This window comes from Camelus bactrianus, chromosome 5 (assembly GCF_048773025.1).
Source record: "Camelus bactrianus isolate YW-2024 breed Bactrian camel chromosome 5, ASM4877302v1, whole genome shotgun sequence".
Classification (NCBI taxonomy): Eukaryota; Metazoa; Chordata; class Mammalia; order Artiodactyla; family Camelidae; genus Camelus; species Camelus bactrianus.
In genome coordinates this window covers 9274480-9346568 of record NC_133543.1, presented here as the reverse complement: position 1 = coordinate 9346568, position 72089 = coordinate 9274480, and the positions used below count along the sequence as shown (strand labels likewise).

Genomic DNA, 72089 nt, shown 5'->3' with positions numbered 1-72089 from the left:
TATGTATTTCAATCACTTTCTAAACTTTTGAACACTTCAAGTTTAGCAGCATTCATTATTTTGGAAATTTTACTCCCATATCTTGACAAGACTTTAAAAATACTTCACACATCATTAAAATTGAAGATAACCCCTTAACATTATTGATTAATCTTACATGATTAATATTTATAACATGTGCTATTACTTTTATGGTAGAGTTATCCATGAGACCGTCATCTTATATAGATCATGTGAGAGATATGTGCAGATGTAAATGCAGATGAGAGAGAATGCATACATCATATGTTAATATGGCCCAAACATATTATAAACATGAAGAAAATAAATTAGGAACAGATTTGTTTAAATTTAAAAGCTTTCAAATAAGAAATTGTGTCCAGATTAAGAAAAGAAATAGGAATTTGATTTTTAAGTACTAGCCCTCAAAGTTCTTTATAAGACATTAAAAAACAGTCAATACACTGGTTTTATTTGTAAAGGCTTATGGCATCAAGAAATAGACTTTATTGAAGATATGATTAGTTAGTTGACGTACGTATTGTAATAGTCTTAGATACATGTTCAATCCATAATTGTTTTTTGTCTTTTACCAAATAAGTAGTTAACATTAAAAAAAAAATTACCACAAAACATATAATCACTAATATTCTTACATAGTACTAATTGATACATGGTACTTAGATATTAACTTTTGTGACTGTTTTCATTGGTGCTATCTGAGCAGACTCTGTAGTCAAATTGATACGGTGTAATAAAAAGTGAGTTGAACATGAACTTGAATGCCCAGTGGTATAGTCTCAGTCCTGGAGATCACTACCTTTGTAACTTAGTGAGAAACCACTTATCCTTTCTAGGCATGTGCATTTACTGTATAAAATATCAGCAGCCAACTAGCTGGTGTTTAAGAATTTTTCCAGCCCAAAAAATACCCTGGATTTGTGACAAGAGAGTTAACAGATTCATGTAAGTACATTAATCAATCAATATGAAAATAAATCAATATTGGGTCACAATGGATGATATTAGCCCAGGAGTAGGGGTAACATTTTTAAGCTATGGGTCTGCCCATGATTCATAGAGCCAGCAGCTGAAGCAACTGTGTAAAGGTGATAAGCCGAGATTTCAGAGTGTTTCTCCAATGTATAACAGCCTGGGAACTTGGCCAAAGTGAGCTGATAGCTCGTGAGAAGATGCTACATTTTTTATTTACTGCTGTGGACAAGTTAGGGCTGGTGGTGTTAGGGATGAAGTGTGTAGGAATTCATACTGGCTTTGTGCATGGAAGTGTATTTTAATAATACTGATGATAGCTACTAGTTTCAATCACTATATATGTTAGATGTATAATCTTCCTACTGAAATTCTAATTTCCCTTTTAATAGCTAATGAAACTGAAGCTTAGGAAAATGGAATAGCTAGGACAAAGATGGTTGCTGGCAGAACCATTATTTGACTTCAGGTCTTGTGGCTCCAGAGCCCTCGCCCTTTCTGCTTTACTGTAGTGGTTCTCATATTTTAAAGCACATCAGAATTACCTGGATGACTTGTTAAAAACACCAGTGTTGGTGCCCAAAGACCAGGGCATCTGTTTCAACAGGCCTGTGGTGGGGACCTGAGGATTCATATTCTTACCAAGTTTCCAGAGGATGCTGATGCTACTTGTTTATGTTCACTTTGAAATCACTGCAATGCAAACATTTATGAGTCAATAGAATAATATTTTGATATCTAATGCCACATGATTACCACTGATATCTTATTATCCAGTTACAAGGTATATGATGCATATGCTAATTTTGTAAATGTTGACTCTCTGGAAATTTCAAATTGAGTTGTGGGCAATGGGCCATGATTATATAGATGGTATTAATCCTTAGGAATCCTCAGCCAGAATCAAGCAGTAGCTTAGCAAAGGCAGGATGACATGAAATGCATTTGATGCCTGCAAGACTGGAAGCTTGAGAGAAAGAAAGATGACCATCAGCACAAGAATCTGAGACAAGAATACTGGAAAATATTCAACAGATTGATTTTTCTCAGTGACGTTCATGTAAAAGTGCTATTCTTGATGAGAAGGAGAGCCTCACAAAGGGTCTAATTCTGAGAAAATCTTGTAGATGTGGAGATTGATCTTCCTGGAAAGTACCATGAGTCACCCTACCTGTTCCCTCTGAGAGAGAAAAGATGAATTGGTAATGACAATGTCTGTTCTATCATCCTTACCAGATCTCATGCAAAATCCAAATCAGAACTGCCAGTTTATCCCTAAACTACACACTTCTTTGGATTATGAGTATGGGGAATAGACAAAAGAGACAGAAAGAGAAGCTATGTATTAATGTTACAATAAAATGGCCTTTAAGTTTTATTGGTATCTTGGGAATTTTTCCCTAATCTTTTCATTTGCAGTCATTTTATTTCTAATCTCTCAAACATGGGAATTCAGAGTAAAGGGTTACAAATTTTCTCAGTCTTGTTGCCTAAACTAACAGGTTCCTCACCAGACATGTTGCTTGGTGCTTCAAAGTTATTTTGCAATCTGGACAAAATATTGAAAGTATTTAACATCCCAAAGCTCTTTCTGGAGACCCTGATGTTTAGAAGAAAGTCACATCATGGGACACAAGGAGTATTTTTGTGGCTGTAAGGAAGTGAACTTTAGTAGCTTTCACTTACTTGTATTTGAGATTAGACAAGCATTTTAGCTTTAGAGTTTTTTTTTTTTCACATGAGTACAAACACATTATTAATTGCTCTAACTCCCTTATTCTTTTTTATTAGATCTCACTCATGATAAATTTTTCTGTATTTAGAATCCTGTATAGATGCCATTTTCTACTGTTTTAGTATTTCACTCTCTGTAGACACCAAGTTGTGTGTTCAGGGAAAAGACGTGTATCCAACATCCATTTAACTACCCTGCAAATTGTAATGCGAATTAAAATCATGAACATTTATAACAACTACTGCAACTAAACCTAGGCTCCTAGAATACTTAATCATTGAGTAATTCTACCCCTTTTCTCCTTGAAGGATCTCAAATGTTTTGGCATCATGTTTTCAAGAACCTGAAACCTGCTCCTTAATTCTGCTCACACACTCTTCCTACAGGGGCTTGATGCAGCCCGTAGGTCGCCCCCCTTCCCCAACCCCCTCAACAATCAGAAGATTGGGGAAAATACAGTGCTGCAAAATGAAACTTCCCAGTGATTTCAAGAAGAAAACTATCCAGGGGAACTTCAGCTCAGAATTCTGGGAGCTCTTCAAGCCTTTACAGGGCAGTAAATTGGGTTGGCTTAGCAACTCAGTGGTGCAAAGCCTCCCCAAAGGCTCCGTGTTCAAGAAGGGAATCTGCCTGCTGTCTGAGTCTATCATTTTTTCTTTGGTCGTCCTGCTTCATTATTATTCTGCATTGCACTGCAATCCTCGCACGTGTCCCGCTTTCAGCCCCCAGCTGGCCTCTCTAGCGAGGCTGGGAGAGGACCACACGGCAACCGGGAGGACCTGGTACTGTTTCATTTCTTCTGCCCTTTCCCCTAGGGTCCAACAAAGCCCTTGTGGCGATTCAACCCTGGGACTGCCCCTCCCACCCCCAGCTTGCTTTCTTCCCAGCGACACAGCTGGGCTGGGGGTGAGGGGGATGGTAGCAGAGCAGCAATCCCCATTACTTGCTCCGCAGTGAGTTTTCGAACGCCCCGGGAGCCTGTTAGAGAAGTTGTTTCAGTGAGGGCAGTGCTGAGGTCAGCTTAGGGAAAGCGCGACATCAGTGGCCACAGCACCACCGACCATCTAGAGTCCCGGGAACAGAAACGTACTGTTTGTAACCGCCACCCGTTTCCGCCTCGGACACACACCCACATCCTCTCTCAAGGGCTCCAAAGGCTCCTTGGTTTCAATCCATGTGGACCTCCTTCTCCCAGCAACACACACACACACACTCACACACACACACACACACACACTCACACACACACACACACACACACACACACACACACACACACACACACACGCACTCCCTCACTCTCGAGTCAAAGGCCACGACCAGCGCTCAGTTTCAACCCCAGGTGGTCCATGAAAATTTCAGGGAGTCTGACTTCCTAGAAGCATAAAGCAGTCCCAGAGGAAACAGAGGGGAGGGATACCTGTCCATACTGTAGCAGGACAGGGACCCCCGACTCAAACATGAAGGTTCTCTCTCAGCATCTGTCTCAGTCTTGCTAACCTCAGGGGAAGGGTTTTGATGGTGGCAGTGGCAGTGGGTGGCTTTGTGTTTGCTGTTGTTACTGTTTTGTAAAGACATTAACCCAACCTACCAACCTTTGAAAAACTCCCTAAAGATAGGACAGAAAATTTCCTAACGTTGCTGTCAGATCAGACTGTCGGCTTCAGGTTGGGGAGTGAGGGTTATCAGTTGAGTGGACAAGCACGGGGCTGAAACCTCCAGCGCGGCCACCTTGGGGTGAGTGAATGGAGCCAATGAACGTTGCTGGCAGCATTCCCGCCTCATGGACACCGAGAGCCTTTCCAGTAGTAATTAACTGCGGGAGAGGGTGCGAGCTCCGCTCTTCCAGAAGAGCTCTGTGGCAAGAGTAATACCCAGAGCACAAGGAAACATAGATCCTTCTTTGAAGTCCGGGGTCCTACGAGAAGCCCCGAAAGCAGCTCTGGCACAGGGTGGGAGAGGCTGCCCACAGGCTCCCTCCAGCTGTGCCCCAAGGTCGGTGCCTTCTGTACCTTCCCTGCACCATTTGTGCACTCCCCCGGGAGCTCCGGAGAAGCAGCGTGGGAAAGCACCCCACGGGTGTCTGTTTACGTGGGCGGGACATTTAAGCATGACTTGGAGATTCACAGTTTCTATCTGATTGAAACCTAAAATAGACGCTGCAGCTGCAGGCTGCGTTTCAGAAACCTCAGCTTGCTTGTGTGTGTGTGTGTGTGTGTGTGTGTGTGTGTGTGTGTGTGTGTGTGTGTGTGTGTGTGTGTGTTTCAGCCTGAAATAGGTATGCATCAAGTCTAAGCATCCCCTGCCCTGCCTCTCCCCACCCCCCAATTTGGTGCCCTCTATGGCCTTTTACTTCAGATGGTGACAGTGGAGATAAAATGCCCAGATAGGGCTGCGTCTCTTTTCAACCCCACTGGAGTTGTTCAGGCCTACTACTGAAAGCCACTTTGTCTTCTGCTCTGAGGCGTTTCCTCCCATTGAGCCTTTTTGTCATTGCTGTCGCAGGCAGAGGTGAAATGGTGGAGGGATGAAAAATGTGGACAGAAGGTGGAATTCTCGGGCCGGAGCTGTTCACCTGGAAAAGCGCGTACCTCCAACTTCCTGAACCCCAGCACTGGATTAGGACCTGCAGAGCCCTTAGAAGGACTCCCCATCCTGAGCTTCCCCGTGGGCATGAAAGACCGGAAGAAAAGCAGTGTGGAAGACAAAAGAGGTCATAGACATCGGGGGAAACAATATTGGAGCCATTGCAGCAATTTCAGTTTTAGGAAAAGTCTTGAGACTCAGGTGAAATTAAAACAAAATAAGGAGAAAGGGAAAGAGAAGAAGAAACAACTATCAACATTGGCACTACTGGTTGACCAGGAGCAGGTCTATAGCAAAGAGCCTCTGTAAGTTTGTGTCTCAGAATTTGAGGACAGCGCTCCAAGTTGTAAAATATAGGAGATGACTCTCAAGTGGCAGATAAGTGGCAATGAAGAACCTTATTTACCATTAAAAAAAATTTAGTGGTCTGTAGAAAATTGATTTTGGACGGGATCAAAGCAGAGTGTGAAATACTCCTTCTTCCCAATGTCCTCGAAACTGGAATATACTCAGTGGACTGATTATCTCTGTCCAAAGTACAGGAGAGGATTCCCATTTCCAGTGCCATTCAAAGCAAACCAACATGCCTTTCTTTTCTATCGACGCGTCTTATCAAGAAAATACGGTAGGTGCGGGCAGCCGGGCTGTAATTGCAGGCGGCGCGGCTCGTGTTTGTCAGGCTGGCGTGCTCTCCCTGCTTCGGAGACTCCTTCTCTCCATCTGCCCCCCGAATGTGTTTTGACTCAACAGGTGTCACATGAAAACTCCCACTTAACCCTCGGTCATCTTCTAGCAGGGCCACCTCAACGTTTTTCTTGCCACGAGCTGTTGCTGGCTCCCTGCGCCTCCCCCACGCGGAACGCGCGTCTAGCAGGCAGCCCCAGGGCCATCCATTAACCACCGACTCCCGGAGGTAGGCGAACTAAGCAGAAATGTGAGGCCCCTCACACGTCGAGCCGGCGACGAAAACCCCTTGTAAGCAACTACTCGGCAGTGTAGTTACACCGTTTAGGACAAGCATTTTGGCTTAGAGCTGCGCTAAGACTCTAAGGGGAGAAATCAAGCTTTAAGGAGCAGGTTGGGATTACAAGGCAGTTGCTGCCACAGAGATCAGGGACGACTTCTTGGCATTTAGGGATATAAATTAAAATTCGAGACATGCCACCCATCACTGGTCCTTTCAGAGGAAGAGGTAACCCCTCCAGCTCCCTCCACCCAAAACATGAATTATCATTTCCGCTGAATGCAAATGGGCTCCCTTCTGTGGGAGGACAGCCAGCTGCAAGCTGGACAGTAAACTGTTTCATAGCGATGAGGCCCGATTGCGGTTCAGAGGCACTCCTTTACAAAGGAAGAAGCGTCCGGTTTGTGTTGACCCCGGTGGCGCGCCTGGGCCAAACTCGCTCCCCCTCCACCCGCCAATGCACACACACCGCCCACCCCCGACACACAGACACCCGGGGATTGAAACTAGCTCCACTGAAAACGACATCCGTCGCGTCGATGTGAGCTGCCATGAGTATGGGGAGGTGATTGTTCAAAAATGATGGCATGAGTCATAAACACCGCCTGAGTATTCTTTGCAGCAATTAATGGGCAGCAGGGTGCAGGAGAAGTTGTAGAACTGAGCTGAGGATCTATTTTCTCCCCGAGGACAGCTCTCCTTCCAATGATCCTGACTGTCCCTTGCCTTCCTGCTTGGGAATAAATTTTACATCCCACGCATTCCCCTCCCCTCCTTGTCTGTGCATGTGACACTCACTCTCTACCTGTCTGAATGCCGAGACTTGCTGGGGATTTTCTTTTTGGTCGTCAGCTAATGACTTTCCTTCTACCTTCATTCATCCCCAAAGGTGGCTGTTTACACTTCGTGGCATCTCAGACCTTTTAAAAGCCCCCATTTAAACCCAAACCTCTACCACAGGACCTAGGGAAGCTCCCCTATCACTTATCAACACACAAGAGGCCACGTAGAAATAATTCATATATGCATGCACACATTCATTTGGGGGGAGGGAGATGCTTGGAAGACCTCTGTGCTCTAAAGCATTTAAAATAAGCACATTCTTAACATGCCGGTAACTTTCCTACCTGAAAGGGTTAAAAAGCATTTAAACAAGCGTCTTTAATACAAATATTCCAGCCAAAGCATCTAACCTCACTGGTTTGACTAGAAATCAAGGTAATCCTCACCACCAAGAAAGTCTTGCAGAGGAATTCTGCCTGGATATCCACTAGTTAGAGGCTGTAGGAACCAACTCACGTATTCGGTTGAGCATACTGCAAGAATATTTATTGAGCACAAGCTCAATCACTGCACTGAACGCCAAATCTGGCAAGCAAAATGCATTTCCTATCTGAGGGGGGAAAAGGAGCTGTGAATCAACTCCTTCAGTATTATCAAGATTATTTTATTGGTGCAAATTTGCAAAGTAAGTGACCTCTCTCCAGCGACAAGTCAGCTCACCTCCATCCAAAGCAGAGGGGACCCCCGAAAGCAAACCTACCTTTCATACAAGACGAGGTTCAATAAAACGACGAGGTTCCAAAATGTAAATCCACTTTTAATCCCCATTTTCTTCATCAGGAAGAAGTCTAGGCGGCCACATCTAGCGCATTTTCTCGTGCCAGGCTTTGGGGGTTTGGATTCCTTTGCTCGGCTTTCCCCTTTGCGGATCCCTTTCATATTATTCGCGGGCTCCTAATTCCTGCTCCTCGGCTTGGCGCAGGGAGTTGTTGCTGTTGTTGGTGCGCGGTCACAGCTCGGAGTGAATGGTGTTTCTGGGATACCACAGCAACCTTGACGAGGACTCAGCCATCTCTCTCCAACGGGGGCACAAAGTCTCCGCTACTCTGGATTCTGTCTTTTCTTGTACGTTTTTCCCCTCCACCAAAATCTACCCCAATTCTAGCTCGTTATAGCAACCACCAGACACCACTAGTGAGCGTCTTAGAGCCCGGCTCCTCGTTTAGACAAACTCCCCACAATATTTGAAATTAAGGGGCTTGATTTTTTTGCCCCGAATAGATCAATTCTGCCTGTAAAAGAAGCCCAAGAAATATTATATTAGTGAGCTCTCCTTTGCAGCCTGTGAATATAGAAAGCATGTTAAAGGAGTATTTTAATCGGAGAATCTGTGTTGCTTTTGGGGAAACCGTGATGATAATGAATCGGACTCCATCGATGCCCACGTCGTTATAAGACGACATGTGTTACTACTGTAGTCGCAGCGTATTTCAGGGAGGCGTCTCACATTTACCATCCTGTGATTTAATCGAAAAATGGGAGATCACAGGGAAAAATTTATTTGCACACGTGTATTTACATATTCAAGTGCCTACATGTAAACGCATAACCGGTTTTTTTTGATTCATTAGGCAAACCGATTTCATCCGTGACCAGGGCGGACGTGAGATGGGGAGGGAGTCAGTCATCTCCCCAAAGAGTTCGCCCTTTCATCCTCCCTACCCCATTTTCAGTTGATGTGTGCCGCAGTTAAACTACTTTATCTGTGGTACTTATCTGGAACAGACCCATTTGTCTTCATTCTGAATCGTTCCCAAATATTTAAATGGGAGGTTTCTTTCAAAACGGGTAACATATGTATCTACACATCTGGACCTGGCAACGCCACACACCACTCAAGGGTTAACATCGTACAAGAGAAGAGTTCTCGCGCCATCTACTGGCCATGGCTAAGCCTCCCGCTTTTCTTTCTATTAAGGTACCCTACTTCCTCATCCCAAGGTGTAGGGGAGCTTCGTCCGGAGACCAGCGTGTTTTGATTTCCTAATCTTTTTTTGGCTGGACTTGGCTCAGATCTTACAACTCACAAGTTCCTTAGACTAGGTGCCAGATTGGAGATCTAACTTTTTCGGGAATCTGATACCATCTCAGGAAGGGGAGGGCTGCAGCACTGGTCCTGGAATAGATCTTTGCAAAGGCTTCTGTCTCCATTTGCATGCTGAATGCTATCAGGGGGATTAGTATTTATCTACAGGGCTTGGTTCAGAGGACTGGACTGCCCAGTTTGAGTCTGCAGCTCTCCACATTGCCCACAAACGATGGCTCCCTTCCCATACACCACACGATTACCTTGATCACCTTTTGTCTCAGGGCTCAACTTGGAGCTGCCCGCTCAGGAGAGCAAGGCTATTGCATCTGGAGGGAATTGTGCTCTGGGAAGTGAGCACAGTGCGAGCGTCTATAGGCGTGTGTGGTGTGTGGGTTCAATCTGCAGGCATAGGAAGGATTCTGAGATCTCCGGGTATGTGGCATTTTGTGTGGGCCTGTGATTCTCCCAGGGAGTGTGTGTGTGTGTGTGTGTGTGTGTGTGTGTGTGTGTGTGTATACACACACACGCAGTATAGTGAAAGGTAAGTGTGTGTTTATGGAAATGATGGAGAGTATGATTTTCTATGTATGGGTGTTTTCCCAAGTGTGTTTGTGTAGTATATATGCGTGTGAATGAGAGAGAGAGAGATTTCTCTCCCGGGTAGGGAGCATTAGCAAGAGGCAAAAGCTGCAGATGCCCAGCTGACCTCATTAAATTCGGAGAGGTACTTTCACATGAGATGTGGCAGAATACTGTTTGTTCTTGCCAGTGCTTTCTTTTATTGTCTGTATATGCAGATTCCAAGGGAGTGGGCGACAAGGTTGGGACTAGACCGAGATTGGGAGGATCAACACTGAAAACGTCATTAGCCTGCTCAGCCACCTTGGTGGCAGCTCTGGCAGTGATTTCAGTCAAGATGTCAGGGTGTGTTGCTGCTGCTGCTGCCTTTTCTTGATCAGACAAGGAGTTAGATGCAAACAGGTCCTTGGACTTAATGAGGACACTCAACAAAGTCCTCCTTACCAAGTGTACAGAGGTTAGTCACCTCAACTGATTTTACTTTTCATTAAAAAAAAAAACCAAAAATATTGGGTGTATGTAATCTATTTGAACATGTGGGTGTTTATCCCAGCAGGAGGACTTTACATCCCAAAACTTTATTTCTCATAAGTGAGAAATATTTTGGTAATTATTGTGCAGAAATAAACTTTGACTATGGGACCATCATGACTACTACTAAGATACCAATTTCTAATATTTATTGTCAGACATACTAATCCTATAATCTGATTATCTCTCCCTAAAGGAATCCTGCCTATCATTTCAATGTGAAGTTGTTAAAAGATTTATCTGGTAGCTCATAATACATTGAACAATACTGTAGTTTCTACTTTCTACAGCTCATAGTAAATCACAAGATATTTTTTTTACTTGCATCTTCCAGCTTCTGAGACAGGATGGACAAATCATATTTCACTGATGGGAAAAGCTAAGGCATTGGGGAAATGAAGTGCTTTATCCAAGGTCATCATCAGAAGCCCTGACATTTAGTCCAATACATTTAGTGCTGGGTCACACTCTCGTCTTTCATGCTAAACAGCCTCCTCTTCAAGGGAGCATTTCCAAAGGTATTCCAGAAACATAACATTATCAGCCAAAATCCTGAATGAGAAATTCCTCAATTTCTCTTGAAAGAAAAATAGTATCTAAATTTGGGTGGGAGAAATCATTTATCTCAGCTGATCTGTAGGAAAGCAGCACAGGTGTACATAGATTTATTTAAGACTGTTAGAAAAAAAAAGACTGTTAGAAAAAGAAGATTAAAAAATAATGAACATAATAGCAAACATTGAGTGCTTACTGTATGTCTGACATTGTATTATATTTACATGATATATCATATTCAATCTGTTTACAACTTGCTGAGACAAGTACTACAATTAGCCTCATTTTATAGGTGAACAAATTGATACACAAGGAAGTTAACTATCTGACTTGCCTGAGGTAATATACTTAAGAGGAAATATGAATCTATGGTGTCTAATTTTTGGGTCAATATGCTTGCCCACTGTACTGTCCTATGCTAGCTCTCAAAGATGCTTGTTTTAAAATAGTCTAGTAACAGAGAAATGATTTTTATAGTAAACACACCTGGATAATTTTAGATAAGCAAAGATATAAAAAAATTTACAGGTGATCAAATTTTATATATACACACACACACACACACACACACACACACATGTGTGTTACATATATGTGCTACACACACAAAGAAAAACATTTTTTTCTTTTTAAACTTGTCAGTTACTAAAATTCTCCTTCCTTCCTTCCTTCCTTCCTTCCTTCCTTCCTTCCTTCCTTTCTTTCTTTCTTTCTTTCTTTCTTTCTTTCTTTCTTTCTTTCTTTCTTTCTTTCTTTCTTTCTTTCTTTCTTTCTTTCTTTCTTCTTTCTCCTTGCAATCTACTGATCTGCTCACATACAGGTCAAGGGGAAAAGTGGCTTGGTAAGGATCATCAAGCCAATCACAGTGATGAAGTACCTCAGAGAGTTCTTAACAAGAGTTTAGATCAGAAACATACAGCTTCTTTAAACTGGAAGTACCAGATTCCCATTCCGTTTCAGTGGCTCCCCAAATACCTATGGAATACAATAAAATGTGATCTTAAAATAGGCTTAGTTGTCATTTAAAAGGGAGAAAATAAGCACCATTTCCAAAATTGCTCCACGTTAAACCAGGTCATTGATATGTATTTATTCTGTTTTAGCATCACAAGGGCAATATCCCACAGAAAAATGAACGAAACAGAATGAGTACACTGAGAAAAAAGCCAACATAAATACTTGGGAAGAGGTTACATTTAATTTTGAAAAGACTTGTATGTGCTTTTGATATTTGTCAACTTATAAAGTGTTTTTCTTAATTCGTGTCATGGATAGACAGATTTACACAAGGATTATTGTTCAAATACACAGTAAAATAAAACGTTGATTTACAAGTAATGAAGCAGGCATTTTCCTATTTGTTCCCAGTTTTTATTTAGAATTTGTTGCCAGGAGAGTAGGAGAAAAAGAGGAATTCATTTTCTCATTTTTCTGTAAATGCCCATTCTTGGGTCCATCTCTCTAACCTCTCCAACTCTTGGGAAATAAAGCATTCAGATTTAAATGTTGAATCTAGAATAATGTAGGAATTCTAAAGCAAATCTATACATTGCCTTGATTTGCAATAGCCCCTATTTGCTTGAGGAGAAAAGAAAGAGATCTAATATTCATGATAAAGTAACTTTTCTTTAAACAATCTTGTTTAAGAAGATAAATTATCAGGTGGCTAAAAGTGTCTGTCCTGCTGTTAATCAGGAAGCACTGTTGAGACTGGAGATGAGCCTCTTGGAAGTGTTACTAAATGTGCTCTCCTAGGCGCTCGTTCCTCTTAGGCCCTGACCCCTCTTTCAGTTTAATAGTGGGGCTTAACAGGCATTTCAGTCTTTTTAAGTTTTAACCACATTAAGAAAGTCAGAAATTGAAGTTTCTATGCCACAGAAGGGTAATAATAGTGTATTTTAAACAGTGAGAGAACATAAAAGCCTTAAAACTGAAGGCGGATTTGCAGCACATGGACAGACTTGGAGGGCAATATGCTAAGTGAAATATGTCAGACAGAGAAAGATAAATAATGTATGATATCACTTATATGTGGATGATATGATGTACATATATATGGAACCTAAAAATACAACAATCTAGTGAATATAACAAAAAAGAAGTAGACTCACAGATATACAGAACAAGCTAGTAGCTACCAGGGAGGAGCAGGGAGGGACAATAAAGGGGTGAGGGAAGTCCACACTATTGGGTGTAAGACAGGCTCAGGGATGTATTGTACAACATGGGAAATATAGTCACTATTTTGTAATAACTGTAAATGGAAAGGAACCATTGAAAGTTGTATAAAAATAAAAACTTTTTAAAAAACTGAAAGCAGTATCTATGGCTGTATCCACACAAACAAACTTATTTCACTTACTTATTTTACCTACTCGGATGCCAAAAAACTTATTTTTGACATGAGCCACATATATAATAAATTTAGAACATTAACATCCCAAGACTTTTAGCTGGTGCCTTCTTAAAAATAGACAGTATAATATAAAATACATGATAATTTAGTATAAGCTGTGTGAGCACATTTCCCTGAAAGAAGAGAACCATGGTAAATAGTTGGGGAGCATGTGGTAATGATGCTAAAAGGAAGGAGACAAAAATGGAAAGAATCTTTAAAGGCTATTCTGTTTGTCCTGAAGTATATTTCACTCTCCTGCTAACCCTGGGCCTTCTATCACTTAACTTGTCTCTGCATAGAAAAATAGAAATAAAAAGTTAAACAAAAGATAGCTTTGCTAAACAATCAGGATAATCCAGGTCTCTTCTTTTCATAAGTAATAAAGTTGTTTTGCTGACACGATCTGAATAAATCTCAATTCCCAGTGTGGCAGACCTTCTTATCATTTCTTTAATATAGTTATGTGGTATCAGCCTCAGATGCACTTGAGGATACATAAATATTTAGAGAACACAAATCAAATGCGTGGATTTCAAAAGATACCAAATCTATCAACATTACTATCAAAATGCAATGCATATTTGATTTCATGCCCTGAAGTTATCTGCCAATAAACTCATTTCTTCTACTTTTTTTTTATCATCTACTAATCTGCTAATCTTTTTTATCAACTGCTAATCTTTTTTATCAACTGCTAATCTTCAAAATTGGTTATAATATCTTGAGATAAATGCATATGTTCAAATATTCAGAGTTCAGGAAAATCACTATGCATTTTATTTTGCAATTTGCTAGTCTATCATAGATTAGGTAACATGTGTGAGACCTTCTTTACATTTTCTTTCATTTATCTGCTTAAAATATCAGTTTTATGAAGTTTTGCTGAGAAATCCAAATTTAAAAATAAACAATTCTACAACTGAAAGTGAATTCTGGAAAGGTGCAAGCTTTAAATTGTATTTGATCACAATCCCACATGCCCCAACCAAGCAGAACACGGCCTACAGGTAGAAGGCGAGTACATGTCTCCTGTGCTTGGGCTTTCCTTCTACAAGATGGTGAAGTGATTTTGTTGGTGATAAAGCAGAATTTATTAACTTTTAATAAATATAATTGTGAGATTATTCTTTCCTAAATATTTGTAAACTTAAAGTAGAGGAATTATTAATAGTAGAACTGTTGGAGGTTTCAGAAATATGAACTCTATAATCCATGTATATGGATTCATATGCCAGTGTCTGAACCATATTAAAAGTATAAATATTCATTACTGCATAATTTGACCCAGTGTTTAACCTTCTCAAATGATCACTAACAACTCTGTTACTTCCTTGGTTTTTCAAATTTATCTAAATTTAATAAATGTTGAAATATTTCTCAGAATAAAAGTACAGTAAGCCAAAAAATATAAACGTCCTTTCTTCAGAGGAAGCTAACAGTGACCTTGACTTAGAAGGATCATTTTGGCCACCAAAGGAAATGAAATCAATGCAGCTGATTTTGGTCTGGTTACACATAATCCAATTTGGATTATAAGTACAAATAGCTGCCCCACCTGGACAGGGATCAATTTCACTTTTACTCTGTGTGTAGCAAGTATCATTTTCACCTCTGTATTCATTTATTTAAGAAATCATTTTGAGCTCCTATTACAAGGAAATGAAATCAAGATCTACACAGTATTCTGAAGGAGATGTCAATGTAATAGAAGGGATAGAATATACTCTTAAGTAACAATAGTGAATGTCAATAGCATAACCATTTTAAGAGACATGCCTGTAAAACACCAAGATGGTGGGAGATTATTTATAGTTGGGGGTAATGGAGAAAATTTCAAGGTAGAGGTATACATTTGAGCCATTCTAGAATCATCTGGGGATGTTTGGCAGAAAAATATCTTGGTGGAGAGGTTATTTTCCAGAAATATTTTAAGTAAAGCTAGAAACTCTATAAGCATATTTAGGATTTGATCAGTTTGTTTCAGACATGGCAGATGAGGCCAGAGAAGTAAAATTAGCCAGGGAGAAGTGGGGATTGGGAGACAATAAGTGTTCCTGGCAAATATTTTCTACACTTTCTCTCTCTTTAGTAGACCCTAATGATTGGTCAACTCAAGTAAATTTCCAGGGGCACATTTTTAAAACAACTCAATCAATGGATTGTTTCACTGAATACACAAATCAATTTGTTTTGGTATTTCGTATGCAGTGGTTTATAAACAGAATCAATTTAACCTTTTAAGTTGATTGAAGTCATCAGGCATTTATTATTAACATAGTAAATAAGGTTTAATAATCATTAAATAATATATTACTTAATATTAATATAGCATATAGTAAATAAAATATATACTATATAATATTAGTGTTAATAAATACATAGTATAAATCAGTAGATAGATCTGGAATTTTTTGTCTTTGTTTATTTATAGTAACACTGAACAAATACTGTATTTGCAAATATGTAGAAAATTTAGCTCATTACCCAGAATATGAATACCAATCTGAATTTTGGGAGATTTCACATGTCTAAAATGGACAATGAATCTGGAGCATGACATAAGATTTCTATATAGATACAATAACAATAGCATCTCTTAGAAGGTTAAGCCATCCAACAATTACAATGTGGTTATCATTCAGTTTGTCCATTTCAATATTTTTGCTTCTCTGAGAAGAAAAAGAATATTGATCCTTGTTTTTCCCAGTTAGCTTTGCCCTTTTCTAAATCAAAACAAGTAAGCAAAACACAGTCAAAACAAACAACAGTGACAAAACAATTAACAAACAAACACTTCTACCTTGTTAAAAATCTTGCACACTCTTTTATGGAGCAGCATACAGTAATGCATTTTCAGATAAAAAACTGGGATTGAAAATACCTTTAGGGTAAGAAAGCTACACTTTGTGATAACAGAATGAGCCTTAATTTTTCATCTGTAAAATGGGAATAACTGCTTACTTCACAGAGTTTTTATTAACATTCTCAAGTGGTGTGATTACAGAAGTTATGTTCCTATATATATCCTTAACTCTACATACCTTTTTATAGTACCTCTAATGGGTTGAATAATGCACCCCACAAAATGATATTTCCAAATCCTGACTCCTGGAATCTGTGAATGTAATTTTATTTTTAAAAAGAGTCTTTGCAGATGTAACTAAGATAAAGATCTTGAGATGACATCATCCTAGATTGAAGGTGGACCCTAATTCCAACAGCAAATGTCCTTAAAAAAAGAGAGAGATCTAAGATGCAGAGACACAGAAATCTATTTGAAAAAGAAGCAGAAATTGGAATGATGGGTTTACATGCCAAAGGGTGCTGGCAGTCACCAGAAACTAGGAGAGAGGCATGGAATAGCTTCTCCCTCAGAGCATCCAGAAGGAATCAATCCTGCTGACATCTTGATTTCAAACTGTAAGAGTTGTTTTAAGGCAACAAATTTCTAGTAATTTGTTGTCTCAGCCCTAGGAAATGAATACAGTATCCAAGACTGCCAATGACATTGGTTTTAGGAACGTGGTTACTAGATTCCAGTTTGATCTCTGATATCTGTTCTCCCACCCCTGCCCCCTCCCCCCACTAACCCACGGGCTCTTCTTCCTACCCCCACCCTAAGTGGGAGTATTCTTGACTGGAACATTTTGAGATCTTCATAAGTTTTCATTAATATTCTCTCATTTCAAAATGCTGATGTATTCTTATGACTGTCTAGAATGCTCAGGCCCCAGCTTGAGCCCTAACCATGTCCATTTTGTTCTCTTCCTAACATCTCAGAGACAATGTGGCTAATATTGTACTCATCCTCTTCCATGTACTCCTCCCTCCCTAGATTTGCTTCTTCTGATTGAACTTCTCTGTAATCACTCTCTTTTTCATCTCAACTACTCAGAGTCAAAACCTTGTTTTTCTGCCTCTCCCTTCCCTAGCTAGAGTCAAACACTAATGTCTGAAAGTGCCTCCTTTATATTAGACTCCGCTACCTTCCTTTCCACTCTGCTGCCATCATGGGAACTCAGATACTAATTATCTCATGCATTTATTACTGCAACTACCTTCTAATTACTCACGGGCCTTCAGGCTTACAGCTTCTGCTCCGTTCTGTCGTGCACTGAGTATGACCACTTCATCATGGCTCTTACCTTCTCAAACAGCTTTCACAGCACTCTGTTAACATTATCTTCAGGATAAACTGATGGTCTTAAATCTCACAGTCAAGCCCACTCATGGACATTTCCTCCTTCTAGTGAGTTGATTCTGATCAATGCAAACTCTGAATGTGTTTGCGTTCTGCATCTGAGCCTTAGTGGATGTTGCTCCCTTGGCCTTTAATACTTGCTTATTTTTTATTAGCCTATCCAAATTCCAAATTTCAATGCCAAGTTCAGGTCTTATTTTCTTCAAACATGTTATATTTATCTATTTCAATGACTTTAAGCGTATATGTATCAAGTCCATATAGATTAACTTATGACATTTATACTACTTTATTTTTGTTTTCTTATTTTCAGTTTATGTCTTTATAAATATATTGAAGCATGTTAGGATTTACTTAGAACATATCTTTAAAATGTCCACAGTGAACACTTTTTATACTATACGTTTTAATACATATTTGCTGAATGCCTAGATTATGACATTTTGACTACTTAACTCTTTGAGTTTATTCTTTATTTAATTGATGGAAACATAGGTGTGTGTATGTGTATACGGGTGTAGGTGTATATATGCTTATGAGAAATACAGGGAGGAAAATAGACAAAGGGAGGGAGGGAGGAGAGGGAATACACATAGTACAAAAAAGCATGGAAAGGAAAGGTTTGTGTCCACTAACATTAATTATAATAAAAGGTTTGATAACTAATGCCAGAGAGACTACTCTCTGGTTTCCTCCTTGGTGCCGAGACACTCTAATTTCCCATGCAAAAGCAGTTCTGTCTAACTGTTTGGCAGATTGTTTGAGCTGGAATTAAATGTGCACAGCTGGTACCATCTGTTGCAAATTCTTTAATTCTTGTTATCTCTTAAACAGCTTTTGGTTTTGTTTTATTCATAATTCATTTTTGGAGAATGAGGAAGACCTATTGGGGTCTTAATATTGTTTATTAGATGTATTTCTGATTCTTGATTAGTAAGCCATAGAGGACACTGGTTGATCAATATCACTAAGTATCTACCTAGCTTTACCCATGACCAGACTGTTTTTTTATTTACAACCAAGGTTGGTTTTAGGTAGTCAAATAGATTACTTTCTTAAGGTTATGTATTGTGATGATAGTAATATTTCAACTATTTTCCCTATTTTGTACCATTTTTATTTCATTTCTTTTTTTTTTTTACTTAACTTCACAATTGAAGTCTATAACTTTTAAATCAAAATTTCCTAGCCAGTAGACAAAATCAGAAACTTAGAAGTTGTACCTGTTTCCTCTCTTTCCTTCAACTCTTTCTTATTCTGTTTTCTTAGTATCTCTCAAATCAATGTCATCCTTGGAATCTCATCATCACTGACTTTGTGTAGGCCCTCAGCATGTCACTTCCCAGCCCAATTCAACGCATTCTCCCCTGCAGACTCAGAGTGATCTTTCTGATACATAACTCTGATCATTATAGTCTTGTACATAAAACTCCCCAATGTCTAAATATTTCCTTCAAATTATTTGAAAAATACATGCATTTCTACCAGTCACTGCTGGTCCCTTTTCCTGACTTCTTCCCTCACTTCTATTCCCATTTTGCCTGGAAAACTCCAGAATAGGCTTCAAACCAAAATCAAGTGATTTCTTTTTTTCCTTTTTGCACAATTAAGTTCTTTTTCTCCTTGGTTTGAGTAAAATGACCTTCTATATTCTGGTAGGAACTAGTGCATAATCCTGTTGGAAACTTTATCATAATATATTGTCATTTTAATCTGTTTAGCCTTTGTATGAAAGTTTGTGGTCCCAATGCACAATGTCTTTTTTTTTCAATACTTCAAATACTAGTCCAGTGCCCTTCAATATTAGACATTTGATAAATTATTGAACGGATAAATAAATGATTGAAAAATGAGACCCATAGTGAAATTGGCAGGAAAGAATTAAATTCATAGTGCATAAGTAGAGATCAGTTATAAATGAAGGCAAGAAAGTTAAATTTCATATCATAATATAAACATGAATACATATTAAAAACAGCATTTTTTCTCATTGTGTTTTGAAGTTATTCTCAAGTAATATGACCCTAATCTAAGGTCTTTAACACCTTTAATCAATGGAAATAAAGACAGTTAAGGCAGCTACATGGCTGCCTGGGTGTAAATTTAGTTTGGTATTGACCAAATTCATGCTGATTGGTTGTCTTCACTTTGCACAGAAGCAAGCAACTAGCTTTTCCTTTAGTCTGACATTTGTCTGATCTGGCATGGATAAGATCTATTTAGCTCAGGGCATCCTGCTTAAATGCAGAAAAAAATATGGGGAAGCCTGATCAGGGCACTAAATTGTATAATTGTTCTGAGTATTTAAGAAGTTGAAACATGTAAGAAGAAAATATTCAGGAAAATACAGCAAGTTTTCTGGTATTGTGGAATTCATGTCAAAAACCTTCCTGTTTATGGCTTTTGAGATGCTTGCTGATCATTCTCCAAAATACTAGAGAGAGATATTATGATAGTATCACTATTTTCTGGCAGATAATGATTTTGCATTAGTCAAATTCTGATAATGTTGAACAGCTTTCTCTCTGTAAGCAGCAATTGGAATTTTTCTTTGCCAGAAACAGGTGAATTTCTAAGATTTTAGTCTCCATCAAAATGACCTGATGTTCTACTGAATCAAAGGGATGGAGCAAGGCCCCTGCATTTTTAACATGCTTCTTTATAGTAGAGGTTAAAAGAGGATACTGAATTTCCCAAGGGTCAGTTTTCCCAGGAAAGAGAATAGGCATCCTTGTAGGTCCACCCAAGCAAACTTTTGGGTGCTATGGGCTACTCAGTGAATGGAAAAACAGGCATAAAAAAGATTAAACAGAAGAAAAACATACCTACCATTATAATTAATTTAACTGTGCCAGTTATATACAAAAGCTAATTTTTCCTCAATACAAATTATAAAATTGGATCCCTGACGTGCTGTCATAATATCTGGAGATCACACTAATCAGTTAACACACAGGGAGACCCTGGGAGAGCTGAAGCAGGAAGGTGCAGAGAGGAAAAGCACGCTGTTAACTTGTTGCTAAGCAAGTAAAGCTGCTGCTCAAATAAACAGTTTTGTGTCAGTTATTTGGTGATACATATATAATCTGCATGCAGATGAATCCTGAAACTGACACTTTTCATATACATAGCAAAGCTGAATATTTAATATACCTGTAAGCTTTTATTTCCTTTTTCCCTTGCCAAGCAAGCCAGTTTTTAATTCAAGTAGTATGCAATCAAAAGCTATTAGTATTTATAGCATTGGAAATATCTCAATGTATTATATTAATTTACTAGAAAGTTAATGAATGTGAAATGCTAAAGGTACACTGGCTTTTTTTTGAATTTAAATGTGTAGTTGAGTAGTTCTATCAACCTCTAATATTTTTATAGATCATGCATGTGATTTTGACATGGCAATTTTTCAATATTGTACACATATGTCACTAATGCAATTTTTTTCAGGTGTTCATAACTCTGGGGGAAAACTTGAATCTCAGAATTTTCCAAATATCTGAGCATATTATCATTTAAGTATCATTCAGAATAATTATTTTGAATAGATGTTGCTTCAAAATGCAGCACGTACTTCCTATGTATATGTTTCGATGACTCAAAAATTAGATATTAACATCAGATTTTTTTCTTTTTTTATTATGTGAGTTTCAGGTGTAACATCCACTTCTGTAGGGTGGAATATAGATCTCTGATGTGACTCTTATGCTTTGGTTGACAGGAAGATTGAATTCAAATTGCATCTCAGCTCTCATAACAGTTCAGGGGCTTCTGACTTGCTTGTCTTTCACTCTCACTCTGCCCCTGTTTCTGACACAATGTTATTGGATGTTATTCAGAAATTCCTCTACTCTGGACTGCATATGACCCCTGTCCAGCCAACATGAACTTGATAGCTTTTTAGGGACATATTTTAAATAATATTTTCCTTGTTTTGCTTGTTTTTGTTTACTTTTGTTTTTCTGTTTGTACAACATAATCTTAACTTTTCTTTTTTCTAGTTATCACACTCTGGTTTCCTTTCTGGTTATTACCTCACCCTCCTTGTCTGCAGTTTTTATAGAGCTGCCTGTCAAGGTTTCTGAAGATCCCTAACCATACATGAGCACATGACATAGCATTGTTCACTGTGATTCACTTTAGATCCTTTGAATCTTTAACAGCGTCCAAAGACTGAAAAATTATTTGAGCTGATTTAGTATAGTGGTGAAAACCAAACCCTGCTGTAAATTACTTCCTACTACATGGAATTTCCAGTTTGCCCTGTTTCCTCACTTTTTTAGGTTTATTTTTCATCTTTTTCTTTTTCAATTTTGTGAGAAGCCCCAGGATCTCTAGATCTCTATGATGAATTCTCGCTTTGCATCTGCTAGCCAGAATTAATTTCTATTACTTAGCTCCACTAATAGGAACAGTCTCATAGTGCGTATCAGGATAAGATAGCCAAAAACAAAATTGCCAAATGTTTGAGTTCTCTGTTTAATTAAGAAGCTTTTCCCTGTCACTGAAACCCTTCCTTAAGTTAGGTATTACCCAGAGGTCTTGAATAGATGAAGAAAAATAACACGTGAGACTCAGTGAAGCCCTTTCCTTTTTCTATAAGTGTGTAGTATTTTGCTCATTATCATCTCCATTATTCAATAGCTGTCTCAGAGTCACTGATTATCACTGGAACACACTGCCTCTAACACAACCGGCAGTTTCTGTTGCTTTGACCACCATAAATTCACCCTCCGTTGGTGTGGATATAGTATACACTCTCTGGCTCTTATTCCCAGGAGTTTATTGACACCCAGCTAGATCTGGTGATGAGGAAGGTGGCCAGGTGGTCTGAGAGCATGGCGGCATGAGAGCTGAAGATGTGGGTGAGAAGAATCCTGCAGGTTTACTCTACTGTGCAAAACCCATCCCCTGATCATTGCTACTCCCTAGCCCTCTGGCTGGACAATTCTGCTCTTCTTCCTTTCTTTAGAATTTTCTATGTCATTTAAAATAATTTCTTGTAAGTTTCATAAAATATTTTTCATAAAATACATGATGAGTACACATATACACATATGTTTTTGTGTGTATATCCATATTAAAAGAATACACATTGATTTGATAGTTGGGGGTCATTTATATCATTTTTATCATTTTTGTAACTCACACTTTTTTGACAGAGAAGTGACAGGTCACTTCTCATTTCTGTCCCTTCAAGCTGTCTGTTTGTCTGCACATCTATCTGGAGCAGTCTCTCACCTTCTTCTTTGTTTACTGTAATTATGTAGGAGCTTGGAAACCCACACAATGAAATTCTGTAACATTATTTCAGTATAATAAGAAATAGGGTCCCAGAGAGAAAATGAGAACCACTACTGTGAATAGTGTATGAGTTTCAGTGTGTGTTGTTTGTAATACTATTTCATTACTCAGAACTCTTTTAGACTCACTTGATTATACTTACGTCTGTGTTCTCTATTTATTAATGGACATAGTGAACTGAATTTGAGAATGGTAGGTTAATTTACTACCTTTCATTTGTTATTTATACCAAATCTGTGAGGTGATCGATATGAATATTATCTTCAGAGAGTTTAAATTGATTGCTGACAGTCACAAAATAAACTTAGCGGAACCTAAAACAAATGAAACCGTGGCCCTGGTCAGGTCTTTTTCTTCACAGTGTCTGTGTGTTTTGCTGGCAAGGCTTGTCTGCACCTGCAACCTTCTTGAAAGGATTGTCCTTGGGCATCTCAGTGGGAAACTTGAATTGCCTGGGAGTCCGTTTCACCCTCTGCTGGAAGTGGCTTATTGCCAGTGCTTTCCCTATATGGGAGGCTGAAGTCCCAGACCCTCTGTCTCAAGATGGACAAAATTTAATGTGTACCACCATCTCTCTTTCTCCACAAGGTGTTGGTTCCAAGACTCCCCAGCAGAGACCAAGTTGTGAGGATGCTCAAGATCCTTATACAAAATGGCTGGTGCAGTGGGGCTCTCTGTATCCATGGGGTTGAATTTGAATGTGGTTTGTTGAATCCATACATGCAGAACAGGTGGATACAAAAGGCCGACTGTCAGTTCTATTCCAGTTTTTCTCAGGTGATGAATTAGGCTGGGTCTTTTAACCTGAAGTCGCACCTTGCTTAGCTTCTTTTCTTTCCTTGTTATTTCTTGCTGCCCCACGTTAGAGCTCGAGGCAAAAGGAAGAACATGTGCCCGTGTGTATACTTACCAAAATAGTCTCCCACATTTCAAACCAAGTGGAATTAGTCGCTGTAAGCTTTATGATTCAAAAAATGACAATACATAAAGTCCTGTGAAGGAAACTTAGCATAGAAGCTGTGGATGTGCCTGCACGCGGGACATTTCACAGAAGTGGCCGGACTTGTCTGCAAACAGAAATTCCTGCCAAGTGACTCTGCCCATTCCCAGGGGAAGCATTGCTTGCAAACAAGAATGTTTATTAGTTCCTCAAAAGGAACAGGCCTGAGAACAGGAGAGTCTGAGTGTAATTAAGAGAAGGAAGCCTTAGATGTAGTGCGCATGCGTCAACCTAAAAAATGTTTACTCTCTGTGCTTGGCAAGAGTTACTCCTTTGTGTAGATGGTATAAAAAATAAAGGAACCCGAATCTCGGGAGACATTTTGCACCACAGCAGCTCTGTGATTCATTTCGTCGGCAACATCTGGCACCCAACGTGGGGCCCGACAAACCCGAAAGGGTAAGCACCCCGGGGAAAGAAAGGGGGACTTTCGGGATTAATATAGATAAAACCGAAAGGGTACAATAAACACCCCGGAAAAAGAAAGGGGGACTTTCGGGATTGAAATGGGGAATTCTAATTCCTTGAAAACTCAATATTTGGACCTAATACAAGGTCTGTTACAATCTGTGGGAGTTAAAGCTTCCTCAAAGCAATTAAATGAATTGTTTGAGACAGATAGTGAAGCTAATTATCCTCCTGCTGAATTCAGTTCCCTTATCTTCAGAAGGGAAAAGCCAGGAGAAAGATTCTCCCCCCCCCCCCGAAGCCTCCTCCTAAACCTCCAGATGATAGTTCTGATTCTAGTGAGGAGGAAGAAGAAGAAGAGGAAGAGGAAGAAAGGGAAGAAAGGGCAGCAAAGGGGGGTTAAAAATTTGATAGATTAGTTTTTACTATGGCTGAAATGTTTCATAAAATGATGAATAAAGTACAGGCAAAAACGGATTCCAGGAAAGTCTCTGCTGTGCCTGTGAATCCTATCGCCCCTTTATATGCCTCCCTATTTCCCATAGAAAAACCCAAAATGTCAGATTAGATGTGGGCCGAGAATATCGGCGTTTTACTTTTCCTGCTACTATGTTTTATGATGATGATGAAGATGATGATCTTTCAGCGCCACCTAGTGGCTTTATTGATCCTCCACAGCTTTTTCCAATTACTCGGGAGCCTGGACCTCCCGGAATGATAAATGTAAATTATATGCCTATGGAATATAAATTTTTTAAGGATTTAAAATCTACAGTGGCCTATTGAATAGGAAAAACAAAAATGCTCCTTATCCTTATCTGAGCTTGGAACTGTTTCTAATGTATGGAAGAGTAGTTCTTCATTATCAGTTCAAACAGCAGCTGAAACTACACTTACAACTTTTTTTTATATTGTAAATATACCCATTAATATTTGGGGCAGGGACATTTTAACAAAATTAGGTGTGACCTTGTCTTTTCCGTCGGAAAACTAATAGCCACTGCTCAGCGTCCTCGAGCACTTCCTTTAAAATGGATTATTACAAAACCTAAATGGATTGAGCAGTGGCCACTTCCTGCAATTAAACTCGAGGCTTTAGAACAATTAGTGGCTGAACAGCTATCTGCTGGCCATATTGAACCTTCTACATCTCCTTGGAATTCTCCAGTGTTTGTTATTAGAAAAAAATCTGGAAAGTGGAGATTTTTAATAGATCTACGTGAAGTAAATAAATGTATAGAACCTATGGGAGGATTACAATTAGGCCTCCCTTCTCCTGCTATGATTCCACAAGGGTGGAACATTATGGTGATAGACCTAAAAGATTGCTTTTTTTTTTTACCATTCTTTTGCAGTCAGAGGATAAAGCAAAATTTCCCTTTACTGTTCCTACGTATAATCACAGTCAACCTGTCAAACGATATCAATGGACTGTATTGCCACAAGGTATGGTTAATAGTCCTACTTTATGTCAGGAGTTTGTAGCTTGAGCTTCAGAACCTGTACGACAATCATTTCCTCAATATCTTTTATATCACTATATGGATGATTTATTAATAGCTGCCCCCACTAAAGAATTAAAATCACAAATTTATCAAAAGGTTTTAATAGCATTGTATGATTTTGGATTGTGTGTGGCTCCTGAAAAGGTTCAAGAAGATTTTCCTTATTCATATTTAGGATCTATATTGGAGAGAACTCGTATAAGACCTCAAAAAATTCAAATTCGCAAAGATCAATTAAAAACCCTTAATGATTTTCAAAAATTGTTGGGGGATATTAATTGGCTTAGACCATCGATTGGTATTCCAACATATCGGTTACATCATTTATTTGGAACTCTAGAAGGAGATAAAGCTCTTGATAGTCCACGAACACTTACACCCCAGGCTATGGAAGAGCTTATATATGTTGAGCAACAAATTAATACTGGATATTTATCATATATTAATTTACAAAAACCAATACAATTAATTATTTTTCATACTCCTCATACTCCTACTGGAGTAATCTCCCAGGATATTGCCATTATTGAATGGCTCTTTCTTCCTAATCGGATTAATAAAAAATTAAGTATATATTTGGAGAAGATTGCTTTATTGATTGCCAAAGGAAGAACATGAGTTCTTCAATTGACCGGGAAAGAACCTAATGAAATTATTACTCAATTAACACAAGCACAGATTTCAAAAAGCCTTCAATTTAATGAAGAATGGCAATTAGCCTTATCAAAATTTCCTGGACAATTGTCTAATCATTATCCTCATTCTAAACTTTTTGATTTTTTTCGACAGACATCTGTTATAATTTCCAAGGTAATCTCTCCGGCTCCTGTTTCAGGTATGACCATTTTTACAGATGCTAATAAAACTTCTGCAGGATATTGGACAGAAGACCGACAAAAAATTTTTAACACATTCGTTCTCATCTGTACAACTTGCTGAATTATGGGCAATATTGTTAGCTTTACAGGATTTTTCTTCAGAACCTCTAAACATTGTTTCTGATTCTAGATATGCCACATTGTCATGCTCCTTGCTTCCAGAAGTGGATCTTCCCTTGTTTTTAAAAAACTTCTATTGATAAACTTTTTTTTCAAGTGCAACAGGTATTGCTTCAGCGTCAACATGCTGTATATATCTGTCATATAAGAGCTCACTCTATGTTACCTGTTCCTCTAGCTAAAGGTAATCAGCTAATAGATTCCTTATTGTTTCCTCTTCAAGCTACAGAAAAAGAACATCAGCTTCATCACACAAATGCTCGAGGACTTATCAATTGACATTTTGCACCACAGCAGCTCTGTGACTCGTTTCATCGGCAACAGTCCTGTGTTGTTCAGTCTCTTTGCACACTATTGTCACAAGCTTACTTGGCAGGAGATCTGAGCCCCCTGGGCTGATTCAAAATGCTGTTCCTGTTGTGCAATAGCACGGGGTTATAAAACCAACAGAGAGCAGCACAGTAGCCTGCTGAAAAACTTGACGTTTTGTTCATCATGGCTTTTTTGTATTCATTTTGGTTTATGTATAATCTTGCATTAAAATAAAATTTATTTTGAGTACTGAGCTTTCTGGCACCTGAGACTAGTGCCTCACTTGCCTCCACACTAATCCTGACTTGGCTTTCCTGTCCTGCTTCCCCTAGTCCCTTTTCTTGTTTCCACTGGGAACACTTCCGCTGTAACTCATTTGTTTCCTAAATCTGTGTTTTCTCTTAATGGGCATTGTTAGAATACTCAGACAAATTCTTGTCTTAGGGTCTGTTCTGGGAGAACCTGATCTAAAATAGTGAATACCCCAACTTGGATTAAATCAGATTGTGGACTTTTGGCCAGTATTTTATGACACTAGACTTTGCCTTGTTAAATAATACTTCTTCTGTTGTTTAAAGTTGCCTTGATTGCATACATATAGTTAAGTCTTACAAGAAATAAATTTATCTTTTTTACAATGTACATGAATTGTATTTGCTTAATATGGAACTCAGTACTTATATTTTTGTCCCCATGAACACCATTAGTTATATATAGTTGAATACATCATTATCTTATATCTTACTGTTTATATTTCCAGATCAATCATCTCACTGTAAATAAACATTTGCTATTCTATAATCTTAACCACTTTAGGCAGTATTAGACACAAAAACAAGCAAACATTTGCTGTTAGTTAAATTATGGCTTTTTATTTCCTTGTATAAATCAAGGTACATTAAAAAGACAAATTCATTTACATTTATATTAACTAGACAAAAATGAAACCTACCATATCAAATCAAAAGATAAAGTAGTTTAGATTTTGTGTCACTAAATAAAAACAAGGAAAAATGCTAACTCTAGAAGAATTTGAGATACCTTTCAAGAACGATGTCTACTCATATAGTGAGTTTGATAGAATAAAGTAAAATATGTGTAAGAGATTTTAGTTTTATGGTCTTATGACACCAAATAATCAATGTAAGCGAATTTGAAATATTTCATGTGGATGGAATACCAGATTAAGTTACACACTTTAAACTCAAAAGACCCCATGAGCTTTTCCTATCATCCACTCCATTCCCAAGTGGGAGGACTGCAGTTTTCAGGTGTCCAGAAGGAAGCCAAAGGAGTTTGCGGGAGACGGCCAAGTGCAGGGTGCTTCACCAAGCCCACTAGGGGGAGTTTCAGCATTTGAATGTGGTGCCATGGGGCTTGCCATACGCTGAACTCAACCAGCCAGGAAAACTCTATTGGAAATTGTCTAGATCTTCTAAGCCTTGCTCTTTTATTTCTTTAAACTATTAACTAAGATTTTCAGTAATTTCTTACCCTTGGAATCTTAACTTACTGACTCTTTTAAATGAGTTCAGTTGTCTTTTATTTGACTTTAATCTAATCCTAAGCCAGTACTAATTAATCAATCCACTTATTTATTCATTTATTTATTAGCTTAATAATGATTTATTGCATGACTTCTGTGTTAGACACTGTACTGTTACCCGAGAGACTAATAAACAAAGTTAAGCAAAGTTTTTGTCTTCAGAGAATTTACAATTCAGTGGGAGAAAAACAAAACAAAACAAAACCCAGAAGATTGCAAGATAGCATTATCGCTATGATAGGAGACCCTATCATTTTTAAGGAGAATATGAGGATTCAACAGAGCATATTCAAGAACATTTTGTTCATTTTTCAAGGTTGGAAAAATTTCATTAATCTGACACTTAAAGTATGAATACAACTTAGCCATGCCAAGTTGAATGGGGACAGGACAGGGGAAATATTGATGAAAATAAAAATTCTACACAGAGCACAAGAATGAAAGGAAGGGAGAATGGAGATCTCAGTGCATTTTATTTTATTTTAATTTTGACATAATGGTGTCGTTCATAGCATTTATTCAAATGACCATTGACTTTTTTAGATTTTATCTTCAAATTATCATTAGATGGATGAAATAACTTCCTAATTCATCTCCTTAAAATTTAAACACACAATGGAGTGGGTATTGCCAGATACAGATTTGAGATGAAGGCCCACAAAATTGGATGGGAAAGGAAAGACAAGGGTAGGAAGGACAATGAAGTAAGGCTCATTAGCTCTCTTTATTGTCCTTTCTTATGTATTAAAAAACAATGGTGTAACATACTGGGGTTAACTAATTGGAGAACTAAGAGGGTTGAACTAGATGAAGCAGTTCGGTGGGTGACGATAATGTCTAACATGTGACCATGGATACAGTTAGTGGAAGTGGAAGGAAACTAAAGGCTTTTCCTAGAGATTAAAAAGTTACAAACAGAGAAACCGGGGTATTGGAAGGATTGTCCACATAGACATTGAGTCATCCAGACATATGGAGAACCTAGAGTAGAGAAGATGTCTTTTACTTAAAAAAAGAAAAAGGAAGATTGTGGTCGAGAGTGAGTTAACAAAAGTGAACACAGAGGTGGGATAAGCCAATGATGCACAGCATCCACAGAATAGAAGGGCTTTTCACAGGAGCTTCGAGAAGTTATGAAAGTTGTGGAAGATTTGTGAAGTAGAAAGATATGATCGTGGCTGTATTCAGAAGGACTGGCTGAAACTGAAGTACCATCTATGAGGAATCTGTAGTGGAGGAAATGCTTTCAATTTGGGAAGGTTTAATAGACTAATCATGAGGTGCTTTCATATTTTAATTTTATGACTCTATCAAGTTTTTGAAATGTAATTTTATTTTAGTACATCCAAATCCAAATTTATTTTTTTTTAATTATTGACTTATTTAGCAAATAGTATTTGTATACCCCTTGATAAGACTGTCAGGAGTGACTTAGTTGTTCCTGTGGAGCAGAAATATGAAAATCCTTAAGTTGTAAGTTCTTCGTGAGGATTATGTTGAATAATGAAATTAAAGAACATAGCATAAAGGATGATACTGGACAGTGTTGATCAGAAAAGTGATTCACTTTATTGAGGGAAGAAAATGTATCAGGATTGATAATAGAAATAAAATGTACTGTCACTACATTGAGGACAAAAATATAATGTGACTAAGACATGGGAGCTATAGACTGAATACTTGTGCCCCTCGCCCCCAGTTCTATGTTAAATCCTACTGTTCAATGTGATGGTATTTGGAGATTGGGTCTTTGGGAAGTTATTAGGTCATGGGGACAGAATCTTGATTCAGCCATTAATTGGTGATAATCCCAATGCTGAGAAACATTATTTTCCAACATTCAGTCAGTTATTTTATGTCGGGTCTAGAACTCAGACCTTTTGATTTCCCTTTTATTTCCACTAAGTCACATCTAGTTCTGAACAAGTTTAAAGAATAATATTAGTCTACTACATGAAAGAGTATGAAGATATAATTAATTAACCCTAGAAAAATAATGATAATTCATACATTTTTTTACCTTGACTTGTGAATAGACCTGTGTGTAGTATGTCTCACATACCACAAGCAAACCTTAGGATATTGAGCTGTTAATGCCTCAGCAATTTACTTGAACTCAGTATTGGTGACACTAACACCCAAATAAATGGAAGGAAGTTAAAAAAATTATTCTTGTTTCAGAGAACAAAATAGAAAACTAAGTCTTCAATATTTTTTTCATATCACAGTATTTAAATAAGCAAAACTCCTATTTATTTCATTAAACATAAAATTAATTTGTGCTAATTAATCCAGTTTCCTTTTATATGTGCACATTTTCCCAGTCTCCTAGGTAGTTGCAGCTTTAGTTATCACTTCTGTGGCTTGCTTTGCTCATACTTATACCTTTCTTATTAACAGCTCTCCCCCAGCTAAATTCTTTTTTACCTCTAGCACTACTTTAATGTTGCCAGAATTCATAAATGTAGCATGCCTGAAATGATTTACCAACTTCTGCTAAATACATTTTTCTGCATTCTCCATTTTGCTCATGGCATCACCATCCTTCCAATAATTCAGACTTTTAGTGTTTGTTATTAGTACCTTCCTTCTTGCCTATTCAATCCAATTAACACACAGGGAACGACTTTCACGTTCCCAGCACTGCCAGATACCATGCCTTATAAACCACATTCTGCCATTTTGTAATTTTCAGGCTACTAGGACAGATAGTTAACCATAAAGTTACAGTCCTGTAAAATAATACTATAAAAATATCCAAGGCAGCTTTGATATTGTATACCAGAAACTCCTAACTGATGTTGGAGGAAATGAGGAGAGGTAAGAAGAGACTGAGCAGAAGTCAAAGAAATCTTCCTGGATAAGGTAATGCCAAGTACTGGCAAGTGCATCCATGAAAGATTCCTTGTTATGCATTGCTTCATCTAAATGAGGTTATTCTAACTGGGGCTCTCACTGCGTCTAGAATACACTGTCGCAAAGGTGTTCACCAAAGATTCCTTCCCTCTTGTTTCTGTTTTATTCCTGTTTGCTCGTTCACAAGAGTATCAGTTATTGGTCATCTTGGTTTTTTTCCTATCTCTGTTCTTCATATTCTCCTACCAGCCAACTTGAAATGTTTCCTATTGCTCACTAGTCTATTACTCAGCCCACAAACTGGGTTCATCCTTGTTTGTCACAATTCACACACGCTAATTTGCTCTGTCAGTATGGTACTCACCAGACACACATGGCTATCGAAATGACAGGTTAAAGTAATTAAGATTGAATATATTTATAAACTGAGTTCCTTAGTCACAGTGCTACATTTCAAGTGGTCAGTAACCCCGTGGCTAGTGCTGTCGCACCGGATAGCACGTATCCTGGATATTTTCACTCTCAGAAAGTTCTGTTACACAGTGCTGCTCTCATTTCTCACAAAATTGAGGTAAAATATTTTGCTTCTTCCCCTTCCTCACCTACTGATTTTTCTCCCCAGCTTCTCTTCCTAGAATGCCCTTTCTTCTATTCTCTTTGCTTAAATCCATTTTGCTGGTTTTCTTCTCCAGGAAATTTTCCCTGATCCCTATGCCCAGGAGTACTGCTTTAATTACTTAATTTTCATAATTTATCAGTCAAGCTTTAACATTTATCACTTTATATCTTGCATTTTAGGTATTTTTGCATGTGTCTTATTTATCCACTAGAGTATAAGCTCTCCAGCCACCATTTTTTGTTTATCTTTGTGTTTTCTACATCTACCACATACTTTACATATTATCATGTATTTTTTAAATGATTAGATTTAAGTCGCATTTAGTTCTTAGATTTATACGTGTGGTATTCATATATATGCATATTTTAATAAAAAAAGATTTGGAAAGAGAATACTTGGAGGCTTATATTTAAATATCTGGAAGATTGTAATGTTATTACTTCTATGTATTTGAACTAAGACAGAATGCTTAAAAATATAATTAATACATTATCTCTCAATTAAAGAACATGCAATTACTGCAATCTATGAGAGGTTTAGAAAAATCCTTATTGGCAGAATTTAGCAGCATTAAAAAAAATCAGTCAAGAAAAAGATTCAGTCATTTTTTTAATTTCACCTTGATATTTATTTTCAAACTATTGATAATACAGGTGCCTTCAATTCTGATCCCCAATTAAACCACGTCTCTCCTCATAGATGCTACTTATCAGGCAGTAGTGTGTTCTCAGTACTTTCAACTTATTTTTAAACATATCAGTGTTCCCTATAGCTAACAACAAACAAATTTCCAAAAATAAAGATTTCAATGATCTAAATTTGTTATTAGAACATATGGATATCCATCTAGAAACTCAGGTGTGTAAGAAATGTAATTTAATTTTTCTGTTACTGAATCATATCAAGTATGAGTCCTTGTTCTACCACATATCATGTGCGTAATCTCTATAAATTCAGAATTCTCTCACTTTTCCAAAGCTTTGTGTAAGCTCTGGAGGACTTAGGAAGTGTAAAACCATGGCTGGAGAGAGGAGTGGTGGCTTTTTTTCCTGAGCATCATGAGTCTAATCGCACCTGCGGTCCTATCATCCTGCTTGACATCAGGATATTTATCCACTTTAGTTGCCTCTGCGCCATTCTTGACCCTTAACCAAAGTTTCTCCTTATTTTGTTCACTCTCTGCTTCATATATGTCCCTCTCAGGGGCAGGGAAAATGTTCTACTCTGTCATTTCCCCTGTGTGGCCATGGGAAACCTTATGTTCAAAGCCGTTCACTATTATATGCCATTTTTGGTGACATAGTAACATAGTAAACATTTTAATTATCCTGATCCAAGCTGAGTGTGGGAATTCTGAGCCCATATCAGGATTCTGCCCAGGGGAAAAAAAATTCTTAGCTGCTTTTATTCTGTTGCTTCTGCCCTATGCTAGTTATAAACAGTCCTGGTTCTTGCCTCACATGGGATTTTCCTGCAAATAGGAGCACGGTGCATCTGTGCTCCTGGAGGTTGAAAATCTGGGTGGAGCCCGCCAGCCTTCTCTCACACAGGGCTGGGACTCCAAATGGATTTCATGTGGAACACATGATAAAGGACCACCTGAATTTCATCTGACTTTTATTTCCTCCTATTTGGAGACTAGCCTGGCTCTTTAACTATTCCACTTTTTCTTCCAAATGATTCTCCTAAGGAAAATGTTTTTAAAATTAAAAAAGAACTGATGTCTGTGTTTGGCTGTATGTGGGTCGCAAACTGGCCTCCACATATGGAGGCAAGGCGAGACCTAAGAAAGAGGCAGATTACTCCAAAGAGTTAGACGGTGGTTTTAATAAGCAAGAGAACTTACCTAGAAGTCTTGTCTTGGGTGGCTGAAAGACAGATCTGTGCCCCCACCAGGCTCTTAAAAGTTTATATAGAGGACTTAAAAGACAGTCAAGTGCACTGTCCAGATGGTTTCTAAAACATGTTGCTCACTCCAGGCTGCGTCCTTGAAAGTTACTCTCACTGTGGGAGTGGTGGGAAGAGCCTGCATTCCAGGGACAGGGGAGGGGGTGAGGAGCCTCCAGTTGCCCGGATCCAGCTCGAGAGTCAACTGGTCGTCACATCCACCCAGTGACCTCCTCCAGCACTGATACCATTTCTCTTCTAAGGTGATGAATGTTGAAGATCAAGCCGCTTATAAAATGGGGAGGAGGGAAGTAAGACAGTGAGGAAGAGGAAAGGGCAAGAATAATTATGACTATCTGGCAAAAATGCAGCATGGGCTGATCCATTTTAAACATCATCCTATTAAATACAGAGTAAGCTAGCATTTTATTCAGGACCAATTTTGAGCCAGGCTCTCTGCCGAGAAGTTTCCAATATATATCTTAAATTTCAAAATAATCTATTTACAGCAGACTTCTGATACTTCATCTAATACTGTGAGGCTAAACCATTTGCTCAGGATCCCACAACTTGTGAATGAAGGATGTAAGATTTGAACCCAGGCCTTTTCTCTTCAAGTCAGGTGATATAATTCATATTGACCTATACTGACTACATTGACTACATTATCCACTCACTAGACAACAGTTAAATACCTTCATTTCTCTTTATGTATAAATGTCATTGATTTAAAAATTTCTCTTTAGTATTCCCCAAATAGAATGAGTATAGAATAAAGCAAAGCTTTCTGTATTTCTTTTTTTTTTACAAAATCATGTTGCTCTATTCCTATCTAATTTGCTGTTGTAAAAGAATCCATCCATTTGTTAATTATATGATTTATTACTATAATAAGCTAGAAAGGAAAATATATTTTCTCTGCTTCAATTTTTCTCATTATACTATGAAAGTTACTTAAGGCAGTGCATCCTCTTGTGGGATCCAAATTTTTCTGGAATCACCAAGGCCATTTTGTATTTCTTCAAAATGATGAAGTGAAGTCCAACAAGATATTTTATTTTATGACATAAAAAACTTTTCAATTAACCCTTAAACATTAAGTCCCACCATAGATAAGCATAGATAAGCACTCCCTTAAGGAAACTGTGGTGTATAATGGGGAAAATACAGAGAGGGTAAAAATATATATTATATCTAACATCCTGGGAAAATAAATCATATAAGAAATATTTTACCTCTGGTATGTATAGTGAAATCAGCTCATGGGAAACAACAGTAAAAGCAGCATTAGAAGTAATGTAAAACCATTTTAAGTGGAATGTAATTCTCTAAAAAATGACAAGTTGACAGCTTAAAGAGCCTCAAGCTTCATCCTGCCAATGTTCATTTCTCTTCTGCTTTTTCATTTGAAGTTGCTTCTAAAAGATGGGCACTGTCAAAAGTATTCCTGACAATTCTAAGTACATCAAAAAATGGCTTTCTTCATTTCCAAATTTGATTGGACATAGGATGTTAATTTTTAAATTTATCTGTAAATATTAAATATTGAAATATCATCTAAATACCTATGTTGTTAGAAGGCATATTCTGATTTTGCGACTATGTCATCATTTCTCAGAATTTCTCATTTAACAGTGACATTATTGAACAAATTTATTTTTTTGAGAGAGAAAAGTCTTCCAACATAATGAGAATAACCACAAAACCCAAAAGTGCGTATCTCTAAGGTAAATTAAAAAATATATATATAAAATGTGAAATAAGAATATATGAAAATATATGTTCAGTTTATATATAGATTTATAAGACAAAACAATCATTTTTATTAAAATTACTTGTTCCCCTGAACTAATTATTAAGTTGAGTTAATATACTTAGTAAATTGTACTAGCATATTATAGTTGCAGTATGTATTTCCATACTTTTGGATAACCTGGAGAAAACTTATTTCCATTATAATATTAATGGGCAGATGCATCATCCTTGACTATAAAGAGAAATTATGACAATGAGTGAAATTTAGGAAAAAAAATCAATAGACATCTATTTCTCTTCTCCCCTTGGTGCCCTGAAATGGATATTCCACAAAAGTGAATTTGTATCTGCTTCTTCAAGTGAAATTCATGTCTAAATCACACAGTGTTGAATGCTGAGTATTAAAACAAAAAATGGTTACAGAGGACTGTCTTTTAAAATCTCCTGGTTTAGTGGAGGAAACTGAAATTGTGGTATATTATTTTGATCAAGTGCAATGTTTGGAAGTGCAGTATGAACACAGTGCTAAGAAAATACAGGTTACATTAGTGACTATGTTGCCTGGAAGAGGAAAAGAGTCAGGTGAGGTGACATGGAACTGCTCAGAGAATAATGAGAATTAGATTTTTTTGTTGGTGTAGGAATAAAGGAAGGGCATCACAAGCAGGAGACAGTATGTGGAAATGAAAAATAGTGAAATGTCACTTTGAGTTTTGTCTTTAGAAAAGAAATTTGTATCAGAGAGGGGTTGACTATTCTATTACTATCATTTGTTTCTTTCCTTTGATTTAAATAATTTCAAAGAAGAAATGAGTTTAACAATTTTATTGAGCTATATCTCACATACAATAAAACTTATACATTTAAAATGTACAATACAATATTTTTTAGTATATTCAAAAATATGTGTGACAGTCAATTTCAGAACATTTTCCTTACCTGAAGAACTCCTGTATCCTTTAGCTATTGCTACCCTAATCCCCTGCCTTATCCTCTCAACCCTAAATAACATTACTCTACTTTCTATTTATATAGATATTCCTATCTTAGGCTTTTGTATGCATGGAAGCATATGGCATGTGATCTTTTGTGACTGGCTTCTTTCTCTTAGCATGATGTTTTCAAGGTTCACCCAGGCTGTAGCATGTGCAAGTGTTTCATTCCTTTTGTGACCAAATAATATTCCATTGTATGTATATGCCAAATTTTATCAATTCATCCACTGCTGGACACTTGGCTGTTTCCACATTTTTTTGGGCTATTATGAATAATGATGCTATAAACATTCACGGACAAACTTTCGTATAGATGTGCTTTCATTTCTCTTGCATCTATAGCTAGGAGTAGAATTGCTGGGTCATATTGTAACTCTATTTAATCTTTTGAAGAACTGCCAGACTGTTTTCCAAAGTGGCTGAATCATTTTACAGCCTCACTAACAGTGAATGAAGTTTCCAACTTCACATCCTTAACAACTAATTTTATATGCTTTTAAACTTCAGCTATTCTAGTAAGTGTGAAATGATATCTCATTATGGTTTTGAACCCTATTGGTTTTGATAAATTGACATCTATATGTCTATCTATCTGCTATTATATATAGTGTTACAAACAAATTCATAAAAATATTTAGACAAGTATTTGTACTAATGCTTTTTATTAATACTTTATATTTAATGTCTTTTAAAAACAAACATTTTATTGTAGTTGCAACTTCCCTTATTTTGAGTTTTAAATTTTTATTATGTATTCATGTCTTGCATATCAAAAAATACTACATGCAAATATTGAATTTATATTTTAAATGATGTTAAATATTTTAAAATAATATCAATGGAAAATAAGAGATCATATCAGGTATAAGAAAATTAAGAAAAACTAAATGACTTCATATGTTTCAATGGGAAAAGAATAAAGAGATATTATTTCTAGTGATAATTAGAGAAATGTAGATTAAAAAATGTTTAAGCCTAATGATAGTTAACTTGTAAAGTTAGGAAAAGGAACTAAATAGGAAAAATATGTAGTAAGTTAGCGAAAAAAGTAAATTTATAAGGAAAAAGCATGAAAATACGACAAAATTTAGATTAAAATGCTATACAAATAAATATAAATGGCTTAAATTTACTTTTAACATACATACTTATATTGGGTAACATACATACTCACATTGGGTACACATGCACATATGTACACACACACTACAATTCTTTTTCTGTACCATTAAGCAGACAATCTTAAAAATTATTTAGAAATATTCTTATTTTTTTTTTTGCCTCATCATGGCTTTAGTTTTAATTTCTTCAATCATTTTCAAAACTGGACATTTCTGATGTTTACTTCCATATGAAATACACACATTTCTTTTATATTCCTTCTTTCTGTCCTTTGCCTGTTTATCTTTTTTTTCTCAATTTTTTTTTAAATTGCAGTTGTCAGTTACAGTGTGTCAGTTTCTGGTGTACAGCACAATACCCCAGTCATGTATATATATACATATATTCATTTTCATATTCTTTTTTGTTAAAAATTATTACAAGATATTGAACATACTTCCCTGTACTATACAGAAGAAACATTTTTAAAAATCTGTTTTTATATATAGTTTGCAAATCTCAAACTCCTAAATTTATCCCTTCCCACCCCCTTTCCCTGGTAACCATAGATTGTTTACTGTATCTGCAAGTCTGTTTCTGTTCTGTAGATGAGTTCATGGTGTCTTTTTTTTTAAATTAGATTCCAGATATGAGTGATGTCATACGGTATTTTTCTTTCTTTTTCTGGCTTACTTCACTTAGAATGACGGTCTCTAGGTCCATCCATGTTGCTGCAAATGGCATTATTTTATTCTTTTTTATGGCTGAGTAGTATTCCATATATATATATGTATATATGTATGTGTGTATATATATGTATATATATATACCACAACTTCTTTATCTGGTCATCTGTCAGTGGACATTTAGGTTGCTTCCATGTCTTGACTATTGTATATAGTGCTGCTATGCACATCAGGGTGCATGTATCTTTTTGAATTAGAAATATGTATGAGATGTAAGGTGGAAAAGACAGGATTGATATTGAAGGCTGACACAGAAAATAATGAAAACTGTCACAGAACTCCCAACCTTAACAAGAGCAAAGTGATATAAGAGTAAGTAAATAAACAAGTATGGTCAAACTTTAAAAATAAAATTGATTTGTTCCATCATGTGCTGGAGGTAAGAGTGGACCATGCTCAGGCCAGTAGAATCCCCCTAGAAAATCTTTTACTGGTGGGAAGCAATATTCTATTCTATTCTGTGGTAAAACTTGCACTTGCTACTGAGAATGGCTTTCTTAGGGTTTCACCCCTATCATGTGGGTGTATGAGAGACCAATGAATCTTCATTTTGCTACCATTTGAATTTCTTTTACTATTGTTAGTAGGTTTGTAAGTGTTCTGAGTTTCTCTAGGTGGATAATACCATCTATAATAATTTAATACTGAGTTCTTCTTGCAGCTATGTGTTCAGCATGTTTCCTTATTGAATTATTGTATTAGCTAGATTGAATTATTGTATTAACTATTGTATTAGCTATTGTATTACCCAGGTAATACAGTCCATCTGTGTTTTCTTCACACCTTTAAGACATACACTTCTAATGTGTCACCATTTACTTGAAACATAGTCATTGTCATATAAAGGAATATCCTTTAAAAAGTTAATAAAGATATTTTATTATTTTCTCAAATGACATTATATAATGTCCTCAAATGACACTGCAACATTTAATAACATTTTATGTAATTTTTTTTCTTTTGATTCAATAAAATATTAAATTATAAATGTTAAAACTAAAATTTAATGTGAAGTATATTACTTTATATTTAATAATTTATCAAATCAAAATTATATATAAGTGAAAAATCCTAGTATCAAACTATACTTACATTCCCAAAATAAAATAGATTTTAGTCATTGTTTTAACATATTTCCAGATTTTATTTATAATATGTTGCATTTTTAGATATATGCTTACCTAAGCTTATTTAGTATTTGAGTAAAAGTTATGCTAAAATATTTTGACATAAGGGTTAATGGGATTTGAAATATTAATTGGGGTACATTTGTATATTCTACATTATAATAATACATTTAACATGAGATTTATATTTTTCTTTGTAAATTTGAAAACCAAATCTATTAAGCCATCTTTATCCACTTTGATTTTGAAATTCACTCCTTAAACAACTTTTCCTAATTTTTTTCATTGATTCAATTTGTCAGTTTTTATCAACTCTTGTCAATGTCTAAGAATAAATTTTTACAAGATATTTACTTAGTTTCTATAGTTATGTCCACTTCTCACACAAATTGTGTGCATTTCTAATATTTATTTATTTTTATTTTTCTTGATTTGATTTGGAATTACACTGCATTTTTGAATGAGCCAAATCTAGAATGTAGTTATCAGAAAAACCTGTGGATTTTCTGTAATTTCTGTGTACCGCTATTATCATATTTTATCAGTTTTTTATCATTTTTATCATTTTTTAAAAAAATTTAGTTATATGCTTTATTTTATTGTCATCCCTTCTCTGAGACATTTAAATATGAGAATATTCTCTGGTTTCAACTTTGCATTTAGTAAGTTTTAATGGGTTGAGCGTTCATGTTTTGTTCTATTTTATATCGCAGTTTCAATTCCTACTTGGGCCAATAATTTCTTTAAAAAATTTTATTGATGTTTAGTTGATTTACAATGTTAGTTTCAGGTATACAGCAAAGCAATTCAATTATACATATACATACATACGTATTTTTTCTTTTCAGATTATTTTTCATTATATGTTATTACAAGAAATTGAATACAGTTCCCTGTGCTATGTTACAGGTCCTTGTTGAGCTAACAACTTTTAAAAATCTTTTTCAAGTTCTAGGCAGCTTGAAATTTCATTTCATTTGATAGGTTATGCTATTTTTATTATTTCAAATAATTAAATTAGTCAAACATAATTTAGTTAATGTAATTAATTCATTCTAGACATAATGTGATCTTGTGTTGGATGGCTTAGTTTACTAGGGTTGCCAGAATCAAATACCACTGACTGAATGGCCTAAACAGCAGGATTTTTTCCTTGCAATTCTACCATCCTCAAGTCAGGGCTTCAGATCGGTTCCTTCTGTGGTCTCTCTCCTTGGCTTAAAGGCAGCTGTCTTCTCCCTGTGTCTTCACATGGTCTTGCCTCTGTGACAGTCTGTGTCCAGGTTTCCTCCTTTTGTATAGACACCACCCATATTGTATTTTAATTTAGTTATTTTTGGTGATGTGGGTGTTGTTGGGTTTTACCATTTATGATATACTTTCTTTTGGGGAATAATGCTAGTAATATTGTTTTTCTGATTATGCCTTTACCTTTTAAAAATTAACATTCATGTTGACATTTCACTTTTCTACTCTGATAATGCAATCAGTGGCGTTATTCTTGCAATACCAAAGTGAATAATGTTTATAATTTAAGAAAATATTTTGTCAAACCTAACCCTTCTTATAATATAATACAATAGTAAATAGATTGTGACAGTACTTTTTCCAACATTTCCAATATTAAAAAATAACTATAATCTTGAGAAAAACATATTTTTGCTATAGGTACATTTTTGTACAACCATAATTATTTTTAAATGCCATTAAACATTTTCTACTTCTTAATTAGATTAATACATATTTAAATATATAGAAATAAAGTATTTATATATTAAATTCAACATGTAAACACATTTTTCTATATATAATTTTTCATAATCATTGTGCTCTGTGGGAAGATTAGTTAATACTTTAACCTAGCCAACACACTTTCATAAAAGAAAGAAATTGTATCTGACATTTGAAAATATTATTTGTAGCATTAGGCTCTAAGCAAGTGTACTGGAAAAAAAAATTAACCCAGTAAAATTCTGTTTAAAAAATTTTTTTTTTGACAAGGGCCTGTGTGCTTTATTGCTTGTGCTGCAAATGCAAGTGAATAGAGTAAACCTCTTTAAAAAGTAAGGCATGGTAGCAGCCTTCTGTGCAAGTTCCATATTATTTAAAATTCCTATTGGCTAATAAGGTATCTTCACTCTAGAATGGGAGCTATCTAGAAAAGCACATGATGAGTTCTATGCATGCAGAAGATGTGAAACATCATTACATCTCACCTCATGGCACAGGTGAAGTCTCAAATCAAATGTCTACATCTGACACGACTATTGTTACGGTTGTGAAACATTAACCAGCTTATCCACATATGTACATTTGGGTCCCCAAATATTCGTTATACAAAACCTAAAACAGGAACAGTATCTAACTGCATCCGTGTTCGTTTTGTTAAAATAAGAGATTTGGCATTTTCAGTCTCTTTTATCCGTAAGCCATGTTGGTACTTGCAGAAGGCCCATGTCATACGATGCTGAAGACCATGGAGAGGTACTGTTCATACGACACCTGAATCCAACCATCCTGGTCCGTGTCGTAGCGTCTGAATATATCTGTCAGCCTCTGCAAGATGATGCAGCCCTGGATGAAGTCGTCAAAGGCAATCTGACCTCGTCCTTGTCTGTCGAACTTGCGAATGAGGATGTCATGAAACTGGTCGGAGAGCTGGTACCCAAAACCTGAGGGGGCTTGCTTGAGCTCGTTCCTGTCGATCATGCCCGAGTTGTCCCTGTCGTAGGTGCGGAAGCCGTGCTGCCAGTTCGCGATGTACTTCCAGACGCCTGTGAACTCGCTGAAGCTCACGCCGGCCTTGTTCTCCCGGTCAAACATGGAGATGATCGACCAGTCACTGGCTTAAACGGAGTCCACGTGCCATTTGACAGCGCTTGTTGAAGCTCCTTGTCCGATATCACGCCGCTCCTGTCTTTGTCAACCCTCCGGAAGACGTTCCACAGGAAGCTCTGGTCCGGCAGCGCGGCGCCCGCGGCGGGGCCGGCCCCGCGGCCCAGGCGGTATGGGTAGGCGGCCATGGGCCGCGGCGCGGCTGGGCCGAGACTCCGGCTGGACGCGGGCGGCTCCCCTGTTTAAAATTTTAATGCAGTTTCTTTGGAGTGTTGTTTCACATATTTGGCAGCTCTGTAGAAAAAGCAACATGATCAGTTTGTTTAAATGAATGTTATGAAAGCAAAAAAAATCTATACAACAGACTTAATAACCTTTGTTATACAACCAACAATTCAAAGAATTGAACTATTGTTTTAATCAATATTTATGTCTTCTTACAAATTGTTTATAAGCTAGTATCTTTAAAGTTTGAAAGATGAAAAGTGATGAGTTTTACACAGTCTGGATTACATAAAATAAGATTTGGGCTGGACTTTCTAAACTGTTTAGTATTCTGTTATATATACAGAAATAACATTTGTGTATTTTGTAGTGCCTAAGGGCATTTCAGAATATTTAGTCTACCATACGGCTGGAAGTGGAAGCCCACTGTATTGCAAGCAAGGAAGTTACATTAATTTAAAACATTATTTTAATTAGTGCCTAGTATAGTGCTAGCTGCTATGTTAGGTTTGGAACCACACCACCAGTAAAATGAAGGAATGTTATTATAATCATTAGGTGAGTGGATGGAGTGACAGTGATGTAGACACAATTAAAAATTTACCATGAAATAAGTAACTGTCTTTATTGCACCCCTCCTTCCATTCCATTCATTATGCTCCATATTCATTGTCAAATGAATAAAGCTTATATACTCTGCAGTATTTCTAGGATTCTACATATTTCAGAATGCTATTACTTATCATATACATTAACAGTGTCTGGAAAATGTTTCAAGGAACAATAAAAGTAGCTTTTTAAAAAACCAATCTATTCTAATTTAAGATAAACCTTTAATTTTTAGAACAGTTCTAGATTTTTGGTAAAATTACACAGAAACTGTAGCGATTCTCCATATTACTTAGGATATTACATTAATATGATACATTTGTTCCAATTAAGAAAACAATATTGATGCATCACTATTAAGTCCACATTTCATTAAGATTTTCTTAGTTTTTACCAAATGCACATCCCTTTTATGTTTGGCATTCTAGCAAGGATACCAGATTACATCGCGTCATTCTGTCCCCCTTACTCCCTTAGGCTCCCCTTGGCTATTTCATTTTCTCAGACTGCCTTTGTTGCTAATGGTCCTGACAATTTGGAGGGGTACCGATCAGATATTTTGTAGAATACCCCTTAACTGATATTTTGTCTATTTTCTTGTGATTAGACTGGGGATATAGGTTTTGGTGGAAAGATCACAGAAATAAAGGACCACTTTCATCAGATTATATCAAAGGTACATACTATTAACATGACATCATTTTTTATGAGGACCTTGATAATAGGTTTCTGCACTGTAAAATTACGCTTTTCCCCCCTCCTTCTATATTGCATATTTTGGAAGGAATCACTCCATGCATGCCACACTTAAGCAGTGAAGAGTTGATGCCCCATCTCTTTGAGAGCAGTATTGACATAAATTGATATTCTCCTGTGGGTAGATTTGTTTATTCTTCCTTATTTATTTATGTATTTTTCATGTATTTAATAATTTATTTAATCAGAATGGACTCACGGATGATATTTAGTTCATACTTTTGGTTATAAATCCAATGCTATTTATTTATTTGTTTATTTGTTTATTTTGTTGCTGAAATTGTTCCAGGTTTGGCAACTTGGAGCTCTTTAAATTGGCTCCTGTGTCTCTTTGGCATACCTTTTTCATTGTGTATTTTTCTTTTTTGAGCACTTCCTTACTTTCTGACACTACAACATGTTCTAAACTCATCTCACTTATTTCCTTCCCCAATTTTAAAATGAACCATTTATTCAAGAGCTCTGGTTATTTTGTGTATTTTTAATAGAGTTCTATTGCTTTGTTACATTTTGTATTCCATCCTGGGATTCTTCTGACTTCCTAAATGATACCTACTCAGCCCTACCCTCTGGATCTCAAGCCCTGGAAACTGCTAAATTTTTACCATCACTATAGTTTTCTTTTCTAAGTTCTATAATTGGTAATCATATAGTTTGTAGCTTTTTCAGATGGGCTTCTTTCATTTGGCCACATGTATTTAAGACTCATTAATTTTTTTTGTAGTTTGATAGTTCATGTATTATTATGGTTGAATGATACTCTATTGTGTATATGTATAGATGTTCCTTAGTTTGTTTATTCATTCATCTATTGAATGACATCTTAAGCTTCCACATTTTAGTGATTTTGAATAAAGCTGCTGTGAAGATACCCATGGAGGTTTTTATGTGGACATAAATTTTCAAATCAGTTAAGCAAATGCCTGTTAGCACAGTTGCTGGATCATATGATAAGATTATTTTTAGCTTTGTAACAAAATGCTAAATTATCTTCCAAAGTTGCTGTAGTTTTGCACTCCTACCAGCAATGAGTGAGAATTACTGTTGATCCATATTCTCACCAACAATTGGTATTGTTAGTTTTTAGAATTTAAGCCATTCATAATAGACGTGTACTCACTGTTGTTTTAATTTCCAGTTCCATAATGATAAATGATGTTGAACATCTTTTTATATGCTTATTCACCAACTGTACATTTTTTGATGAGTCTTTTTTGGTTTTATTGTTCAGGTTTTTAATTAGATTACTTCTTATTTTTGAAATTTAAGTGTTCTTTTTATATTCTGGATACAAATCCTTTATAATATATGTGTTTTGCAAATATTTTCTCCCAGCCTTTGACTTGTGTTCTCATTTCTAACAGAATCTTTCACAGAGCACAAGTTTTAAATTTTAATGTGGTACAACTTAATATGATTTTCACTCATGGATTGTGCTTTTGGTATTGGGTCTAAGAGTTATCAAAGGCAAGGTCATTTGGATTTTCTCCTATGTTATCTTCTGGGAACTTTATTATTTTGTGTTTCCAAATAGGACTGTGATTAATTTTGAATTAACTTTTTATGAAAAGTTTAAGATTTGTGAGTTGATTTATATTTTTGCATAAGAAATCCATTTATTCAGCACCATTTGTTGAAAGGACTATCTTTTATAGTTGCCCTTGTGCCTTTGTAAAAGACCACTTTACCAAACTTGTGAGAACCTCTTTATGGGTTATATATTCTATTACATTGATATGTGTGTCTCGGCTTTTGCCAGGATAAGCTCGTCTTGATTACTGTAGCTTTAGAATAAGTATTGGAATTGAGTAATGTGAGTTTTCAGCTTAATTCTTCTTATTTAGTATTGCGTTGGCTATTCTAGATCTTCTGCCTTTCATATAAACTTTGAGATGATTTTGTTGATATCTTCAAAGAGCTTGCTGAAATTTTTATTGAGATTGTGTTGAATTTGCAGATCAAATTTGGAAAAACTGATGTCTTAACAGTTACAATTGAATTTTGCAGTCCAAGATATGTATGCCATATATGCATGTGTGTATGTATTCCATACATAGATACATAATAAATAGGAAATTAAACAAATTATAAGCAGTATTAATACAGTAAGTGCCTGAACTACTCAATTATGGTTGAAAAGAAGAAGCAGAGTGGCACAGAGTAACAAGTCCTAAGGTGACAGAGCAGGAAAATGACTTTTTCCAAAAGATTATGTATTCACATTAATAATTTTCAATTTATTTAACACTGCTAAATACATAATATTTAGTATCTCAATTAGAATCATCTATAGTTAATAAGTGAAAGCCAGAAAAAGGAACAATATAGACTAGTAAAAGAACTGAAGCTGAGCCTAAAACTCCTTTATCTCTTTTTATTTTCATCTTCATGTTTCATTACTCAGTTTTTTATCACAGGTATCCTTAATGTTGAACCCAAATTGCTAAGCTCCTTTAACAGTATAAATATATTTCTTGTCTTTGTCTAACTAAAAAAATTAGAATTTTAGAAAGAACAATTATATTAATATCTAGGAACATCAAAGATTTAAAAAATAGTACTCAAAGTTTAAGTGGAATAATGACTTAAATCCGCATTTTTACAATACTGGGATGTTTCATAAGATTTAATTCATAAAGGACACTAATAAATTTGTCTCATATTTATGTTTATGCTACATTTACATATCTGTCAATGATTTCATATGGAATTTTATGTCACTTTAGACTCATTTCCAAAGGGTTTAGTATAGACATAAAAATAACATATTCAGTAAATTATTTTTATGGGAAGACCAATTGCAAATGTTCGATATTTTGCATGAATTAAGGCATACTATCTCTGCGTGCTTGAGTTTGCATTCTGTCAGGGCCAGTTGCATGACTTCAACAGAAAAGGAACACAAACTCACTTTATCTGGGTAAGATGGTGGAGAAAAGGTAGTTATGATTTTGTCAAATTTCAAGTTATTTGTTGTCTTATTTTGCCCTTGGTGTGGACAGGGTAACTGCATGGGATTACCATGAGGGTTTGCTGACAAAATCCTCCCGTGGATTAGCTACTTCAGATTCATTAGCTGCCTGATGGCTTATAATACCAAAGTTTTTGTTTCACGTACCATATTACTATCTGCTCTCTCACAGGAAACTTACTATACCAGAACATTTGTGTAGCTGTAGCAGTGAAGATGGAGTCACCACCATCAAATGCATGAGCTCCTTGTGTAGAAGGCACACTTGAGCTGCATTAGAATGCGCCTCAGCTGCAGACCCCCTCCAAGGGCTCAGTGTTTGCAGCAAGCCTGCGTCTTCTCTCCTGTCACAGTTGAGCTCTTTTCACCTGGGGTCTACAGAAAGATGCTTACTTTTGTCAGCTCCCACTTGGTTAGTCTCATTTTTGAGGCATTTTACCTAAATTTGAACCATCTAATATTGAAGGAAGGAATATGTATTTACCCAAATTGACCCTTCCCACCATAAAGATAGTAGTTTTAAACCATAATTTTTAAAATCTATAAAAACAGGAAAAAATGTTCAAAATTAAGACTTGTCACCCAGGAAAGGATTCAGATGCACTGTGAATCCTTCCTCCCCTACTCCCCATCCCTGCTCCCTTACTTCAATTAGCTTCAGCCCAGAGAAGTCATGTCCCTCTGAGCAAAATTATGTCAGAGTAGATATCAGCATGGTCACAAGACCATATTAACTCTAGGTCTTGTACTAATACTAGGAATCTTGGACAAATCAAAATTTGTCAGTGTGCATTTAGTAAATTTACATTAAGGAGCACACCTCTAGCCTTCCCCCCCTCCCCCAATTATGTGGAAGTGCTTTTGCTCAATGATTGTAGACTCTAAGATGAAGTGTTTTTCTGGTGAGCAGGGGGCAGAGATCTTAATCTTCCTCTAATGTGTGGGATGGTTCTGGACAATAACAAAACACAGTACTCAGAATGGCAACAATGCCAGTCAAAAAACTCCTTCTTCCTGGCCAGATCCCATACATATTATGCACCATATTTTAATCAGAAGTTTCAAAATGAAATAGCTTTGTCTACTCTTACCAATTAAAATTTCCTGTATCAATTAAGCACCTTTACTTTTGCACTTGGAGGCCACCTGTTCTAATTAGAAAATTATTTCTAATACTCAGTCTTCTGAATACCATTATTTGTAACCCAGTTAGCTTGTGCAAATCACAATGCTCCAAGGTCACTGCTCTCGTTTCAGCCTGTCTGTAAGAGCAGAGAGATTAACTCACACATCTTAGAACAGAGTTACTCACAACCAAGGGTGATGCCAATACTTTAACTTATTTCATATCTTTCACGTGATCTGATCTCCTCATCCTCTTTTTTCCCCCTGTAGTTAGTTAGAATTGCATCAGTATAAGCAAGAGCACTTCTCAGCTCCTTTTTCACCCTTTCCCATATCTAATACCTCAACAGTTTGCCAAAGCATGCTTGGAAAGTTGCTGCCTGCCAGGCTGGGGCTTGCAAGGCCCACAGGACCTCAGCCATTCACAGCAGCACCATTATAGACAGCTGTCTTCCTTCCAGCCACAGGGACCACAGTTTTAGTATCTGCTTCCTTGCCAGCCAGACACCTAATCTGGTGGCTTTCTGTTTCTTTTCTTTTGTAAAACGTTAGGTGCCTCTTGTATTGAGGCAATAGAAGCCACAGTGAAATCGTATATTTTTTTACACGTTTTGCTCACTTCAGATTCTAGTGTTTTGTTTTTGTTTGTTTTTAACCAGTTGGCCAAAGTGTCAGAGAGCCTTGAGTCAAAAGGGAGGAGAGCACGCTTTGACAACTGTTCTTCCCAGTTCTCCAGCTACACAGCGTTTGTTGTCTGGCACAAGAAGGGTTAAATTCTGAACCTGTTTGTTTTTTTCTGGGATCCTATCCTTCCATTTTTAAAAAGAATATCTCCACAGTTCGGTAAACCAGAATGTGATGCCTTGTGCTAAAGTTACTTTAGGCGTCAGTCTGCAGGGCTTCCAGCCTGAGGATGGTGAAAGGAAGTTGGCCAAAGACTCAAATGACAAAGACCCTTTAATATACACAAAGTTGCTACGCAAAGCCAGGAAAACAATAGTAGTCACAGTCAAAAGGACAAGATTCTCTGACTTCAGATCCCTACAACAGTACCCAGTGCCACCCCTGAGCAGAGTGAGTAGTCCACTGCCCCTTTTGCAGAGCCATGCTCTGCTGTTTTCTATAGGGATGTGATATGTCTGAGATTCAAGCGATACCCTGGTTGCCAATGAAAGGCACATAACCGCTAACAATTTAAGTGTATTCCTAGGCATTTGTTGTGGGACTAGGTGAATCGAAGGTCAGTTTCCCAGGTGCATCATTTCTTTGTTATTCCAGGCTTTAGGCTTCCTCAAAGTCTAGTCCTGTAGATAATTGGCTCCAATTTCTAACTACTGTTGAAAATCAGTTTCAGCAACAATTATTTTCATACTGTCATTGATTGTTTTTAGGAGATCATTACCAAACTAAAAATGATTTCTGCTAAGTAATAAAGCACATAAATGTTACACTGCAGATCATGCTCCTTGAAATTGGATGCTCCACAGTGGCATTTGTCAAGTTTCTTTCTAACCAAGTTAGAGAGAAATTGGTAATGCATTCTTGGAACAAGAGTCCAGGCAAATGAATCTCTGGGAAAAAACAGCATCTGTAATATAATCTATAGTTTGGGACTCTAGGTTTTCAAGTAACTACAACTCAAGGGCTAGATTGGATTTAAATGGCCTTCTTAAGGACTATTCTATAGCTGTATCTGCAGATGTCTTCAAACACTTTTTATTTTAAGTTGAAATATTATTTCTTGTTGAACCACAAAGCTGCTAGCATTTTCCAATCTTCTTCTTAGCATGTCAGCACTAGCACCTGTTTATATGGCAAGCTTAAACTTATCTTTCCTTCAGTCACTTATACAGAATCACTCCATCCAAAACCACTGCTACAAATGGTCTGTTAGTCAACTCCCCAGCTTAGAAAGTAAGACTTCTACTCTTCTTTCTTATGTAAAGTTAGATTGTAAGGTTGTTCATTGAGGGTACATTACTTAGTTTAAGAATTCTTCATTTATTTTTATTTACTGTTATACTCATATCAAGAATTATCATAGAAATAGCAAAATGGACATTCCTACCACATTAGTTGTAAAATTTTTCTCATGGGCACAGATGGAACTTGAAGTTATCCATTAAAGTTCTCCTGGTTAAAATTTCTTAGAATTTAGTAGTAGAAAAAAGAACTTGAAAAATTTGCATTTTTTGGTTATTCATAATAAAAATGATAAAATTTTGATCTCTTCTTTATTATTCTAACTTTCAAGAAATGTACTGTAGTTTTGAATGAGTAGACTCCTCCTAAGGTGTTTGATGAGCCGCAGAGTTACCTATGACAGGGCCAAATCCTATGATAAATTCTTCCTAACACTCTCTCTTGAGATGCCCTGTTGCTCCTCATGATGGGTGTTTCTCCTGGCTGCCATGAATCATAAAAACAACTTGTTTAGCCATGAGTGTGTTACTGCTGGTCTTTGATTAGAAGGCACTGATACTTTATTCAACAGGAACAGAAGATCATGAACACCTATTCTGTATTTGCACAATGCTAGGCATTTAAAGATGCTGTAAAAAAAGGACACTCTATTCTCAAGAAACTTAATGTTGCCTAGGATAGAGAACGATAAGAAAATGAGTAAGTTCACTTCAGTATGATACAAGTCTTAGCATTTAGAAAATGTTTCTAATATAGTCTATCAAGTGTTACTAAGAAAGTTACAAGGCTAAACAAAAATGCGGAAGTACCGAAGGTTTTAACTATGCAATTGACTTCTTCTTCGCATCAGCGTCCTTACAGATTCAACCTTGGGGCACCAAGGGAGGAGGCGATATTAGTGGTGTGGGGATGCTCATATTTCCCTTCCTAAAGATGCATCTGTTTGGTACACTGTGTCTGAGTATTTTCTCCTCTCATAATTGCCATTTATATTACAAAATATTGTTTATTTTGTTCTTCTTGAGTATGTTTGCTAATAGGATAGTCTGTCTTACTCAATATTTGGTTCTAGCTTATTGTGTCAATGGCATTTCCTGAGTCATTTTTATTGTTTTTGAATTAATCAAGATTTGGAGTGCATGAATAGATTTAAACTGTCAGTCCAAGGATTATGTTGTTATTTTTGATGTTGCTGTTGTTTCATACTTAGGACTCTGTCTTGCATTTTTTCCTTTTAAAGAAGATGCTAATTTTTACTGATTATTTTTCTTGCTGATGCTAGCCTAGCATTCAATATTTTCTGAAAATCCACCTTAACTAAATTTCCATTTCATTGCTGATCTCCAAATTTTTAAGATGTGTATGTTTGTGTGTGTGTGTGTGTTTGTGTGTTTGTCCCCAGAGGTAAATGATGTGTAGTATTTACTTCTTTAAAACTTACACCTGGAGTAATTTAGACTTTTGAATTCCCTTAAGAAAAGAAAATGATGAGAAGAAAACTCAGTATAGTTTAAAATGCTTTATTCATAGATATTGGAATTTTAAAAGTTCTACTAACCAGATGTAATGATTCATTGGTATGCTAATTTGCATCAACAGTACAATTTTATATTTCTTATTTAATCCTGATTTCTCTTAATAAGAAGACTAAATATCCTGAATAGTAAGGCCATAGGCAGGTGTTAGTGCATGCATACATGTTCTGTGTGGAAACAATAAGAATGAAATCCCTCTTAGAATAAGATGTAAGATTCTGGAATTTTTTTTTCCTTTTTTATGTTTTTTTAATTGAAGTATAGTCAGTTTACAATATTGTGTCAATTTCTGGTGTACAGCATAATGCTTCAGTTACACACAAACATAAGAAGTTTTATCGTTGGAGAGTAACTTAGAATAAACTTGTCCACTGAAAACATGTTATGGATGAGATAATAAACTAATTTTGATGGCTTATTTATTAGTTACTTTGTACATTGATTTACTCAGTATTTGTCAGGAGTTAATCATTTACCACTCATTGTTATAAATGAATCAGACAAGACCTTTAGCTCTCCAGGAGCTCAAAATTAAATAGAGAAGACAAAATGAAGCACCTACTACATAGCATTGTGCTAAAAGCTCTATGAAGTAAACATGGATGCTAAGAGTGTAATACTATCCAGGAAGAGTTTGGTAAAAGTGAAGGATGAGAAGGAATTAGTTATATACACAAAGGGGTGTAGACACTTCAGGAAGAATAAAAATCATATGCAAGATTACGGAGAGGGGAAAAAGAGGATGTGTTTGGGAAATTCAAGCATTTGTGTGTGAATGGAGCACAGGGAACATGAGGTAGGGGAAGTATTTATGGACAAAATCCTGAGGTCCAAATTCATTTATGCTAAGTTTGTCTTTACTAAAGGAGGGTCACTAAAGTATTTTAATCAAGGAGATGACACTATTATATCTGGGTTTTCTTAATTTCATCTATACTGTAGAATGAAATCTCCAAGTACAGGGATAAGCAGTCCTAGTTAAGTAGCCGATGTAATTAGCAAAAAACCAAGGTGGATCTGAAACAAGGCAGGCAGGGCAAGTATGAATGGAGAGAAAGGACTAGTGACATATTTTGGGGGAAAACTGTTAAGATTTAGGAGCCACTTGGATAGAGTAGATAAAGAAGAGGAAAGCACTCTGCTTTTAGGGGCATTAATGTGGTGGATGATCACATGATTCACAAAAGAAATCATGATATAGAGAATAGGATGGGAAAATCAGTTTGGACCCGCTGAATTTATATTATTGTCAAATGGCCCCTAGTGAAGATCTGGTAGGCAGTTAGACATGTCTGCCTGAACTTCAGCAGAAAGTCTTATGTTAGACTTACAGCTTATCTAAAGACACACAGTTGTAACAGATTCCAGCATTACCTCTCTCAACACTCATTCCTGATTCCTTTCCTCAACTGGATTATTGGCTCTATTTGTGTTTTTCTCCATCATAGCAGTAATCATTCTGCTCTTGAAATATCTATTTACTTGCATTAAACTGGTAGTTTGTTGTTGTTATGGTTGTTATTTGTTTTGATCACAGAAACAGTTACTCTAACAGGGTTAGACAAACAGTAGACAATAAATCCTTGTTAATTTCCCTCTGTCCCTCCTCCTTCCCCATCCCCCACCTTCTTCATTCTTTGCCTTCCTTTTTCTCTTTCCTTGTTTTCATCCTTCCTCTCTGCCTCTTTCTTGCCTTATCTTCTTCCCTCCTTCTGTCTCTACTTCCTTCCCTCCTTCCTTTATTATTACCTTTGTAGATATTTACAGAGCATCTACATGACAGTGTTAGCTATACAGTGGTAAACATCGCAGACATAGTTTTTGATCTTCTGAGATTTCACTCTAGTGGGGGAAAGGGGAAATAAAGAGGTGATTTAAAATACATACTTAATCTAAATTGTTATAAGTTCCATGAAGGAGACAAACATAATGAAGACTTTACACATAGTACTGATTGCTATGTATTAAGGCTTCCATTCAAGACTTTCTGGCCCTTAGTAAGCATTTAATAAATATGTATTGAATAAATGAAAAATGAATTCACTGAGACATGAATTAATAAGTATATAACTAGAACCCGGTTTTCTGACTCTTAGTAAAGTTCCAGTTATAGTTTGGGTTATATAACAACTTATTTTTTTTTTTTGTACTCTGAAGTCAAGGCTAACTGGAAAAGTTATATCAATGCTGCAAATATAATATTTCATTGAAATTGCTCTTAAAATTTCAAATCAAATTTTGCTTTCTGTATAGGAGCTGTGTATCTCATACCACCCCTGCCATGTAAAGCACATTTAGCTGATTTCTAAGGTAGCATATGCAAGTAAGTTTCTCTCATTTAATTTTATTCACTTTCTTCATGTAACTTCTCACTAATTGACATGTTCTTAATCATTAATCTTTTTCTTTATTTCAATTTCATCCCAACTAGAATACAAACTTCAGAGGAATAGGAACTTTATACATCTTCTAGCTCTTGGATTGCTATCATGTAGAATTCTAGATAAATTATATTGAATGAATAAATAAATGATTATGAATCACAATTTAAAATTCTCTATAAATGTTTTAGAGGTCTTAAAATTAACAACAACACCACAAAAAAACCTTATCTGTGCTGTATTGTTTTACTACCAGAGAATTTCTTGTGCTTTTCAAATCATGATTCCTTTCAAAGATGTAAATTTATGCCATGTTGACAACATTCTGGTGCAGTGTTAGAGTGGCAGATTCAGGGATAAACTTTAAATTACTTTATGGACACTTTTATTTATATATAAATATTTTATTTTTTCAAGGTCTCACTTTGGTATCTGACTGAATGGTGTAGGCACATTTTTAGTTTGAAACCTAGAATTAATATTTAATGTTACTCAGTTAATATTTCTTTACAATAAACATATATTCATGATCCAACCTCTTTTTCCTTTGCTTTATGCCTCTTAAAACAGAGCATCTAGGTTTTGCAGTTTTATTTTCACAATATAATGTTTTCAAACAATAGTTTTCCCAAACTTTTTTCCTAGCAAAGAACTTTGTTCTGAAGACCCTCACTATGAACTCTCTTGGACCCCTTTGGGTCACAAATCATGTATTTAACTCAATTCTGAAATCCTTGATTTGTTTTAAAAACAGGTTTAAAAATCTTATGGCCGGATGTATACGTGGACTCTGTAGTCACTTTCTGCTTTTGTGAGTTTTCAAACACGTTTTTAGCTCACAATAATATATTTAACGACTTTCCATATTGATTTATAACCTGTCTGTAAGTATTATGGATTATATTCCGCAAGCTGTGAATGTTACAATATTAGGAAGTTCTTAGTAGTATGATGAGTGAATGCCTGTTCTGCTTGGGTCAGCACTGAGAGCCTGGGCCTTTGTGTAAATTAGAAAGAGCAGCCAAGGGTCTGGAAAAATTGCAAAGCTTATCTTATCATCATAGTTTTAATTATTTTTGAATTTTATATTGTTTTCTTCTTTAATAATTAATTCCAAATTCTATCCTTCCCTAATTCACTAATAAAAATTTCCCAAATTGCTTTGTGCTATTCATTTTATGCCTTCTAGCTAATGTAATTCCTCCATTGATTATTTTACAGAGAAACAACTTCTAATAGCTACTAATGATAACAGTATTATATTCATTGGCAGCCATTTTCATGTATTAATTCCGGTAGCAAAATGAAAGCATAAGTTCACAATTTCTTCTTTTTCTTGCACTTTCTTATATCTGATTGCAGAATGTGTCGGGAAATGTCTCCATGGCCATCTTTTGATTTTACTAGAGCAGGGTTTTACTGAAGCTTTATGATGATTTTAGCTATGGACTATGAAAAAATGGAAATTCATTTACTGTCCACTTACAGTTAGATGTTAGATTGTTGCAAGGAGAAAGAATTAATAAAACTGCAGTAGTATATATTTCTACCCATCTTTATTCCCCTTCCAAGCATCTTGGCAATGAGAATTCAACCTCTAGTAAATCTTCCAGCAACACACTAACAAGAAAAAAATTAGGCTACATTCAGTTAAGGCAGCATCAGATAGTACAAGCTTAAACATTAGACAGTTTGGGGGTGAAGTCTGGCTCATGCAGAGCTAAGCTGTTAGAATTTGAGTGACTTGTTCTAATTCTCTATTTACGATGGCCCTTGAGTGAGTTGGGCAATCTGGGAAGGGGAGGGGGAATTTTAACAGCATTTCTCATTTCCCCCTGACTGATCATTAAGAGTAATAAATTAAGCAATGATTTTGCTATACTTTTGAGGAATAGGATATTTATTGGGGGTAGAATGAAAAAATAGCACATTAGCAAACTAACTGCTTATACCCCAATTATTTCATCCGGGTCCCCAGGGTATGGTGTTCCTGCTGGATGCCTTGGCTGGGGGTAAATGTAATAGTGATAGGAGTGGTGCTTCCTAGACTAGGACTTTTGTGCTGCCAAGTTCCCACTTTACTTCTTTCTTCCTGGCAACTAGGGAGTCAAATATGTTCACTCAGCATCATCTGATTAAGCAGCCTCAATATTTTGACCTCTATAGATTTCATTGTTTTAATAGTGTTTTTCCTGGATGCAGTATCAGGGGTTGAGCTCTCTTTACGATGGCGCATCATCAGATTGTGTGTGTGTGTGTGTGTGTGTGTGTGTGTGTGTGTGTGTGTCTGTGTTACTTGGGACTTGTTGCTAAGGTACCACACCAAGACTGAGAGCCCACTTCTCATTGGTTGAACTATTTCTATTGTTCAGTACATGATGTCATGAAAAATACCTGTTATTTTTATTTATTGCTCCTTCCATCAACTCTATAGTCCCACAGTATCCCTGCTGAAGGTAATGCTCACTAAATTTTTTAAAGATAAGCAGCTTACACAGTATCCCCTGGTAGAAACAGAAACACATGCAGCCCACTAAATTTTAACTACCAAAATGAATTTTCAAATGCATGGAGCAAAAAAATTCAGCTACGGTGTCATATAATATTTAATCTAAATCTTTCAATGAAACAAAAATAAAGAAATTAATCATGGGCCCCTCAATATACTGACCTTGATAACTTTATGTTAGTTATTTATTTTGGTTGCCTTATTGTATGAAATTGTTGAAGAATAGATAGTAATTTAAGAAAAGTGCTATTAAATTATTAGTATATGTTCTAATATAAGCTTTCTTATTGAACAATCAGTTGTTTATTATTCATAATAGAAGCTCATGCTTGGCTCATTATAGCTGTTAAATGAGTGTATTTTAATAAATGAATCAGTGAAAAAACTGGCCTTTCCATTAAAGAACTAGAGGTATATCAGGAGAACATTATAATTTCTTAACACTATTGTGTGCACTTAAAAAAAGTGTAGTACATGCATAATATCCTTGTCATAATAATTTCTTTGGATGTGATGAAAGAATAATGGATTCAATTCTGGTTCAACAAACAGCTTCAAAAATAAGGAGATTTTAATGCTCAAGATTTACTATGTGATATATCACTTGAAAAATAAGAATGTGAAACTTGGGTTAAAATTTGAAGCAATCATGAAAATATTACCAAGTATAATATACTAAAGACATAGTGATTTACATTTTAATGATGAGATTAAAGGTGATGAAACTATTTTAACCCAGTTAAATAGTAATATATCTAACAACTGAATAATGGAAATAATCTATATCTTATAATAAAGCAAAAATTTTATATGTGAAATCATGTAATACATATATTAAATTATGCAAAAATTCCCTTATATTAAATTATCCTTAAACTTTTGCCATTTTGATTTAACCTTTGTGGCAAATAAGTTGTATGGTTAATCAAATCAATCAAAAATAATTTAAAAATTAGGAAGGTACTATTATTTGAGGCCTTAATGAAAATACCAAAAGGTGTAAGTAATGCTATCAGTTTGTTTTCAATTGTATGATTTCCTTTATTCCCAATAAATTTATAAATTCCTGAAGACAATGGCTATGCCTCTTCTGTATCATGGTATCTAATTTCGGGTTTAATGTACAATCTGTGTTTGAAATGCTTTTTGCTATGCGGCATCCATACCAACTAGTTCAAGCAAGCTCCTCCCCGCGTTCACCTTCTCTTCCTCTGCTGCCTCAGTTTGCTGACCTGGGTAAAGTATATTTGGTATTATTGCAATTTGGTTGACTGTAAATATTCTGTTTTCTGTAAATTACCTTTCTTAGGTCCATTGTGGTGATAAGACTGCATATTTTTGCCATCCCTCCTTCTCTTTAACTGAAATGTCCTATAAGTATTTTTAGTTTAATGCCACTGCTTTACAAATAAAGGAGATCATAAATGCCCAAAAGTTTAAAAAAAATCTTGAGAGAACAGATGCTGAGGTATTTGTTTTCTGAATTCAATAATTCATGAAGACTTTTTAGATGACTATTCTTCTTACTTCTGTAAACTTTATCTCTCTGGAGCTACTTGGCTTTTTCTGTGACTAAGCTGTTCTTAAAAATGCAGGGGTAGATCAAAACGTGGGTACTTGAATTCCTTGATAATTTTGTATCTATATAAGAGCAAAATAAGTCATAAATGTTGTTTCAACTTGACGTCATCTTACTATGCTAGGTAATGTTTTATTTATTATACTGCCTTGTCTTAACACTATGTTGTCTTAATAAAAATATATAACCATAGTAAACATTATTCTATGTATATAGCTTATATGATAGGATGCCTGAATACCCACCATTTGTGAAAGGTTAATTACATCAACATTATTAGTAAAAGTTATTGAGCTGAAAAGATCAGTATTAGAAAATCCTTGGATTTCCTTCCACTGATATACCTTGAAAAAAGTAGCTGTGACTTTGGTTAGGGTCATAAAACAGAGAAAAGATCAAAAGTACCCTCAGTAAAAATGATAGTTTGATCTACAACATATATGTCAGCTCAGCAATAACTGGTAATTAAAGACCATTCATCCGAAATTTACTTCAAATGAGATCTTGCAAGATCTCCTACCCAGGAGGTGAAAACAATTTCTATGGGAACAGAGGAGGAGGGCCATGAAAAAATAACTTTTGTCACATGAATGTATAAAAAGAATAAAGGATCATCTTTTAAACTGTCAAAAGTATAAAACTGAAGGCAAAAAAATGAGAATAAATTATTATATAAAGAAAAAGATTCTGAGACATATTTAATAAAATATCACGAAGTTGTTGAAAGCAGGGCAGCCCCCTTGACATTAGGTAAACATCTGCATTGTGAGCACTTGGACTATATCATTTAGGGAAATTTGTCTCTCATACAATTCTCTGTCTCTCAATGTTTCTCTTCTATTCCCTGGTGTGTGTGTTTCTTTTAATCTACTGTGGTGGTCTGATACACTGGTCTTTTCTTTTGATACGTTGATATTTTCAAAATGTTACAGAAAGTTCTTCTTTGTGGGAAATATGATTCAAAAAATCAAAATATAAGAAAGAAAAAACATATTTAAAATCTATTAATTGAGTACATTCTAGAGTAGGAATTCTTTTAAAGCTGGTGAAAGAAAGTCTATATTTGCTGTCATCTGGGATGTTAGAGGTGAACACAGAGTAACATGAGAACAGAGAAGACCTGCATACCTAACTCTGAAGACATCATGGAGAAGTTCCACAAAAATTGTTACTTAAGCTGAGAATTTTTAAAATGTTTTTAAAGTAATATAATTAAATGTTATCATCATTTGTATAATACTTAGATGTCATAAATGAATTTTAAATTTAACAAATCTAAAATAGGTCTTAATTTATCTCTAAGAATGTTTTCATTCCCTCTGTAGGTGCTTTGGCAACTTATACAACCATTCATACTTTTGTTCTCTTTCCTGCCACACTCCATCATCCCATCTAATCCCAAAATCTTATCTCTAAGTCTCAAAATATATCTCCAGTTCAACATTTCCAACATCTTAACATATGCCTGCTCAAAATGCCAGGATAGTCACCTGAGCTACTACAGTATTTCTGCTGATCAATCTGATTCTACTCCTCTTCTTTTTAATCTATTCTCTGTTCAGCAGAGCATATTTAAAGCACAAATCAAAGCATACCGTTCCTGCTATCACAATTAGAGAAAAATTAAACTCTTCACTGTGCCTAGACATCTCTGCAGGAGCTGCACCCACCAGCTCTCCAAGATTCATCTTATATGACTCTTCTCTGTGTTCATAGTACTATGTTCACTCTGACCTTTCTCGATCTCAGACATCCTAAAATTTGTCATCACTTGGTTTTGATTTCTTATGCTAAGCCTCCAAATCCTCACATGGCTGTTTGTTTCCATTCAAGGGTCCACTGAGACATGTGTCTATTGTTTAGAGGATTTGCATGGGAACCCTAGTTAAAGTTGTCCTCTTAGGCTGTGCAGGGGCTGAGCAGTTAGTCTTAACTTATTTTATTTACTTTAATTTTGTAAAATCCCTCTTTATTGACTATAATTGTGGCTGTAAGACTCTATGTATTTGATAAAACCCATACACTGTGCACATCAAACAGTATATTTTACTGTATTTAAATCATAAATGTATACATACATACATACATACATACATACATACATACATACATACATACAATAAGTACTATGGAAAGTCTTTGTAGTGTTTTTAGATAGATAGAAGGGGCTGATCTATCTGTTTTTTTTATTTCAGAATGATTATTTGGAAATTAGGTGGAGAATGAAGAAATGGTGGTCATGGTGGCAGAACTGAGGAGCAGGAGACCAGTTGGGTATTAAGCAGTGGAGACAGAGATCTTCAAGACTTGGGTTGGTGGTAATCTATGAAAAGTAGAGAAATGAGCTAATAGAGGGTATGTTTTGGAGGTTGAGTGCCAAGATATGATAATAAATAAAATATGTGTGAAGGGTTATATAAAAAGAAAGAATGCCAATCTTCAGTGTTTGTCCCAACTTTTGCTTTTTTCTATATTGTTTGTTATTTCTTTTCCCAAGAATTGTAATCTGTTGGCAAGGAGAGGAAGGAAGGGTAAGAAGAAGTAAGCCCTTCCATAGTGGTTGCGTTGTTTTCCACTGAGTGTGTCCAACCAATAGACATATCTAATTTTCATCTCCTGTTCTTTCTGAGAACTTGTTCCCATGTATTTCACTTTGAAGACACTGTGGCCAATTAATTGAACACTTAGTAACTGTCTTGGCCTTTCACGGGTCTCTCACATTAGGTTTGTATGATTATTGATGATTAATGGATTAGATTATCTCTAGTTTGAGACTTTTTAAATTAGGAAGTTCTACCTAGAGTGCTTTGAAGTATTTTGAAATTGTCCATATTCTCACTGTGCCTTTGCTTATTAGCTCTTGTTTCGATAGGTAACATGATGGTTACTGTGCAGTTTTCGATGTTCTCTTCTCTTTGTTTGATTTCACTCTAACATTTTTTGTGCATTTTAGTGTCATAGTAGAAACTCAGATTTACTGGTTCTAGGTCATGTTTTATATCTCCACAAGGATAGATTTTTTTGAGGCAGCATATCAAAGGCATTTGACACTTATTTCCCCCTATTTAATTTGAAAGTTGGAAGGAAATTTGAAAAAAGGAAGTTTATATTATAATGATATTTAGGAATAAGAACCAACCCATTAGATTAGTGAGTGGCTTTCTTGCTCTCTCTCTTTCTGCAGTGACAGATTGCTTACTCCTAAGTCTTACCTGTCCCATGTAAGGAGATAGCAGCTGTAGGAGAGAGCAGTGCTGTGCAATGTTACTAAGGCAAACAAACAAACAAACAAAACAAACCTGAGGCCTTAAGTTTAGAGAAAGCTGGGCATTATTCTACACTCTTATCCATGCCTTCCTTTCTTTGAATGCCAATTATTTCTTGACTGAAACTTCAAGATAGATATATTCCTCTTAGTCTTTAAGTGTTGAAAAAGTTGTATTTGAAAAATATTCAGGATCCCTTGGTATATTAACTACATGATTGTATCTGCTGATATGATATAAATATGTACTATTTTGTCCCAGATCTTTGAAAAGCTGGACACATTTCAAATTTAGAGATATGTATCAATACCTTACAAAAATAATCTTATTAAATGCTGTTTTTTACAGAATGGGTCTGAAATTTTAAAAAGTAAGGTGTAGATTATGTAGATTCTTTGCGAGTAGTACTTATGTACAGTTTGGTGCAAAAAGAAAAAGAAAAAGGAGTTTTTATTCTTAAGAGACTTGGAGTCTGATGAGATTGATTTTATCCCAATTGGGAAAGTGATTCCCTAGCCTCATGGCTATACTCTCCTAAAACTCACTCCACATACACAAAAAAATGACTTCAAAATTTTATTTGGCCTATTAATGCCAAAATTAATTTCATGATATTGTTCAGGAGAAATTACACCTAACACTTGGTGCTTTTATGGGTCAAAAATATCTATTCATTGTTACTTTCCATATCTCAAATTTCATTTTGCCAAATATTTTCTTCTGTCTATTTCAAATTTTGCTGTTATTGATCCTGACTGACTGATACATGTTGGATTTACTATCTTCCTCCTCCTGCAAAATTCTAGAGGAACGAAGTACATTATGCTTATTTGCCTAAGGTAGTATATTTCTAGTCACATGCGTTCCCCCAATACTTTATCTTGTTCATACCATTTTGTCTTTTCACCCTTTATTCCCTCTGGCTGAAAGAACTTCTCCTCTCACTTCTACACCTTCTTAAGTCTACTCTTTTTCTAAAAATTACTGCACAAGTATAACCTTCTCTGAAAAGGCCATTATCTTTATGCCACTGTTGTGCTTTGTGTTTGTTTCTCTTAAACCTCCCATCCCAGTATATTGAGTAATGATTTGTTTACCTGTCTGAATCCCCTACAAGACTGAAGATAGAGCTAAGATGATTTCATCTCTCACAGTGCAGTGCACTTAGCAGACATAAAAAAATGCTTTGAAAGACTGTAAGAAAGAATAAGTCAATTACTAAAGAAGAATTAGTTTATTTTAAAGAATTAAGCATTAGAAACAATCCACCACAGGAGCCAACAGTTTGTTGCTCTATTGGCTGTTTGAATGAAATCCCTGCACTTTGGGAGGGAAGGAAATCTGACTGAGAGTGAAGCAGAATCTGAAGGCTTGTCAACATGAAAATGTGCTTTGGGTGATCATATTTTGAGACTATTTTGTGATCATGTCCTCAACGTGATCTCAATGAAGAAAGTCATACAGACTGGATAAGGTTTTCTGCCCCTAAAATTCTATCCTAATATACAAGTTCATTAAAGCCAGACAAGAATAATAGTCAACCTTTCAAAGGATTCTGTGATCAATCTGAGACAGCATGCATAAGAAGGGATTCACTTACAAAGAAAATTGTCATTATAGAGTTATCAGAACCGGATGCTCTGAGTCATCTAAAGTACAAACTTCATTTCTTCAAACTTTAAATTTTCATGAAGTTTAGAAGTTTAATGAATCCTTTCTCATTATTGCTTCTGATTTCTTCCTCCCTATTTCATTTTTTGTTATCAATGAAGGAAGAAAATTGATATCGTAGATTAGGTATTTTTTTTTGTTTTGTTTTGTATTTTTCTTTGAGCAATGGATAATTTGTCTGGGCTGTGAATCACATATGCTAGAAGATTCCAACTATCTATAAATATACAGAGCAATCACTCTACTCAGTATCACTTTTCCTGCATGAACTGAATCCTTCTCCCACATTCCCCACCATAATTCTACAAACATTTATTGAATATCTACTACATAAAAGTCACTGTGCTATACTATGGATCATTGGCAATGTTTTAGGCAGAAATTATGCAAACCCACATATCTCTTTTTATATCTCAAATCCCTATTGGTTAAAAGAAAAAAATGTGTTGCTGTTAAGTCATTTTAATGATTGATGGGATTTGGAGGACCACAGAGAACTAATCAGTTAAAGAATAAGGAGATAGTTTTCATCTTAGATAGAGGGAGTTTAAAAATCAGAATAAAAATTCAAAGTAAAACCAAAGGGGGGGAGAAAGCAAAACACAGAGAAATATTTTGATATTTGTTGAAGTATTTCAAAAATAAATTAAAAAAATATTTCTACTAATGAAAGCATACTATAGCTCAAATGTTGAAAAAGCACAGTTAGATTTCTATACATACGTTGATGTTGCATATTTCTATACTTATCTATAGAGGTAGACTAGATAGACAGGTGTGCATTTTGAATTATTTTGATGAATCATCAGAATTATATGAGATTGATTTATTTTGTCCACTACTGATTATGATTTCCCCTGAAATATCTGCAATCTCTTTGCTAATTCCTCTTAGGTATCTGTTACAAATATTTACAAGAGGGCTGACTTTTAATTAATATGAAGTGATAGATTATTGGATCAAAATAAATCTAATTACCTTTTGGGGTGATGTCACCCTTGATTTTGGCTTCATTATCCATGTGTTCTGTCATCTGGAGCACTATTTTTGTGAAATACACATGGATTAGTGATAAGATTTAATTCAAGCCAGAGTTTTGAAATTTAGTCACTATATAACTTAAAGAGTAATCTGAAGATTTCCATTTCTTTCCAAATAAATGTGTGTGGTGACAATGAAATCTCACATAAATGATATGAGGATTATATAAAATAATATATGCTCAAGCACTCTGTAAACTGTAAAGAATTCTTTATACTGGTTATTAGCTGTATGCTTTATCTCATGAACTGGAACTGCATGCCTGAAGGTTTTCCAGTTAAACTCTCTCAGCAGAAACAATGTTTCACCCACCATTATGAATGTAAGTATTAATTTAAATTAAATGTAGGTATTCATTTAGAAATGGAGATTTCAAATATAGTCTAAATTCAAATATATAAAATTCCATAAAAATGGAATAGTGAAATATAAATATTAGTGCAACACTTTAAAACTCCTAAAATCTGTTTGGTTTTTATTAACTTTGCAAATAGTTGTCTCATTCAGCACAAATGATAGTCTATTTCTGGACTGTCTCATACAAGCAAAAGTTAGCATAGGTCATGGTATTTCATTGCAACCATAACCGGAAGTTAAAGGGGACCATCAAGCCTGGGAAACAAACCCAGTTCTTAGATTTGATAATTAGCTGGAGTTAGGTATCATTGATGATGTTGTTTTACCCTGAGGCATTAAAAATAATCTTGCTTTATACTTTCTCAGCAGAGAGATTCAGGAGAAAAGTTATTAATGCAAGAGTGTTATTTTCTTTCACATGCAAAAGGTATGAGGAGGATGATAGTTTGCTGGCTAGTATGCCCAGACTTGGAAAGGTTCATGCTACTGGGATAATGGGGGATTCAGGTTTGAAACAAAGTGGATAGTAAAAATGGTTCAAGCTTTCACACCTCATCAACAACGCAGTTACAGTGTATGTTCGGTTTCCACAATTATCTCTCTCCCCCATACTCCAGCTATTTTGGGTTGATAATTCATTGAAAATCTCAGGGCTTTTGAAATTGTCTACAATAATCTTCTTCCATTTATCTTTCCATCTTGTCAGTGTATAATTTTTGTATTTATATTTCCATATTTTATTTACATAATAGTAGGCGTTACATTTGTAAAGTATTTCTTACAGATTTTTTGTCAATAAGACTGCATATATTTTCATCCTTATCCTTCCAAAGACTATATCATGATGTTTAGTATTTAGATGATAATTTTTTTCTGGACAAATAAATTGTTTATTAATTAATGCTATTTGTGACGCTAGATTTACATGAGTGCCTTATTTATAAATAATGTGTAATATTTGAAATGTATGCTATATATAAATTTAAATTAGAAATGATGGTAGGTAATCTTTGTACCACTTCTGATATTACAAAATTTATCCCACTATAAAACCACTCATTATGTTTTGATTCCTCATTTTTTAAATAGAAATATTTTATCTAAGTGATAATGAATTTTATTTTACCAAGTTTTCAGAAAGGCAAAATTGTAATAAATAGGTGAAATCATTTACCTTCATTGTGTCTTACTGCTGGATTGTGAATTTTTATCTCATAAAAATATTTTTTTGTAAATTTTATCTTTCAGTATGTATGCATTCTTCAGACTTTGAAATTCTTATTCACAGCACTCTTTGCTTTCATCCACCAACTATTACCAGCCTTTGCTAGAGTGCTTCATATGTTCTCTAGATATTGATTTTTCCCTTTACTAGCACTCAATTTATGCCCCCAATTTAATGCTTTAAAATCAATGCATTAAGATAAGCAGGTAAAATTTAAACTTTCTCATCATTTTAAGTATCTGCTTACCACTTTTGCAATAAAGTAAAATGTTTCATCTGAAAAAAAAATTACTGAAAGTTTAAAGGGAAGAAATACAATAGAAAGATGCAGAAAGAATAATAGTACACCAATAAATTGCTCATAAAGAATACTACAAGCAGCAGTGATGAAAACAATACTTGTGCCAATTGCATAGTAAAAAGAAAAAGCACGGAGAAAGTTAAGAATACAGCTTGCTTTCACTCCTGGCTGGTAATTTTCCATTAATCTCCCCCACACACCATTGCCTTCAGCGTACTTAGGAGCTGGATTATTCAAGGTATTGTAGCTGGTCATACATTCTGAAAAAGACTGCTGTGTTTTGAATAAGGCAATTGATTGCCCTTTGGCTGTGAAGGCAAACTTTCTGATCATGTTCACCTACTCATTTGACAAATATTTATGTGCCTAGTCTATGCTAAGGACACAACCATGAACCACAGAGTTTCTGTCCTCAAGGAGATTTCTGCATTGGGGTGATTGCTTTTACTGTTACTTTCTTTATCTTGCTGTTATAGGCAACACCAGCATTAATGAGATGGCTTTCTGGCCAAGATGAAAAGATCCTCTGTTTCAACCAAGCTAATCAGTCTAACGGGACTTAGAACCTGACATCATGAAAATTATTCCTGTTGGAAGAGGGTTTTTTTGTTTATTTGTTTGTTTTCATGTCTGTGAATTCCACAGGGTGCTTGTCAAATTTTAGTGGCTTGAGTTATTACATAGGAAACATTTAAAATGCAAACTTCCAAGACCCACCTTTGGAGATTTTACTTAAGTAAACAAGGCTGATGCTCAGAAACTTGGATTTTAACAAGTATTTCAGGTATAATCTATATTTTAGGGGGGAAAAAATCTTAATTTCAGATTGTAGAGTTTGTGTAGATTTTAAAATATTTCTGAATTTAAGCATTTTTTTGTTGTTTGTTTTCCCCCTTTACAGGATTTAGAACATTTCTATCTTGTGGCAGTTTCTTGTCTGAGTGTGGGATATTTCTATACAAATTTTGTTTTTCTTTCTTTCTCTCTCTTTGCACAAATTATTTTAAAGCTCAACAAAATTGCCTAAAAGAGAAGTTGAACATATACTATTTTGATTACCTAAATATATACTGATGTGGTAGCTGGAAAAGTGTGAAAATGAGAAAAAAATTACTGAGAAAAATCTGTTAGTTTTACAGCTTCAGGTAGGGCAGTGGTAGAAGCCAAAAAAAGTTTCTTTTCTTTCTTTTTTTTTTTTTAACACTGAATCTGCAAAGTCATGTCAAGTACAATGGATTTGGAATGTCAGCACCCTGATTAACTCAGGTTGTCTGAACTATAATCTCTTAAATTACTTTTCCCTTTCTGTTGAAGTTCTGCTTTCTCTTTTATGGATAAAATGTTCCAAGTTTAGTGTGATCTGGCTAATTTTTCCATGGTCTTACATCGATTCAGGTCAACTAAAGATACTACAAGGAATCTCTAGATTTATGCAGAGTATAAAGTATGGTTTCTCTCAAAGACAGATCTCTGTGTCCATCTGTGGGATTTCTTCCAAAGACAAGGATTTCTTAGTTTCTGTAACCTTGAAAGGATTGAAAGTCATAGGCATAGTGCTACTGATCCAACCATGAAGTGCTAATAATGTGAGGTATGGAAACCTGGTTTGAAAAGTTCCCTAGAATTCAGCACACAAGTTTTCATTTCAAGCTATGCTTCTGCCATCTTCTCTAAGTTGTTGCAATCACTTGGTGATGGAGTTTCACCAACTTGAATAGGAAGTGTAATTTTCTTTTAAGAATAAGCTCAGATAAATCAAAGAAATTTGAAATGCATTCTTTACTTTTATTGAAATACAGCTGATTTACAATATTGTATAAGTTACAGGTAAACAATACAGTGATTCACAATTTTTAAAGGTTGTACTCCATTTGTAGTTCTTATAAAATATTGGCTGTATACCCCATGTTGTACATTATATCATTTTAAAATTAAAAATTCAAAGTATGTAGAACTCTACTATTTATGAAATTTCTGAATATATGCCTACACATTTTTCTGTTTCTATGGTATTTAATTTAATGAGAGCATTCACCTATGTTTACCTAGGGCATTGGCACTATGAAACCCAGAAAAAGGTAATTTAGCACCAATTCCACTGCTTCTCAAGAGTTTTACAAATTACTTCAGTGTAATTTATTTGTTGTCAGTAATTCTCTATATTTAACTCTATTTAAGTTACCCAAATTGTTCTGTTTTTAGAATGTTCTCTTCTAAGAGATAGTAGTCCAGGAAACAATTCTACTTGTTTCAATCTCTAAATCAGCTCTATCTCAGCAGTTCTCAATTTATACTGAGAAAAAAACAAGAAGGAATGGACTTAACTGAGGCATGAGTGATATAGGTTAGATAGGGAGAAGAAACTCCTGACCACAGGATTTTAAAACCTTGGGATGAATTACATGGGCAAGTTATACAACCCCTCTTCAATTGAGTTCTTAAAATATATATGATTTACATGTCTCAGTGATGTTCTTGAATATGCCCCCAAGAGCTGTTAGATTCTAAATTTTTTTATAAATTCATGTTTTGCATTTAAGAGAAATGAATTGTCCCTATTAGTTTCTATAATTAACTCATACATGGCTTGATAGAAATTACTGAGTCCACAAGTTAACAGAATTTAAACTGTAGAACGTTTGTTATTTCTGATATACTCCATTTGAGTAACAGATTTTCATTTTTCTGAAGAATTACCTGTCAGCCTGACTTAATGGGTGTTACAACTGATCATGGGAAAACTACATGATGTGTATATTTTTTTTCTTAAATGCAATTCACATAAGGGAACAATGCTCTATTGTGATTCTTCTGAACTATGCAGGGGATAAATATTTTACAGGATTTTATTTAAAAATCACATTAATACCCTAATTGGAATTTTAAATAACCATAGTAGAAACATATAATCAAGATATTTCCTCTGCTAGAATATATTTGTTTAGAGAATTGGCACCCTTCTGAGATTCAAAAAGTTACAGAATGAGGGTGCTAGAAATGATCTCTAAAGCCCATTTAAGCTCCATGATGCTCTGATTACTTGAAAGTACTGGTAGAGTCAGGAAGCGTGTGAAGAGAATTGAAAATTTCTAATCCTCCTCTTTGTTCCCTCAATGACTACACTGCTCCCTATTTGCATCTTAGAGATACAAATAAAGGCTAATTTAAAAGTAGAAATTAATTTCCTATTCTGTTCACTGCAGAATGCCGTACACTTGAGTTTATTGTTTTTGTAATTTGGAAAGTATAGAAGTTAACATTACTTAATCAAACCATTGCTTTCTAATAATTCAATGTGATACATCGTTTTTTTTTTTTGAATGTTCAGATGCTTAGAATTTTCCCAAAGTATATTACTTAATGAGTAGCTAAAATGCCCTAAAAAGAATAATGAATTAAATGATGCATCACTTAATAATAGAGAACCCAGAGAATGCATACCATCTTAATATATTTTTCCATATACAAGTGTAGCATTTTTTAAATGTTAAGGAACACATCCATAGACTAATTCTGTATGGTTATATTATCATTATTATTTAGGCATGTGGGAGGATGGGAGGATGCCCCCCCCAACACACACACAAACATTCACACTACAGTTAACAGAGTATAAAGTTCTGGTGATATCAATTGACTTCTTAGAATAACCATAAGCATCTTATTTTATTTTTTTCATATGCTTCCAACTTATGAATTATTTATGTTTCCAAGTTGTTTATAAATGAGTTTTCATATTTTAGGAATATACTTTTTTAATGAAGCAGTGCTATAGTGCTAAGCTACCAGATCAACCCACAAAAACCTAATTAAGTCAATTTTGGATATAATTGTATTACTGGAACAAAAAGAGCTGCAGAGATTTTTAATTGAAATGTACTATTTGTGAGAAGAATAATAAATTAGACCATGAATTAATTCAGATAATATTTAAAAAGCAAGGCATTGTAGGAATGATAAAAAAGTCATTAAGAACCAGGGCCCAGAAAAGAGGTGGTAAATAAACTGTCCCCTCCAAGCTAGAAATCCAGGTGTTCAGAGGGAAAGCATTGTAGGATACTTACTGGGTAAACCATCCTGTGTAAGATAAGGCATGATGTAAATTGTGAGACTGTTACCATTATGTTTTCATCAGAAATATTCTATATTCTCCCACTGAATTCAGAGTTACCTTCCCTTTGTGTGTGTATATATGAGAGTTTCCTTTTCACTAGATTGCCCTCCTATCAGGCAGTTAAAACAACTTACTGGGAGTCAAGAGAATATATATTTATTGTGATTTGAGACCCTGAAGTATTTACAGTTTTATCATCTTGCTCTTCAGGGGAACTAGGTAGAGGTTTATTAGATTTGTTCAGAAAACTGGAATATTCCTACATCCGTAACTACAAAATCTGTAAATTCAAATGTAGACTTGAACAAATCACTAAACTTATTTTTGTTACCCCAGTTACCAGCCAGAGACAGGGGGTAAACTTGCTTTTGGTGAAACGTTGAACAGCTTAAATTGTTGCGGCAGCTGAAGAGCATGCTTAAATGTAGGCAGCACTTTCTTGTTGACAGTGAGATTCCCCAGAAAGACTTCCTAAGGGAGAAAAAAAGAAACAAATCAAGTAAAAACGTTGTTCTCTTATTTATAATGCTAATTTAAGTGTCAACATCTGTGCATTTGTTTTCAGCCCTCGAGGTATTACACAGATGCCTCAAGGACCTCTGAGAGAGGGTAAGATGCATGGGATGTAATGTTTCATGTGAACTCTGTTATTACCTCATTCTAGGTAGTGCTTAAGGGTTCTTATGATTATAAGAACTGCATATATAAATCAGCTTGTTGGAGTTCTTTATGTAAACTACATATGAGTCCTTTATGAGTCCAGATATATGTTGCAAATATTTTTTTCCCAGTCTGGCTTGCCTATTTATTTTTTTATAGATGCATTTTAGTAAGCAGCAATTTTTAAATATGGTCAAGACAAGTTGATATATTTTTCTTTTATGGTCAGTGAAATGCAAATTAAAGTGCAGTCTAAAAGCACTGAAATCAGGATCTCAAACAGAAATTTGCCTCTGTGTTCACTGAAACATTATTCACAATAACCAAGATGTGGAAACAACCTAAATGCCTGTCAGTAGATGAATGGATAAAGAAAATGTGGTATATACATACAATGCAATAATGAAATGCTAAAATGAAATGTCTGTCCCAGAAAGACAAATCTTGCATGATTCCACTTCTATGAGGTATCTAAAATAGTCAAACTCACAGAAGCAGAGTTGAAAGGGTTGTTTCCAGGAGCTTAGGAGAGGGGAAAATGGAGAGTTGCTATTCAGGAAGTATAAAGTTATATAAGATAAATAAGTTCTAGAAATCTGATGTATAACGTTGTGCTTATAGCTAACAATACTATATTGTACAATTAAAATTTTGTTAAGAGAGTAAATCTTATGTATAATATTACCACCATAATTTTTTAAATTATGGCATAATTTGATACATCCATTTTTACAAAGATAGTCATTAAATTTTATAATCCAAAATCAGAAAGAAATCTAAATGTATGTGAATTAAAAAACAGAATAGTAATTCAGTTATATTCATATAGCTATTAGAATGTAGCATTAAAAAGGAACTATTTATTTGAAAAATAGCCTACCTAGTTATAAAGTCAAGTGGAAGAAAAATATAGATTTTGTTATACCATTTACTTGGGGAAATATATGTATGCATATACATTTTACTTGTAACTTATTTAAAACTTATGTGTCCCCATATGTTTAAAGTCTATTTTTGGACTCTGTATTAGTGTTATTGCTTTGTTTAGCTTTATATCAGTGCTAATGAGTCTTGATTATGATTATAAACTATCCAGAAAAAGGTTATACTAGCAGTCATAAACATATGGAAAGATGGTCAACATCATTTTCATCAGAAAAATGTAAATTAAAACCATAATGATATATCATAATACACCCACTAGAACAGCTAAAATGAAGTGATCAGCAACCCCAAATGTTGGAGAGGATGAAGGAAGTGGAACTTTCATACATTGCTAGGGAGTAGGGTGTCTAATTGTCAAATCACTGTGCAGAAATATTTGTTAGTTCCTTAGAGATGTTAAACATACACCGACCTTTTGTTTCAGCAGTTCCAATCCTAAGTGTTTGCAGAGAATAAATGGAAACATACATCCACAGGATGGATTTTAACAA

General features: G+C 35.6%; 1 long non-coding RNA gene and 1 pseudogene across 1 annotated transcript; one reads left to right on the top strand and one right to left on the bottom strand.

Annotated features, from left to right (window-relative positions):
• The first annotated feature begins 23752 nt into the window (after positions 1–23752).
• Positions 23753–28632, top strand: LOC141577683 (uncharacterized). The gene is made up of 2 exons (XR_012506927.1): positions 23753–24114; positions 25479–28632. It is a non-coding gene; the product is annotated as an uncharacterized LOC141577683 (long non-coding RNA).
• Positions 28633–42027: 13395 nt separating this feature from the next.
• LOC141577682 (programmed cell death protein 6 pseudogene) lies at positions 42028–42709 on the bottom strand (annotated as a pseudogene).
• Between the last annotated feature and the right edge of the window lie 29380 nt (positions 42710–72089).